Raw genomic sequence first — 72089 nt, 5'->3', positions numbered from 1 at the left:
TGATATAAATCCAAAACCTCTATTTGATCCCATTCCTTTGGTCATACTCTCTTCATCTCATTATATACAGCTGTCTAGTAGGCATTTTGATATGGATGTCTGATAACTATCTCCAACTTAACATTGGCTTAATTGAACTCTAAGATGCTGGTCTGTTTCCTGTTACTCAATTGTACTAGCTTATTTCTGTCTCAGGAACTTAGTTATGGCTTTCTTCCTGCTTGTAGCACCATTTCTTCAGATGTCTTTATAGATATTTCTCCTCATAATTCCTATCTCACCTCAAAGTTTGAATCACACAAAGAAGCCTTACACAACATCTCAAGCTAAAATAATTATCCTCCCAAATCATTGGTTATACTCTATTGCACTGCTCTTTTTTATTGACACTATAAAACTTATCAATACTTGATATTATCCTATTTATTTGTGTGTGTGCATGTGTGTGTGTGTGTGTGTGTGTGTGTGTGTGTTCATTATGATCTCTGCCTATTAGGATGTAATATACTTTAGGGTAGTTGTTATATCTTTCTAGTACCTTAATATAACCAAAACATGTATAACATGGTCTGGCACATAGTAGATCCATATAATTATTTTTTCAACTGACTCTTTTTTTGTTTTAAAACAAAGACACCTCAATTTTCACAGAAGTATCTGAGAAAATGAAATAATTTAAAGAAGCAGATTATTTTGCAACTGTGGGAAAATTCTGGATAATATCACTCCAAGATAACTCTAATTTAGATTGATTTGGGTTTCACTTAGTTAAATGTTGATGGGTTTACTTCTTACACTGCCGATGGGAATGCAAACGGGTGCAGCCACTCTGGAAAACATTTTGGAGTTTCCTCAGAAAGTTAAATATAGAGTGACCCTATGACCCAGCAATTACACTACTAGGTATTTATCCAAAGGATACAAAAATACTGATTCAAAGGGGCACATGCACCCCAATGTTTATAGCAGCACTATCAACAATAGCCAAATTATGGAAATAACCCAAATGTCTATTGACAGATGAATGGATAAAGATGTGATATATACACACAATGGATTATTACTGAACCATAAAAAATAATGAATGAAATCTTGCATTTGCAATGATGTGAATGAAACTAGAGTGTATTATGCTAAGAAAAGTAAGTCAGTCAGAGAAAGATACTGTGAAGACGACTTCACTCATATGTGGATTTTAACAAACAAAACAGATGAACATAGGGGAAGGGAAGGAAAAATAAGATAAAAACAGGGAGGAGGTAAACCATAAGAGACTCTTTTTAAAAAAATATTTATTTTGAGAGAAAGAGAGAGAGCATGTGTACACACATGGGGGGGAGGGGATGAGAGAGAGAGGGAGAAAGAGAATCCTCTCTCAGAGATAGAATGCTGGTCTCTGACAGACTCTGTGCTGTCAGAACTGAGCATAGGGCTTGATCTCACAAACCATGAGATCATGACCTGACCCAAAATCAAAGAGTCAGATGCTTAACCAACTGAGCCATCCAGGTGTCTAAAGTGACTCTTAACTATAGAGAATAAACTGAGGGTTACTGTAGGGGTGGTGGGTGAACATTAAAGAGGGCACTTGTGATGAGAATTGGGTGTTATATGTAAGTTATGAATCCCTAAATTCTACTCCTGAAACCAATACTACACTGTATGTTAACTAACCTGAATTGAAATAAAATCTTAGAAGAAAAGAAGAAATGTTTATGGGTTTATAAAGTATATATACTTTACTGAAAAATATTTATAAAGAGAATTATCTTAATGTGAACATTTTTATAGCCCAATCTTTTTCTTTGCATCAAGGTCATGGTGACACCTCATATTTTTTTTAGAACTATACCAATAGAGTTATTATTACCATTCCTAAAACAATGGAAAAATATTTATCTTATTTTATTTGCCCTCTAAGTAGAACAATTATCAAAAATGCATGCATACACATTTGTAAAATTAGATATATATTAAAAATTCATGTTTATTTTTTAAGTTGGTTACATTATTCTACTATTTTCTTAAATTTGCATAGGACTGTAATCGAGACACATACAAAAATATTTATAAAGCTTGTGATAGTGCTCTGCTTATAGCAGTCCCTACCTAAATTATTTTACACCTATAAAGCTTTTACCATCTATATACACTATCTTCACATACTGAAATAACAGTATTATAAATTTATCCTCTACCTTTACACCTTACCTAAACCTACTTCATAAATAAACTTGGAATGTCATATTGTGTATTTCTGTTCCCTGAACCCACAACATTGGGGTTAGATATTTCTTTTATATACTCACTTGTCAGTCTATATATGCCTTTATGAAAGCATTTATCAGATTTATTAAAACTGTTTTTACTTCAGTGCTATTATCACCTAATATCATACCCTAAATTCAATAAGTACTCAACTAACCTCACTATATTGAAATAAATTTTCACTTATTGTGGTGTGGTAAGATTAAATTACTGTTGCTCAAGATACAATCTCTTCCCTTATGATCAATAAGTCACATGGAGAATTGAATCCATGACCTTTGTTGTTCCACATTCTCTTATCAAATGAGCTATCTTTACTCTGATGTAACAGTATTTGTTTTTAAAGCATATTATATACGTACAATCACAGTTAATCATCATAGTGGAACAGCAGGATGGCTCTCCAAAGTTCCTTTGAACACTTTTTCCACTATTTCTTTTTTTTATTCATCTCTTTACCATTTCACGAACATCAGAACATCTATATTCCTTACTTGGTACTTTCCTGACCTCACTTCCAGAAATCGCTACAGTTAGGATAATAGATGGACTATTATGACTATTTATAACTCTGTGGAACTATTTTAGAAATGATATAATAGAACATGAAGTTTATACTACTCAGGCTATCAAGTTGTGACCTCAGAGGTAATAGTTTGCCTTAGAATGAATTGGTTATTCAACCTGTCTTCCTCAAGGGCTTGGTTTTTAAACTGTTCTGAAGAAAACATTTAGGGGATTTGACAAAGTTTAACTTGAATTTATTGTGTATTTATTGAAAATCCTTCATAAGAATGCACAAAGTCAAATATATACACACCTGGCTTATTTTTGTGCAGATTTTATTAACACAAAACTTTGCCTGATATATTTGCATAGACTTAAAGTTCTTGTCAATAGGAACTTGAAGTTACACATGAGTTTTTATTATAATTCAAAACTTTGCATGTTTACTCATACAAAATTGTGCAAGGAAGTGTACTGAGGCAGCACATATGCTGTGCTCAATAAAAATACCCATTATCTTCAAGTGCTAAAGTTAATTATAATACTTTCTTTTTAATTGTTAATTGTCATGATACAATGACTTTTCTTCCATGACATGACTGTGTGCTAAACAGATGCACATGAGGGGTGCCAGGGAGGCTCAGTTGGTTAAGTGTCCAACTCCTGATTTCAGGTCAGGTCATTATCTCACAGTTTGTAAGATCAAGCCCCATTTCATGCTCTGCACTGACAGAATGAAGCCTGCTTGGGATTCTCTCTCTTCCTTTCTCTGCCAATCTCCCTCACACGTGCACACATGTATCTCTCTCTCCCTCCCTCTCAAAAAAATAAACTTTAAAAAAATAGATGCACTTGAGAAGAACCTAAAAAAAAATAAAAGTTTTGTTGCTAAGTTGAAAAACTATTCAGAGTCAAACTATCATGCTGAGCGTGAATAAAGGTATCTCATACAGTGTTTAGACTACAGTTGGTGCTTGATAAATATTTTTCTACCAAATTGAGGAGTTATATTTATGTTTGGGTGTAATGGAGTAGGGAGGATAGCCAACAGAGTATAGTGTTCTATACTTTATTTACATCTGCCTAGGTTACATTTAAAATAGTTAGGGGCACCTGGGTGGCTCAGTCCGTTGAGCGTCCAATTTTGGCTCGGGTCATGATCTCCCGGCTTGTGAGTTCGAGCCCCGCATCAGGCTCTGTGCTGACCGCTCAGATCCTAGAGCCTGCTTTTGATTCTGTCTCCCTCTCTCTCTGCTCCTCCCCTGTTCGTTCTCTCTCTCTCTCTCAAAAATGAATAAACATTAAAAAATTAAATTAAAATAAAATAAAATATTTAAAATCTGTCTGAATAAACTTTTGAATTCAGTATCATCAGTTCTGTGACTATTGTTAATAGTGAGCTTGCAAACTTCTCTTGATCATTATTGCTTTCTAAAGTTACATACACCAATAAGGAGTATCTGGGTGGCTTAGTTGGTTAAGCATCTGACTTTGGCTCAGGTCATGCTTTCGCAGTTCATGAGTTCAAACCTCACATCAGGCTCTGTCAGTGCAGAACCTCCTTGGGATTCTCTCTCTCTCTCTCTCTCTCTCTCTGCTCCTGTCCCACTTGCACTCTTTCTCTCTATCTCGAAATAAATAAATAAACTTAAAAAACAAAGATACATATACCAATAAAAAGAAACAATTTCCATAGGAGTTATTGTGTTTACTTTGACATATTAATATTAGATAAATATGTATTTTGCCTCCTTTGATATAGAGACTGCTAGTTAAGATCTTGGTAATATGTTTTGTGTCATAACAGTACAAAAAAGATATACTAGTATTATTGTCTCCAGCCTCTACAGCCTTTAACAGTGAATTTCATGGTGTTAAGAGTTATTGTGTAAATATATAATATAAGAAGTATAAAAATATTGTGTGATATGTCAAAAATGTAAAAAAGTAAATATACAACATGAACATAAAATATTATTTTATAACTTCAAAATATATTTAATATTTCCAGTATTTTTGCTTATAACTAGGCAAAAATAACATTACATGAGCAATGAGATTTTTTAGGCTTTGAAAATGAGTACAAATGGCCTTTCTTGTGATAAATGATTTTCATTTTATTTAAAGAAAAAATGGAAATGTATATGATTTTCTACCCATTTTCAGTGTCAGCAGAAGAGTTTCCCTGAGTAGCCATGGTCCCAAATCTACCAGTAACTTTTTTTTTTTTTTGCAATTCTTATCAGAATTTTCCATTAACATGATTATATACTGTCATATGACACTAATGTGAATCTGGGCATGAGTAGTAAAGTAGTGATTCTTTTACTTACAGGGAATTGCAAAGATAATTTTAATGGTTAGCAGCATAATTTATCTGAGTGGACAGTGATAATCATGTACATTTTATTGGTTCTTGATGTGGCATTATTTAACATGTTTATGAATTAGAAAAAAAATAGACACTTTTTAAATTAAAATGAATAAGAACTTCAATTTGCCAAAGAAATAAATTTAAATACTTACTAAGTTTTTTACAACCATATTGGCTATTTTTTTCCTTGAAGCATAATTTGCATACAATAAATATATAATATTTAAAGAAAGTTTGCAAGTCTTAAATTTGGCAGGATGTGGCTTCAAAGATTTCCCTTTCTGTTTGCTTCCCCCTTTTAAAAAGTTCTAAGAAACCCAATTCCTGGTCATTCAATTAATCAGACTCAATAGTACACATATGCTGGTATCCATCTGCTGAAAGCTGTCATAAATGACATTGTCTTACAACTGGATTTAAGAATTAGTTGGCATGCCTGCCACATAGCCCACCTTCTGTTTCAGGCTATAAAATAGATGCTTAAGATTTCCCCTTCATTTTTTTTTGTGATAACAATTTATATTACTAATGTACCAGACACGTTAATTTAAATGTTCAAATTTGACTATGTAGTGTTTGCTGGGATTAAAACTTTCGCAGGGGACATAGGGGTTTCTGTGTCGATTTTCCACTTTTGTGACAATTATAGAGTCAAAACTGATGTGCTTTCCTTAAATTTTGGCCTCTATGATTTGTGCTAGGTTAGTAAGTGGAGAAGAAGTAGCTAAAAAAAATGATGAATTTAACAAGTTTTGTTTTCAGATGCTTTTGGTGCCATCTCTGAGCTAAGAGTCTATCTCCTGTAAAAGGAGAATTCATTCCTGACATAGGAAGGAAAGGGGAGCCTTTTCTGGATTTATTCCTTCTTGATTACCTTCTAATCAAAATAATTTTTATGACAAAAAGGTATATTTTGGGGTGGCATATTCTGTTTTCTTTTAAAGCTTGAGAAAATATCTTATTCATTTTTAAAATTAAATGTTACTTACATATATTGCTTGACCACTACAAGTAATTTCCATTTACCCACCAAGATTTTATCTCCTACTCCCTATCTTAAAAACATCAAAAAGACATATTGAATAATTGATAAGTAAAATAGTTCTACTAGTGATGTGTCTGTGCCAGGGAAAATGTAAGCAATGTGGTTTTTTGTTTTTTTTTTTTTGGCAGTAAAACAAAACATAGTAAGGAACAAATATATCCAAGAAAAACAAAACTATTATAAGTCTACTGTTTGAGACACATTTATTGGTGACTGAAAACAAAAAATAAATTTAGAAAATTTACTCATCTCTTAGTTTGTTTCCATTTTCCTTATCAAGGAGAATTAACCTCAATATGATGAAGATGGAATAGACATTGAGTAAAAATAAAAAAAATAATAGAATAGATGGAAAGTTATATAAGACACTTTAAGTGACAAATTGTGTGTTATAAATAAATTCAAGTCTCCTTGATGAAACATATATTATATGCCAGGATATTGATATATCAGAATACATAGATAAACACTGCTGATAATATCTGAAAAGTCAATGCAGAGAGGAGTGATTTGATGAAAAATCAGATCAGAAAAAGAAGTTGAATTTCTAATGAAAAATAAGATTGTTTCTGCAGTTATAAGTTGCTGATAAGGTAATAGCAAAGCTCTCATTTACTTCTAACAAAAAATCACAGATAGGAAATTAGTACACATTAGCAGAGATACACAAAAATAGATTCCAGATTTTTGCAGGTAAAAGATTTTGATAAGTGCCTACATCATAGAGCTTATAAATGGCAGATAGGACTCAATCACATGTCATATCTGATTCAAGACCTTTCAATACTTAAGTATTACTATATGTAGTTTGTGATAAATATCTAGCCAAATTTCTACACTGGATTATTGAATGTATAATTATGTATGAGAATAGTGGTCATTAAAATAATTAATATTAATATGGGCTATCACAAGGCCAGATGAAGAAATATTTAGATTTTTCCAAACAATAATGATTAATATGTTGAATTAAGTGTTGATAAAGGAAGTGGTTAATGGGACAAATTGCTGGTTTATTCTGTTCTATATTGATCATTCAAATCCAGTTATATATAACATGCTAATCAAATTTGCAGGTGGCACATATCTAGGCCAGTTATATTAATAGAATCTGAGTGTTTGAAACAGGGATCTAAAATACTAAAGGAATTCCAAACATGTCACTCCAAATTATGCCATTCTGGCATATTGGCTTTTTGAGTTAAAGGCACTTGAAAAGAAGAAAAAACAAAAACAAAAACAAAACACTCTGATTTTCCCTCTTTTTCTTAATGTTTATTTTTTGAGTGAGCAGGGAAGGGGCAGAGAGAGAGGGAGACACAGAATCTGAAGCAGGCTCCATCAAGGCTCTGGGCTATCAGCACAGAGCCCAATGTGGGGCTTGAACTCATGAATTTCGAGATCATGACCTGAGCCAAAGCCAGACACTTAACCAACTGAGCTGCCCAGGTACCCCTTTCCTAAAAGCAGGAGATGACATTCCCATGAGAGACATCCTGCCAATACCAGAAGGAAAGCAATATTATTATCATCAATGAGAAGTTGAGACCCAAAGAATTCTTTACCAACAGACGTTGTTAAAATAATTCTTATCTTTTTGTAGCTTCTACACATAGTTTAGTTACTTTTCCTCAATTTCCTCTCTTTGTTCAACCCAATATAAAAGCAAGTATATTTTTCCATGTTGTGACAGTAAACTCACCATATCCCTGTGTTTCCTGTTTTAATTCTGGTTTTATATTCTTTCCATAAAGAAAGTATTTGAAAATTTCTATAACTATTTAATTATCTCTTATTCAATATAGGGGATCCAGAAAGAATCTGAATGTATTTTTAAAACATAGAAAGAAAATCTGAAAAGTGCTCGAATGGTTGAAAATATCAGCCAAATCAAGGAAGCATTTTGGCTATTTTAAATCAACTGTATTTCATTTCGCCAATGGTGAGGACAACTAAAATATGATACACAAAATGACAGTATAATAATAATTGAATTAACATTATAATAGAACAATTACGGATTATCTGATAAAAGATATTCACAACTTTATTAGTAGTACCAAAGAAATAACTACTATTAGTTTTCTTTTCTCTAATAAAGACTGTTCACATTAAATATAATTGGTAAAAACTAAAACATACAGTGGTGAAATTAATTCTAGTTATAATTTAGATTCAGCTTTATTGAAGAATAACTTACATACAATAAAATTCACTTATCTGTTCTTAAGTATATAATTCAATGTGAAACTGCTGTAACCATCACCACAATCAAGGTATAGAACATTTTCATTACCTATGCAAGCACCCTCCTGACTAGTTCCCCAACTAGAAGTCTATAAAAACAACAGGTGAATGTGACCAAAAAAAATTTAAAGAACAAATAGAACATCTATAAATAAATAAATAATATATGTAAACAAAAACAGATTTTTATAAATATATAAAATATTTATAAATTAATATATATAATGTAAAAATATAATGAATGGATTAAATAGCAAATTAGATGAAGCAGAAGAAAAAACTAATGGATTAAAGGATAGATTTGAAGATATTCAGTAAAAAGTTGAACAAAAAATATATAGCTGCAAAATATGAAAGCTTAGGATATTGTATAAAGTGATTTATCAGAAGAAGTAAGGCATCTTTCTGCATCTTAATATCACAAATAAGAGGGGCGCCTGGGTGGCGCAGTGGGTTAAGCATCCGACTTCAGCCAGGTCACGATCTCGCGGTCCGTGAGTTTGAGCCCCGCGTCAGGCTCTAGGCTGATGGCTCAGAGCCTGGAGCCTGTTTCCGATTCTGTGTCTCCCTCTCTCTCTGCCCCTCCCCTGTTCATGCTCTGTCTCTCTCTGTCCCAAAAATAAATAAACGTTGAAAAAAAATTTAAAAAAAAATATCACAAATAAGAACAGTAGCACTTTTAATCTGATCCTAACATTATGGAGAAAGTGAAAATGTCCTCAAAGCCTGAAAGCAGGACAACAAATCTGATGGAGTGAATGTTTTAAATACTGATCTAAGGAAATTTACCTTCAATTATATCATTAGTTCTATGGGATAATCATATTCCAAGTTTCAAATAGATGACATGAAATTAAAATTTCAAGAACGTAAAATTTAAGTCATGACACACACTTGCTGTATCTGCACATTTATTTATTATTTCCTTTTATATTCTTTTTGTTTCCCAGTCACTCTTTACCCACAGTATAGTAACAATTACATTTTTTTAAGTGGAATACCAAATACAAAAGCATTCTTTGATGCCATGCATGCTTCTTTACTTTAACCATTACTTTGCATTGTTCTAAAACAAAAACATAAATCCCATGATTCAGCTAATTCTTTCAGTGTTTAAATATCAGGATAAAGAATTAGAAGAGGAAGAGATTAGGGGCACCTGGTGGTTCAGTCAGTTGAGTGTCAGACTTTGGCTCAGGTCATGATCTCATGGTCCATGAATTCAAGCTCCACGTTGGTCTCTGTGCTGACTGCTCAGAGCCTGGAGCCTGCTTTGGATTCTGTGTCTCCCTCTCTCTCTCTGTCCCTCCCCCACTCGTGCTTTGTCTCTCTCTGTCTCAAAAATAAATAAACCTTAAATTAAAAGGAAAAAAGAAGAGAAAGAGATTAGCTTTTTTAAAACTCTGAAGGTAAGGTGGAGAAACTCATCTCCCATTTTTAAATATTTTTTCAAGCATCAATAGAAAGATATGTTATTGTAATTTAGTTTAATTTGATGGGGAACTATTGGTTATTTCAAGGTTCTTGAAAAGGTTTTTTTTTTCTTTTAGTATTCTATCCTGATTAAGCCTTCTTTTCAGTAGTGGGAATCGTTCTTCTACTCTGATCAATTTAATTTGTCTTCAACTGGATTCAATTATGATTGTATCTAACTTATTCTTTTAAGTTTTAGAAATATGCTTCTGAAATACTTTATCTCCAATTCATAGTTGAGATTCCAGAAATCATAAAGCACTTTGAACAGAACTACTTTTAAAAACTTAGAGTTTACAAAATATATTAAAACCTTGTTAACAAGAATTTCTAAAAAATTGGTAGTCTTATTGTTTAAATGCTCTGCTTCAGTGACAATTAAGCCTGAAGTCCATTGTTTCATCTTTTGTTATTTAAAAGTTTTCTAAAATGCCTGTGTCTACTTTGTACTTTCTACATTGAAATGAACTTAATGGAATACCTTTTGGGAAACCTTAAAGTGCCTCAGGGTCATCTGTCAGTATAGCAATTCAAAGTGTGAGTTTAAATGTTAAAGATATAGGGAAACCAAACTATCTGTATAGGAAATCTGTTTTCTCTCTTGAAAGTTGTCTATGATTGTATTTTTTTGAATTAACATGTTATGTTTTTTATTAGTCTTTTCCAGATACATTGAAATGTTACAAATACTGATTATGCAAAAGTTCTAGTGAATTGTAGTTCATTTACATTTTACAGCTAAACATACTCAAGATGTCTGGAATGTTTTTTAAATTTTTTTTAATGTTTATTTATTTTCGAGACAGAGACAGACAGAGCATGAACGGGGGAGGGTCAGAGAGAGAGGGAGACACAGAATCCGAAGCAGGCTCCAGGCTCTGAGCTGTCAGCACAGAGCCCAATGTGGGGCTTGAACTCACGAACTGTGAGATCGTGACCTGAGCCGAAGTCGGAGGCTCAACTGACTGAACCACCCAGGTGCCCCTGGAATGTAACCTTAACTACGGTATCAAAATTCTAACCTATCAATTGTTCTTTTGTGTTACATAGAATAGTGCATTACCTCTGGTGGATCACATGCAAAGCTGGTCTTCAATAATTCTTCCCCTCGCTTTAAGCGCATGCCACTTCTGTCGTTGAAACTTGGCTTATTTTCCTTCCATGTAGAGCTGGAATGGTCTTGTGTCTTACTGTGAACAATAGAAAATGATAGAATTGATGCTGTGCTATGTCTGAGCATAGGTCTTAAGAGACAATACACTTTTTCATTTGCTGTTGGAAACCAGTCACAATATAAAGTATGAATGATCTATTGGAGGAAAAATGTGTGGAGACAGAGGCCTATCCAGTCTTTAGCTATTCTAGCCATCTCAGCTAAGTTGCCAAAACTTTGAGTGAAGTTATCTTGGATGTTTCAACCTCAGCCAAGCCTCTAAATCAATGCAAATTCAAGGGTGACACCAGTGCACATGTTGAAGAAGTGTACAACAAAGGCAAGACAATCCAGAGAATTATTAGAAATAATGCTTATGGTATTTTAAAGCCATCAAATGTTAGGTGTTACATTATGCTGTAACTGATAATTGATTCAGAAATTAGTAAGATAGAATGTTCCTCTAACATAAAGCTAAAGCATGTGCACTGGCTTTGAGACCAAATGTGGGTTGGAGGGTAGAAAAGTGATAAGGACACTGTGAGTAGAAACTACAACAGTGAAGAAATAAGTGTTATTGAAAGCTGAAAAATAAGTAACCCACATTATATACTGAGAAAATGTTCACTAACTCCATCACCTGAGGTAATATAAAAGGAAAAAAAAAGTTCCTAATAAATTTGTGGACCTGGCTAAGGAAATTTCTGGCTAGAGTATGAATATGTCAAAGAGCTTACTTTAGTAGACTATTTAGTGGAATAGTTTGAGAGGAATAGTTCTTAATTCTTTAAATTTTTGGTAGCATTAGCTGTGAAACCATCTGTTACTGGACTTTTGTTTGTTGGGAGTTTTTTGATTACTGATTCAATCTCCTTGGTAAATGGTCTTTTCAAATTTTCTATTTCTTCCTGATTCATTTTTGGTAAATTATGTATTTCTAAGAATTGACCCATTTCTTATAGATTGTCTAATCTGTTTCATGTAATTTTTATTAATATTCTCTTATAATTGTTTGTGTGGTGTTGGTTGTTATTTCTCCTTTGCCATTTGTGATTTTATTTATTTGAGTCCTCTTCCTCTCTCTCTCTCTTTTCTTTTTTTTTCTTTTTGATGAGTCTGACTGGAGGTTTATCAGCTTTGTTTATCTTTTCAAGGGACTTGCAACTGGTTCCATTGATATCCTCTATTGTTTTGTGTCTTTTTTGTTTGTTTTGTTTTTCTTTCTTTCTGTCTTTTTTTTTGAGAGAGAGAGAGAGAGAGCACTAGCATGAGCTGGGGAGAGAGGCAGAGAGAGAGGGAGAGAGAGAGGATCCCAAGCAGGCTGCACAATATCAGTACAGATCCTGATGCATGGCTCAAACTCACAAACAGTGAGATCATGACCTGAACCGAAATCAAGAGTCAGATGCTTAACGGACTGAGCCACCCAGGTGCCCCATGTTTTAGTTTCTATATCATTTATTTCTGCTCTAATTTTTATTATTTAATTCCTTCTGTTGGGTTTGTGTTTTGTTTGTTGTTATTTTTCTAACCCTTCTAGGTGTAAGATTATGTTCTTTATTTCAGATTTTTCTTGCTTCTTGAAGTAGACCTGTATCGCTATAAACTTCCTTCTTCAAATCGCTCTTGCTGCATCTCAAAGTTTTTGGACAATTGTGTTTTAATTTTTGTTTGTCTCCATATATTCTTTGATTCCTTCTCTGGTTTCTTGGTTGACACATTCATTGTTTGGTAGCATGTTGTTTAACCTCCATGTATTTGTGGTCATTCCAGATTTTTTTCTTGTGGTTTATTTCTACTTTCATAGCATTGTGGTCAGAAAAGGTGCAGGTTATGCCTTCAATGTTTTTGAATATGTTGAGTATTGTTTTGTGGCCTAATATATGATATATTCTGGAGAATATTCCATGTGTGCTTGAAACAAATGTGTATTCTGCTGTTTCATGGTGGAATGTTCTCCATATATTTGTCAAATTCATCTGGTCCAGTCTGTCATTCAAAGTCTATGTTTCCTTGTGGATTTTCTGCTTAGATGATCTGTCCATTGATGTAAGTAGGGTGTTAATGCCATTAGTATTATTGTTTTGCTATCATTAGTTCCTTTATGTTTGCTATTAACTGTTTTATGTATTTAGGTGTGTTCTTGTTGGAAGCATAAATATTTACAATTGTTATATCTTCTTGTTGGATTGTTACTTTTATTTATTATATAGTGTCCTTCTTTGTATCTTTTTACAGACTTTAAGTCTATTTTGTTTGATATTTGTATTTCTTTTCCAACCTTATTTTGACATCCATTTGCATGATAGCTGTTCCTCCATCCCCTCTCCTTCAATCTGCAGGTATCTTTAGGTCTGAAATGTGTCTCTTATGGACAGCATATAGACTTTTTTTAAACCCACTTTGTCACCCCATGTACTTTGATTGGAGCATTTAGTCCATTTACATTTAAAGTAATGATTAATAAACATGAGCATTTAGTCCATTTACATTTAAAGTAATGATTGATAAACATGTATTTATTCCCATTTTGTTACTTGTTTGGTGGTTGTTTTTGCAGTTTCTCTCTGATCTTTTTCTTTCATGGTTTGCTGCTTTTCTTTAATGAAACACTTAGATTCTTTCCTCTTTATTCTTTGCATACCTGCTAGTGCTTTTTGATGTGTGATTACCATGAAGTTTGTATATAACACACCTTTTGCCTATAGGAGTCTATTAAGTTGATAGTCGCTTAAGTTCTAACCCATTCTTTACTCCTCCTCCCACATTTTAGGTATATGGTGTCATATTTCACATCCTTTTATCTTGTGAATCCCTTGACTGATTTTTACATTTATACTTAGTTTTCATACTTTCATTTATGGTCTTTCTTTTCTCATAGAGTCCCCTTTAATTCTTCTCATAGGCATGGTTTAGTGGTCATGAACTCCTTTAGTTTTTGTTTGCCTGAGAAACTATCTCTTCTATTATGAATGATAGCCTTGCTGAATAGAGTGCTATTGGCTGCAGAGTTTCCCCTTTTAGTACCTTGAATACATTATGCCACTCCCTTATGGCTTGCAAAGTTTCTGCTGACAAAACAACTGATAGCCTTATGGGGTTTCCTTTGTTTGTAACTGTGTCTTTTATCTTGGAACTTTTTAAATTCCTTCTTTATGACTATTTTTTTTTTCTATTTTAATTACTGTGGATCTTAGTGTGGACCTTCTTGAGCTTAACTTGTTGATAGATCTGCATGCCTCATGAATCTGGATCTCCATTTCCCTCCTAAGATTCAAGAAGTTTTTAGTTATTTCTTCAAATACATTTTCTGCCCCCCTTTCTATTCTTCTGGGATCCCTATAATGTGAATGTTTTTACATCTGATGGTGCTGTTGAGTTCTCTAAGTCTATTTTCATTATGCAGTATTTGTTTGTCTCTCATCTGTTCAGTTGACTGCTTTCCATTACTCTATCCTCCAATTCACTAATAACATTCCTCTGTTTCCTGTAGCCTACTCTTTATTCCATCTATTGTATTTTTAATTTCATTTAATTAATTCTTTATCTCTGATATGTTATTTTTATCTCTTTGTCAAAGGTCTCCTTGATGTCCTCCACCCTTTCTGAAGACTAGTGAGTATCTCTATGATCATTAGTTTAAATTATTTACCAGGCATGTTACTTAGTTCTGTTTTGCTTAGATCCCCTGCTGTGATTTTGTCCTGTACTATCATTTGGGACATATTTCTACCTATTCGTTTTCTCTACCTCCTGCTCTGTCTCTGCTAGGAAAGTCAGTTATGTCTTCTTCTCTTGCAAGTAGTGACATTACGAAGAATTCCTGTAGTGCCCTGCAGTGCAGTAGCCTCTCTTCACCAGAACCTGGCACTTATGTTAGTCTACTATGTGTATTGGTTTTATACTGTTGTGTCTGTCACTTTTTCTTTCAGTCTAGACATCCTCATTGACTCTCTGCCTGTTTGTTTGATCTCTTGGGTGTTAGTGAGACCCAAGCAATCAGGCTCTAAGGGGATGTGACCACAGGAGGGCTAGGGGGTGTGTCATTGGTGTTAGCAACATTTGCACTAAGCCATTATTCTTAGGTTTGATGCCCCAGTGCAGTTGTTGCCCAGGGCAAGGCATGGGCAGTAGCCAAGTGTGTAGCACAGAAGCATCATTGGCAGTTGAAGGCAAAGTGTATGGTGGTGGCAGTGGCCAGGGGTGCACAGAATTTGTGTGCACAGAATTTAGCTGCTTAGGGCATGCATGGAATTAACAAAATTTGCACTGAGCTCACGGCTGAGGCCAACAGGCTTGGATTGGGCGAATCCTTAGGAGAATGTATAGGAGGGTGCACTGCTAGCAGTTTAGATAGTATCTGTGCAGTGCTGCCTCCTGCAGGTGGCCCTGTGTTTATGTTGGGGATGAAGTAGGAAAATGGCACCTGATAGCTCTTTTGTTCATGAAGTGCCCCAATACACCCTGAAATCATCATAAACAGATCTTTCTGTCATTTGCCCCCAGCCTTGTTCAAATTGCCACTTCTATGTTGCCTCTCCATGAGCTATTGTCTCTTTAAGGACAGAGATGTAGCTATCATTGGCCCTCCAGTCTTGCCCAGTGATGAGTTCCAGGATCCAAGTCCTGCTGGTTATACAAACTTGCAGAGTTCAGACCCTCTTGTTGTCAAAGGCAGACAATATAGTGATTCATCTTCTCTGTGTTGGTTCCCTGGTGCAAGGGACCTCTTTTCCCCCTTTCTATGCCTGCTGCTCCCTCCCTCCTGCAGGCAGCTCCTGACCACTGTTTCTGCTCTTCCTAACCTCTTAGTTGTGGCTTCTTCTCTACATTTGGTTGTGGTATTTGTTCTGCCAGTCGTTGGATTCCTCTCTGGTTTATTTACATGGATGTGAGTGATATCTCATTGTAAACATGGAACAGGGTGAGCTTGGGGTCTTCGTACTCCACCATCTTCCCAAGATATTAGGATTTTTTTTACAAATCTAATCAAGATTTTATAGAATATCAACCTGAAAAATATTTATGTGATGTCAGTTTCATTGTTTAGTGCTCTTCACGGCACTGTTTGGCATATGAAGTAATCTATAGAAGCCCTTCATTATCTTACTTCATATTACTAGTAATTATTAGAGAAAAATAATTAATTATATTTAATTTATACTTATTTTTCATTAACATCCATTGATACTTCCTAATTCAAAGCACTTTAATTTGGTCTATAAGAGTTGCAGAAGTGAATCAATCATGTACAAATTTACTACAAGAGCTTTCTACATTTCTAGAGGGTATAAGATAGGTGTATACAAATATTAAGTAGAAAAATCAGTGTGATTTAATTTAATTAGTACAAATAAAAGCCTGTGTAAAACCAACAGAGAAAATAGTTCCTTCTATAGAATCCCAGGGACACTCTTGAAAATATAGTCTCCAGTTACATAGATATTTCATAACATGTAATATTTTGCTTATTTCACTCAACATTGTTTTTGGGACTTACACAAATGAATACATGTATGTCTAGAGGTTATCAAAGTCTTTCTATAAAGGGCTAAGTAGTAAATATTTTAGGCTTTATAGGCCAGATGTTTGCTGTTGCAACTCCACAGTTTTATAGACAATACATAAATTAAGAAGTGTGACTGTGTTCCAATAAAACTTTATTTATGGGGCCCATGATTTGAATTTCACATAATTTTCACATGTCACAAATTATTGCTCTTCTTCTGTTTTTTAATCATCAATTTAAAATGTTTAAAAATTATTATGTATTGTGGGCTCTGCAGAAAGTGATAACAGGATGAATTTATCCTGTAAGCTGTAGTTTACTGACCCCTGGTCTAGTCATTCCTTTTTATTGCTAAGTAGTATTTCATATTTAATATTTTTTCATAGGATATAGTTCAGAGAAGAATGACTAAATCATTAACTCATTTTCTATGATATTCTCCAAAGTAAACCAATTTACATCCTTACATAAACATATATGAGTTCCCTTTGTTTCACATTTGTACCAAGGCTTGATATTATCAACTATTTTGTTTTATTCCATAGCTCTTATATAAGAAAAAGTATACACTCAGGTTTGCACTATTATTTTATTTTACAATAAAAACAATCACAACTTAGAGAAATTTATACATGTTTATGAATAACTTTTATTTTCCTAAACGACTTGTAAGTTCTCCACCTAATGTCTCATTATCTCTGAAAATGTTGTGCATATTTGAAACAAATAAAGATATTCTGTTATATAATCACAACAAAATCATGAAACAGAGCTAGGAAATCATACATATGCATACACAGAAACACACATGCATGCCTATTTGTATGTCTATCTATATTGACACCCATGAGATCACACAAATACCTCCAATTACAATCTAACACCAGAGAAATCTTTCCAGTTTTTTCCCTTTCCATTTCTGTAACTCCCTTCTCAGTGAGAAATCTCATAATCCTTAATATATTTGTATATTTGATTGTATTAGGTCAATCTCCATGTATTTAATACAATTTTTTCATTATTACTACACCTACCCTTCTGCATTTACCCTCCTCACTGTACTCAGATTCCAAGATTCCACCTCCAAGTTCCATCTCATTACCATTTGCCTTTGCATGGAAGACTTCCTTACCTGTTCCAATTCTGATTCTCTAAGCCATCATTCCTCTGAATGTGAAAGTTTCTCATACTGCTTGTGTTTTAATAACCTACAAAAGGACACCCTTCTTGGGTGTGGAATTACTATCCCAGGCCATATTTCTCATAATAATACCTCCATAACATACTTGGAACATGATATGACAAATTCCTTCTCTGCATGGACACCCTTCTCATCCTGCTCAGGATCTGATATCTCATATCAGGAAGCCCCCATGTATGGATGTGCTCTTGACTCTTTTAATGTCCTGTATCTCTATGGTAGGTTTATCTCCATCACAACACTGATGCTTTCTTTACCTTGATCAGAACTCTGATATTCTGGGACATCATGACTTCCCACTCAACCCCACCCACTGCAACTACTGCCTTGCTCTGCACTAACCAAAAATTTTATACCTTTAATTGTTCAACAAAGGAAGGATAAAGGAAGAAATATAGTTCTAATTGCAATTTTAATCTGCAATTTAAGGTGACAAAGTTTCACATGTTATTTGGTTATTTAGATTTCCTCTAATATTAATTACCTATGCTTACATTTGACTATTTTCCTATTGTTGTTTTTCCTATTTTTATTGATACATAGACATCTTCTATTTATCAATAATAATAATCCAAAACCATAGAGAAAATCAATTGAACCAAGAGTTGAGTACTTAGAAACATCAGCAAAATTGACAACATTTAGCTAGATTAGGAAAAAGAGAATATTGAAATAACTAAAATTTTAAGGTCTGAAAGATACTTTAAAAGTAATATTACCAGGATAGAATGGTTTACAAGAAAACACTATAAGGAATTGTAATGAAATGAATTTCATAAACTAATTAAATGAATAAATTCTTGGAAATACACAACCTACCAAGACAATGTGGAAGAAATAGAAAATCTGAACATACCTAAAGCTAGTAAGGAGATTGAGTCAGAAATCAAAAACCTCCCAGCAAAGAAAAGCCCAGAAATACATGGTGTCACTGGTGAATTGCATCAAACATGTGAAGAAACATTAACACCAATATTCCTCAATTCTTACAAAAAAAAAATAGAAGAGAATACATCCAAACTCATTCTACAAGACCAGAATTACCCTGATAACAGAGCCAAAGATACTACAAGAAATGAAAATTATAAACCAATATCCTATAAAATTGTTACAACAACATGCACAATACTAGAAAACAATTCTATATCTCATTAAAAGGATTATACACCCTAATCAGGTGGGACTTATTTTTGAAATGCAAGGATGTTTCAACATAGGAAAATCAATCAGTGTAATATAACATAGTACCAGAATAATGGGGGGAAATACTACACAAACATCTCAATTAATGCAAAAAAAAAAGACAAAATTCAACATGATTTCATGATAGAAGTGCTCAACAAATTAGGAATACAAAGAAAATAACTCTATATTATAAATTAGGAATATAAAAATAATAACTCTATATTATAAAGTCATATATGATAAGACCTCATCAAACTCATAGTTACTGCTGAAAGACTGAAAGCTTTTCTCTAAGATAAGGAAAAAAAAAACAAAAATTCCCATTCTTGCTACTTCTTTTTAGCATAGTACTAAGAGTCTAAGCGCTATTAGGAGAAAATATAAAACAAAACACATCAATATTGGAAAGGAAGAAGTAAAAGTATCTGTGTCAACATATATATAACACCTTGAAGATTCCATTAAAAAGGGCTATAAGTAATCAGTAAAGTCAGCAAAGTTGCTAGGTACAAAATTAACATGCAAAATCAATTGCTAATTTATACACTAAAAACTAACAATTCAAAAAGAAAATAAGAAATTCTATTTACAATAGCATAGAAAAGAGAAAATGCTTAGAAATATACTTAAATATGGAGATTAAAGACTTTTACGCTTAGAATTATAAAGCACGGCTGAAAGAAATTAAAGAAAACAGAAATAAATGGAAATACAACCTGCATTCATGGATTAGAAGACTTAATATTTTTAAATTGGCAACACAAAGTTTTCTACAGATTTAATGCAACCCCTAGAAAAATCCCAATAGCATCTTTTTTTGCAGAAACAGAAAAATCCATCCTAAAATTCAATGGAATTTCAAATTAAAATTCAAATGGAATTTCAAGGGATCATGAATAGCCAAAAAAATCTTGAAAAAGAGGAAATTTGGAGGTCTCATACTTTTTATTTCAAAACTTGTTATAAAGATACAATGATCAATAATGTGGTATTGACAGGAAGACAACCATATAAGACCCATAAAATAGAATAGCCCAAAAATAAACTCTTGTATATAAGGCTAAATTACCTATCCTGGAGAATGTTCTGGGTGTGCTTGAGAAAAATGTGTACTCTGATGCTGTTGAATGGAATGTTCTCTGTATGTCTCTTAGGTCCAATTGGTCTATAGTCTTTTTTTTTTTTTAAGTGAACTTAATTATGTAGTTTATAAAATTTTTTTTATATATATATGAAATTTATTGACAAATTGGTTTCCATACAACACCCAGTGCTCATCCCAAAAGGTGCCCTCCTCAATACCCATCACCCACCCTCCCCTCCCTCCCACCCCCCATCAACCCTCAGTTTGTTCTCAGTTTTTAACAGTCTCTTATGTTTTGGCTCTCTCCCACTCTAACCTCTTTTTTTTTTTCCTTCCCCTCCCCCATGGGTTCCTGTTAAGTTTCTCAGGATCCACATAAGAGTGAAACCATATGGTATCTGTCTTTCTCTGTATGGCTTATTTCACTTAGCATCACACTCTCCAGTTCCATCCACGTTGCTACAAAAGGCCATATTTCATTTTTTCTCATTGCCACGTAGTATTCCATTGTGTATATAAACCACAATTTCTTTATCCATTCATCAGTTGATGGACATTTAGGCTCTTTCCATAATTTGGCTATTGTTGAGAGTGCTGCTATGAACATTGGGGTACAAGTGCCCCTATGCATCAGTACTCCTGTATCCCTTGGATAAATTCCTAGCAGTGCTATTGCTGGGTCATAGGGTAGGTCTATTTTTAATTTTCTGAGGAACCTCCGTACTGTTTTCCAGAGCGGCTGCACCAATTTGCATTCCCACCAACAGTGCAAGAGGGAAATACAAATCAAAACCACACTCAGGTATCACCTCACGCCAGTCAGAGTGGCCAAAATGAACAAATCAGGTCTATAGTCTTAAATTCACTGTTTTCTTATTAATTTTATGTCTGAATGATCTATGATCTCATCCTCATTTGCTTTTGCATGGAAAGGAAATTTGGATTTTGAAGTTCCCTACTATTAATGTATTGCTGTCCATTTCTCCCTTCCATTCTGTTAATATTTGCTTTAAATATTTAGCTTATCCAATGTCAGTGCATACATATTTACAACTGTTATTTCCTCTTTATGAATTGACACTTTTATCACTATATAGTGATCCTTTTTATGAATTGACACTTTTATCACTATATAGTGATCTTTGTTTCTTGTAAATAATTTTGACTGCTAGTTTATTTGATCTAATATAAGTATAGACAATTCTACCCTCTTTTGCTCACCATTTGCATGGGATATCTTCTTCTGTCCCTTCATTTGCAGCCCATGTGTCCCTAAAGCTAACGCAAGTCTTTGTAGGCAACATATTGTAGGAACTTATCTTTTTAAACCTACTCATCAACTCAGTATCTTTTAATTAGAGAATGGAATTTATTTACATTAAAATGATTGATGACTGGTAAGAACTTACTATTTCTATGTTATTTTCTGTTTTGTAGTTTCTTTGTTTTTTTCTTTTCTCACTGTCCTCTTTTTGTGATTTGTTGACTATTTGTAGTAATATGCTTTGATTTATATCTCTTTATCTTTTGTGTATCTACCAGAAGTTTCTTCTTTGTAGTTACCATGAAACTTACATACTGCATGTCGCAATTATAACAAATTGTTTTAAGCTGATAAAAATTAACTTCAATTGCATACAAAAAGTCTACACTTTAGTTCTCTCTACCCATATTTTATGTTATTGATTTCACACATTGCATCTTTTCATGTGTTGTATCCATTATATAATTATTGTATCTATAGTTATTTTTAATACTTTTGTCTTTTAAAATTTACACTAAAGATAAAAGTGATTTACCTACCATTGTCACAATAGTATTCTGAATTGGGCAATATATTTCCCTTTACCAGTGAGTTTTACACGTTTATATATTTTAATGCTGTTACTTGGTATCCATTCATTTCAATGCAAAGAATTCCTTTAGCGTTTCTTGTAAGGCAGTTCTAGTGTAAGACAGATCTGGATCAACTTTTGTTTGTCTAAGAATATCTTTATCTGTCCATCTTAGCAATTCTGCTGAGTATTATTGGTTTGCTTTTTTTTTTTTCTTTCAGCACGTTGAATATATCACTGTACTCTTTTCCAGCTTGCAATACTTCTGCTGGGAAATCCACTAGTAGCCTTGTAGAGATTTGTAAATTGTAAGTTTTATTTTCTTTTACAACTTTTAGATTTCTTGAAAATTCTAATATAGTGTTTGTTGAGGAAGATCTCTTAAAGTTGAGCTTATTTGGGAACTTATGAGTTTCATAAACATGGAGGTCTAAATCTCTCCCCAAATTTGAGATGTTCCCAGTTACTATTTCATTCATTAAAATTTCTGTCCTTTTCCTCCTCTCTTCTTCTGGTATTCAAGCAATTCACAAATTATTTATTTTGATAGTATTCCATAGATCATGTAGGACTTACTCTTTCTTCTTTTGTCTATGTTCTTCTCTCACTGGATAAGTTCAAAGTTCCTATTTTCTAGTCCACAAATTTTTTCTTCTGCTTGATGCATTTTGTTGTTAATGATCTCTATTGAATTTTTCATTTTATTAATTATTTTCTTCAGTGACTAAATTTCAGTTTGGTTCTTTTTTTAACGTTTTATTTTTGAGAGAGAGAGAGACAGAGCATGAGCAGGGGAGGGGCAGAGAGAGAGGGAGACATAGAATCTGAAACAGGCTCCAGGCTCTGAGCTGTCAGCACAAAACTTGTGAACCACAAGATCATGACTTGAGCCAAAGTTGGGCACTTAATCAATTGAGCCACCCAGGCGCCCTCTGTTTGGTTCTTTTTAGTGAATTATATATCTTTGTTAATCTTCTCAGTGTGTGAGTGTATTGTTTCCCTGATTTCACTGAATTGTCTTTCTGTGTTTGTAGTTCATTACGCTTCTTTAAAACAGCTATTTTGAATTTTTATTGGGTAAGCCAGAGATCTCCATCTTTAGGGTCAGTTACTGGAAACTTATTGTGTCTTTTGTGTATCATCTTTTCTTGATTATTCATGTTCCTTGAAATCTTGTGTTGCTATCTTTACTTTTGAAATAGAAATTACCTCCAATCTTTATGGCTTGACCGAGGGAGAGAAATACCTTCTGTCAGTCCTGCCAGGGATTCTGAGACTTTCTCAGAACTTCTATGGATACCTCTGCCTCATATTTCTTGCTCCCTATTGTGGCCCAATTCTTAAGCATGTATGACTTCTCTTGATTCTGCAGAGCAAGGCTGTGTACTGACAACCTCTCTTTTGCTTCCCCAAGGAAAATCTTTCCAAGGCCCTCAGATTCAGGCCAGCTTTATGCAATGATCTCTGGCCATCTACAAAATCCTCTTGCTTCCATCAGGACTATACAAGGGGAATTGGCCAAGAGGTGTGTTCAGGTGAGGTATACAGAGTTCTGGAAGTGCTAGTAGTTCAGCTGCGGGTTCTACATGTAAAATATCCTCAGTGGCTTATGGGTAGGTCTCCCAATGGAGTGCATAGTGTGATTAGTAAGACCTGTGTCCCTTTGATGTATTGTTTGAGCCTTGGCTGTTGTTCTTCCAGCCACTTACCATCCCCAAAATCATGCAGCTCACGACTCAGTATTCTGGATGAGGCAAGAGAGAAATACACCTGTCAGCATCCCATACAACTGAGGAAGATGGGGAAGTTAGAGAAGACTCACATGATCTCACTTTTCTGCATGGAAGCAATTACTCAGCACTAAGCTGGGCCACCTTGTCGAAGTTGTTATGTAGGTAAAGTCAAACTGTTTCTGTTATCCTCTCCAATGCATCCATTCTCAATTTTTTTGTACTTTAAATGTGTGCTGGAATTCTCCACTGAACTCCTGTACCTCCAAATATATTGTATACAAATGGTTTTACACAACTGATTTTTAAAACAGTTAATAGAAGAAATGGCAATGTATGAATTTATATCATCTTGTGTAATTACATAATTGCATATGTTGGTGCTCTTTGCTTTTATGTGGATCTGAGGTCACATGCTTTCAGCTTGAAAAAATCTTTAGTACTCCTTGCAGAGCTTGGGTGGCTCAGTCAGTTAAGTATCTGACTCTTTATTTCAGCTCAGGTCATGATCTCACAGTTCATGAGTTCGAGCACCTCATAGGGCTCTGTGCTGGTGGTGCAGACCCTGATTGGGATTGTCTCTCACTCCTTCTGGCTCTGCCCTCCCCCTGCTTGTGCTCTTTCTCTCTCTCTCTCCCTCTCTCTCTCTCTCTCTCTGTCTCAAAATAAATACAATAAACATTAAAAAATTAAATAATCTTTAGCATTCCTTGTAAAACAAGTCAGCCAACAACACATTTTCAGTGTTTATCCGAGAATGTTATTTCACCTCCATTTTTGAAAGATAGATTTGTTGGATATTTGATTTTTGATTCACAGTTATTTCCTTGAGAAATTGAAATATGTTATCCCACTGCCTTATGTCCTCCAATGTTTCTAATGAGAAGTCCATTGTTAATCTTATTCACATTCCCTGGTAAGAAATAAGTCATTTTTCTTTTGAGGCTTTCAGGAAATTGTCCTTGGTTTCCAGAATTTCAGCATGAAGTTTCTGCTTTTCCATCTTATACTTGAAGTTTCTTGAGCTTACTGGATTTATATATTATTGTTTTTCAATATATTTGGAAGTTTTCAGCCACTAATTTTTCAACTGTCTTTTCTTCTCCTTTCTCTCTCTCTTCTCCTGATGTTCCCATTAGGTATATGATGATTCATTTAATGATGCCCCACACTTCTATGACATTTTTCTCATTTTTCTTTATTATTGTTATTCTGCTTCTCAAATACTCTCTACTGGTTTATCTTCAGGTTTGCTAAATCTTTCTTTTGCTAGTTCAAATCTACTGTTGGGTCCCTGTAGTGAAATGTTTGTTTCAGTTATTGTGTTTTTGAACCCCATAATTTCCATATGATTCTTTAAAAATAATTTATAAAGCTTTAATTTAATTTTATATTTTTAAAAAATGTTTTTTATTTATTTTGAGAGAGAGACAGAGACAGAGACAAAAACAGAGACAGAGAAGGAGGAGTGTCAGAGAAAGAGGGAGAGAGAAGGGCGCCTGAGTGGCTCAGTTAGTTAAGCGTCTAACTTCAGCTCAGGCCAGGATCTCACAGTTTGTGGGTTCGAGCCCCACGTTAGGCTCTGTGCTGACAGCTCAGAGTCTGGAACCTGCTTGGGATTCTGTGTCTCCCCCTCTCTCTGCCTCTCCCATGCTCATACTCTCTCCCTCTCTCTCTGTCTCCTGATAATAAATAAACATTAACAAAAAAAAAAAGAGGGAGAGAGAGAATCCCATGCAGGCTCCACACTCAGTTTAGAGCCTGACATGGAGCTTGATCTCACAACTGAGATCATGCCCTGAGCCAAAATCAAGAGTCAGACGCTTAACTGACTGAGTCACCCAGGCACCCCTCTTTCTGTACATTGTTAACAATTATTTCCTTTAGCTCTCTGAACATTTTTGTAAGAGGTGCTTTGAAACATTTTTTTCTGCTATATACAACCTGTGGGACCCTGCAAAGCACTTTCTATTACCTGTTATTTTTTGTTCCCATTCATGTGTCATGCTTTTATACTTATTTCCATGTCTCTTTGCTTGTCGTTTTTTGAAACTGGAGGTCTTACATGATATATTGTAGTAACTCTGGGAACTGGATCCTCAACACCTCTGGGTTTTTTATTGTTGTTTGCTTCAAATTTTTACTTACTGTCATGGTGGATCATTTTTGCAAAGACTATTATTCTTTTGCAGTGTTAAGCCTCTGATGTTGCTCCTCAGAGAAGCATAGCTTTTGTTATTCATGCAATCATCCTGGGATAAAAGTAATTTAGTCAGGGCTCATTTTGACTGTCTCTACCTCTGACTACTCTCAGTAATTATGCTCCACTAATAGTTGATTTCTGTATTGCTCAACATCACTCCTCATCAGGGAAATACAAATGAAAACCACACTGAGATACCACCTCACACTGGTCAGAGTGGCTAAAATGTACAAATCAGGAGACTATAGATGCTGGAGAGGTTGTGGAGAAATGGGAACCTTCTTGCACTGCACTGTTGGTGGGAATGCAAACTGGTGCAGTCACTCTGGAAAACAGTGTGGAGGTTCCTCAAAATTTAAAAATAGATCTACCCCATGACTCAGCAATAGCACTGCTAGGTATTTACCCAAGAGATACAAGAGTGTTGATGCATAGGGGCACTTGTACCCCAATGTTTATAGCGGCACTTTCAACAATAGCCAAATTATGGAAAGAGGCTAAATGTCCATCAACTGATGACTGGATAAAGAAATTATGGTTTATATACTCAATGGAATACTACTTGGCAATGAGAAAGAATGAAATGTGGCCTTTTGTAGCAACGTGGATGGAACTGGAGAGTGTTATGCTAAGTGAAATAAGTAATACAGAGAAAGACATATACCATATGTTTTCACTCTTATGTGGATCCTGAGAAACTTAACAGAAGACCATGGAGGAGGGGACAGGAAAAAAAAAATTAGAGAGGGAGGAAGCCAAACCATAAGAGACTCTTAAAAACTGAGAATAAACTGAGGGTTGATGGGGGTTGGGAGGGAGGGGAAAGTGGGTGATGGGCATTGAGAAGGGCACCTGTTGGGATGAACACTGGGTGTTGTATGGAAACCAATTTGACAGTAAATTTCACATTAAATAAATAAATAAATAAATAAATAAATAAATAAAGTCTAGTTTCTCTGATATAAGTATGGCTACTCCAGCTTTCTTTTCGGTTCCAGTAGCATGATAGGTAGTTCTCCATCCCCTCACTTTCAATCTGAAGGTGTCCTCAGGTCTACAGTGAGTCTCTTGTAGACAGCAAATAGATGGGTCTTGTTTTTTATCCATTCTGATACCCTATGTCTTTTTGTTGGAGCATTTAGTCCATTTATATTCAGTGTTATTATTGAAAGATATGGGTTTAGAGTCATTGTGATGTCTGTAGGTTTCATGCTTGTAGTGATGTCTCTGGTACTTTGTGGTCCTTGCAACATTTCATTCACAGAATCCCCCTTAGGATCTCTTGTAGGGCTGGTTTAGTGGTGGTGAATTCCTTCCATTTCTGTTTGTTTGGGAAGACCTTTATCTTTCCTTCTATTCTGAATGTCAGACTTGCTGGATAAAGGATTCTCAGCTGCATATTTTTTTCTGTGCATCACATTAAAGAGTTCCTGCCATTCCTTTTCTGGCCTGCCAAATTTCAGTAGACAGGTCTGCAACTAGTCTTATGGGTCTACCTTTGTAAGTTGGAGCCTGTTTATGCCTAGCTGCTTTCAGAATTTTCTCTTTATCCTTGTATTTTGCCAGTTTCACTATGATACATCATGCAGAAGATCGATTCAAGTTACGTCTGAAGGGAGTTCTCTGTGCCTCTTGGATTTCAATGCCTATTTCCTTCCCCAGATCTGGGAAGTTCTCAGCTATGATTTGTTCAAGTACACCTTCAGCCCGTTCCTCTCTCTCTTCTTCTGGAATTCCTGTGATATGGATATTGTTCCGTTTGATTGCATCACTTAGTTCTCTAATTCTCCCCTCATACTCCTGGATTTTTTTATCTCTCTTTTTCTCAGCTTCCTCTTTTTCCATCATTTTATCTTCTAATTCACCTATTCTCTCCTCTGCCTCTTCAATCCATGTTATGGCCACCTCCATTTTATTTTGCACCTCCTTTATAGCATTTTTCAGCTCCTCATGACTATTTCTTAGTCCCTTGATCTCTGTAGCAATAGATTCTCTGCTATCCTCTATACTTTTTTCAAGCCCAGTGATTAATTTTATGACTATTATTCTAAATTCTTGTTTTGTTATATTGCTTAAATCAGATTTGATCAATTCATTAGCTGTTGCTACTTCCTGGAGTTTCTTTTGAGGAGAATTATTCCATTTTGTCACTTTAGGTCGTCCCTGTGGTAGCTCCAAACTGCAGGGAACTTCCCCAAACCATGTCTGGAGTAACTTGTGTTGGTGGATGGGGCCGCAGTCAGACCTGATGTCTGCCCCCAGCCCACCACTGGGGCCACAGTCAGACTGGTGTGTACCTTATCTTCCTCTCTCCCAGGGGCAAGACTCGCTGTGGAGTGGTGTGGCCCCTGTCTGGGCTACTTGCACACTGCCAGGCTTGTGGTGCTGCATGGGATCTATCCAAAAGTGTATTAGCTGGGGTGGATCCATAATGTTGACAGGGGTGGGAGGTGCAGGCTTAGCTCACTGTGCTGTTGGTGGTTCCCTGTGAGTGGGGCCTTTCAGCACTGGGAGGGAGGCAGGCTCATCATAGTGATGGATCCACAGAAGCACTGCCTTGGGCATTTGGGTGATGCAAGCAAGTTCAGTGAAGGTAACCAGTTCCCTTTGGAATTTTGACTGGGGGATGGGAGAGGGAAATGGCACTTGCCAGCACTTTTATTCCCCTGCCAAACTCTGTCCTCCCAGGGGGCTTACAACTCTCCCTCCCAGTGTCCTCTCTCCTTCCCTGCTCCCTGAGAGCAGAGCTGTTGACTTTTAACATTCTAGATGTTAAGTTCCGCTGGCTGTCAGAACTCACGGTGTCTGGCCCCTCCGCTTTTGCAAGCCAGACTTTGGGGGCTCTGCCTTGCCAGGCAGGCTGCCCCTCCACTGCCCCAGCTCCCTCCCACCAGTCCGTGTAGCATGCACCACCTGTCCTCCCTTCCTTCCCTCTTCCATGGGCCTCTTGTATATGCTTAGCTCCAGAGAGTCCATTATACTAGTCTTCTGGCAGTTTTCTGGGTTATTTAGGCAGATGTGGGTGGAATCTAAGCGATCAGCAGGACGAGGTGAGCCCAGCATCCTCCTATGCCACCATCTTCCAGCAAACCAAACTTATAAGTTCTTTATATATTTTTGATACTAAGTCTCAGATATGTCACTTGCAAATATCTTCTCTCATTCAGTATGTTGCCTTTTAGATTTATTGATCATTTCCTTTGCTGTGCTGAAGGTTTTTATTTTGATATGGTTCCAATAGTTTAATTTTTCTGTTATTTCACTTGTCTCAGGAGACATATTTACAAAAAAATGTTGCTATGACTGATGTCAGAGAACTTACTGCTGTGCTCTCTTCTAAGATCTTATGGTTTTATGACTCACATTTAGATGTTTAATCCATTTTTGGTTTGTTTTTGTGTATGGTGTGAAAATGTGGTCCAGTTTAATTCCTTTGCATATAGCTGACCACTTTTCCCAACATGATTTGTTAAAGAGACTGTATTTTTCTCATTGGATATTCTTTACTGCTTTGTCAAAAATTAATTGGCCATATAATCATGGGTTTATTTCTGTTTTGTTTTTTTTGTTTGTTTTGTTTTTAGTCTGTTCCATTTATCTGTGTGTCTCTTTTTGTACCAGTACCATACTCTATTGAAAACTACAACTTTGAATATGACTTGAAGTCTGGAAATATGATACCTCCAGTTTTGTTTCTTATTTTTCAAAATTGCTTTCACTATTCCGGATCTTTTGTGGTTCTATACAAATTTTAGGATGGTTTGTTCCAGTTCTGTGAAAAACCATGTTGGATTTTTGATAGGGATTGCCTTAAATGTGTACATTGTTTTGGGTAGTATAGACATATTAGCAATGTTTGCTTTTCTAATTCATGAGTGGGGAATGTTTTCCTATATATTTGTGTCATCTTCAATTTCTTTCATCAGTGTTTTAAGTTTTCAGAGTACAGGTCTTTTACCTCTTTGGTTGGGTTTATTCCTAGGTATCTCTTTATTTTTGGTGCAGGTAAATGGTATTGATTTCTTAATTTCTTTTTATGTTGCTTCATTATTAGTGCATAGAAATGCAACAGATTTCTGCACATTGATTTTGTATCCTGCAACTACTGAATTCATTTATCATTTCTAGTAGTTTTTTGGTGATGTCTTTAGGGTTTTCTATATATAGTATCATGTCAGTGTTTTTCTGTATATAGTATGATGTCATCTGCAAATAGAGAAATTTTCCTTCTTCCTTGCCGATTTGGATGCTTTTTATTTCTTTTTGTTGTCTAATTGCTGTGGCTAGGACTTCCAGTACTATGTTGAATAAAAATGGTGAGAGTGGACATTCTTGTCTTGATCCTGAGCTTAGAGGGAAAGCTCTCAGCTTTTCCCTGTTGAGTATGATATTCCCTGTGGGTCTTTCATATATGGCCTACATTATGTTGAAGTATGTTCTGTCTAAAATTAGTTTGTTGAGGGCTTTTATCATGAGTGGATGAGCATGAGTGAATGCTTTTCTGCATTCATTGAAATGATTATAAGTTTTAAATCCTTTCTCTTATTGATATAATGTATCACAATGATTGACTTGCAAATGTTTAATCACCTTTGCAACCCCAGAATAAATCCCACTTGATCATGATGAATCATATTTTAAATGTATTTTTGGATTGAGTTTCTGGCATTTAATGATGATTTTTCATCTATATTTATCAGAAAAAATGGCCTGTAGTTCTTTTTTGTGGTGTCTTTGTCTGGTTTGGATATCAGGATAATACTGGCCTCATAGAATAAATTTGGAAGATTTCCACCTTCTTTTTTTTAACATTTTTTCCTCTTCTTATATTTTTTTAGAATAGTTGGAGAAGAATAGGTATTAACTCTTCTTTAAATGTTTTGCATAATTCACCTTTGAAGTCATCTGGCCCCAGACATGTTTGTTGGGTGTTTTTTGGTTACTAACTCAATCTTCTTGCTGATAATCAATCTGTTAAATTTTCTATTTCTTTCTGATTTAGTTTTGGTAGGGTATATGTTTCTAGGCATTTATCCATTTCTTCTAGGTAGTCTAACTTGTTGGCACGTGATTTTTAATCGTATTCTCTTAGAATTGTTTGTATTTATGTGGTGTTGGTTGTTATTTTTCTCCTTAATATGGTATTTTGTTTATTTGAATGCTTTGTATTTTGAGGAGTCTGGCTAGAGGATTTTCAAATTTGTTTATCTTTCCAAAGAACCACCAACTGATTTCATTGATCTTTTATACTGTTTCTTTTGTTTGTTTTTTGTTTTAATTTCTATATATTTATTTTTGCTCTAGTTTTTATTATTTACTTGTTACTGCTGGTTTTCTGTTTTGTTTGTTGTTATTTTTCTAACTCGTTTAGGTGTAAGATTATGTTCTTTTTTGAGATTTTTTTGTGCTTCTTGAAGTAGGCCTGTATTGCAATAAACTTCCTTCATCAAACCACTTGTGCTGCATCTCTAAGTTTTTGGACCATTGTATTTTAATTTTTGTTTGTCTCCATGTACTTTTTGATTCCTTCTTTGGTTTCTTGGTTGACACATTCATTGTTTGGTAGCCTGTTATTTAACCTACATGTATTTGTTGTGTTTCCAGATTTTTTTCTTGTAGTTTATTTTTACTTTCATAGCATTGTAGTCAGAAAAGATGCAGGTTATGACTTCAGTGGTTTTGAATTTGTTGAGTCTTGTTTTGTGGCCTAATATGTGATGTTTTCTGGAGAATGTTTTATGTGTGCTTGAAAAGAATGTCTATTCTGTTGTTTTAGGATGAATGTTCTGTAAATGTCTCCTAAATACATCTGGTCCCATGTGTCATTCAAAGCCTTTGTTTCCTTGTTGATTTTCTGCTTACATGATTTGTCCATTGATGTAAGTGAGGTGTTAAAGTCCCTTACTATTTTTGTATTATTTTCAATGAGTTCCTTTAGGTTTGTTATTAACTGTTTTATGTATTTGGGTGCTCCCAAGTTGGTTGCAAAATATTTACATTTGTTATATCTTCTTGTTTGATTGTCCCCTTTGTTATTATATAGTGCCCTTCTTTGTCTCTGGTTACAGTCTTTATTTTAAAGTTTATTTTGGCCAATACAAGTATTGCTACTCTCTATTTCTTTTGACATCCATTTGCATGATAGATGTTTCTCCATCCCTTTCTTTCATTCTGCATGTGTCTTTAGGTTTGACATGAGTCTCTTGTAGGCAGTTTATAGATGGTTTGTATTTTTTTTAATCCACTTTGTCACCTTAAGTCTTTTGGTTGTAGTATTTAGTCCATTTACGTTCAAAGTAATTTTTGATAAATATTTATGTATTGCCATTTTGTTACTTGTTTTGTGGTTGTTTTGTAGTTTTTCTCTGTTCATTTTTTCTCTTTCCCTTGTTCATGGTTTGCTGCTTTTCTTTAGTGATATTCTTGGACTCCTCTCTCTTTATTCTTTGTATATCTGTTAGTGATTTTTGATTTATGGTTACCATTAGGTTTCTATATAACAGTTTTTGCATAAAGCAGTCTACATTAAGTCGATGGTCTCTTAAGTTCTAATCCATTCTTACTCCTCCCCCCAACATTTTTGGTATATGGTGTCATATTTTACATCCTTTAATTTTGTGAATCCCTTGACTGATTTTTTTAAGGAAATACTTATTTTTACTGCTTTTGTGTTTCCTTATTTTCATACTCTCACTTATGGTCTTTTGTTTCCACTGAAAGAGTCTTCTTTAATATTTATGATAGGGCAAGTTTAGTGATCATGAACCCCTTTGGGTTTTGTTTGTCTTAGAAACTCTGTACCCTTCTATTATGAATATTTGCCTTGCTGGACAGAGTATTCCTGGCTGCCCATTTTTCCCTTTCAGCACTTTGAATATATCATGACTCTCTCCTGTGGCCTGCACAGCTCCTGCTGAGAAATGTGATGATAGCCTCATAGAGTTTCCCTTGTATATAACTATCTTCTTTTGCTATTTTAAATTTTTTCTTTATCACTACTTTTTGCCATTTTGATTACTATGTGTTTTGGTGTCACCTGATTTGTTTGATTTATTTGGGACATCTTTGTGCCTTCTGGATTTGGACATTTGTTTCCTCCCCCAGATTAGAGAATTTTTCAACTATTATTTCTACAAATTAATAGAATTAAATTATGCCCCCTTTTTTCTCTCTTTCCTATCTGTCATCTTTATCATGCAAATATTATGCTTGATGCAGTCATTGAGTTCCATAAGTCCATCTCATTTTGTTTAATTATTTTTTCTCTTATTTGTTCAGCTTGATTAGTTTCCATTACTCTGTCTTCTACTTTTTGTAAGATAAAGTATCCACATATATTGTCATATATCAAACAGAACACTATACTACACAAGGAATGAAGTACATCTATGTACTAGTGAAACAGTCTCCAGGAGAGATTAAGGAAAAAAAACACAATGAAGAGCAATAGCCACTACCATTTATACAAACAAGACACCTGCATATTCACATATGCTCATACATGCCTGGTCTATTTCTGGAAGGATGCATAGGTTTGCTGAGGTACTAGAAAATCAAGGGTAGGAAGGGAACTTATTTTGCACTGTTTTCTTCTTGCTAGTGTTTGCATTTTTCTTACTATATCCACATTAATACTATGCTTTAAGAAATGCAATATTTCCTTATTATCTTGTACTGAACTCAAAAGAAGGATGGCAGTTTTTGAGGCAGCGTTGCTTTGAATTCCCACAAATTCTTTTGTACCTCTCTTCCCCAATTACATACTGTTGCAAACCTATTATTCTGTCTTCTAGTTCATTAATTTGTTTTCTGCTTCTTCCAGCCACTCCAGAAAGTGCATGGGTGGGCAGAGACATGGCACTTTAAGTTATGGGCACCAGTCCTCTTTGCAGGGAAGCACAGATGCCGTGGAGATCAGGGCCATCAGGGGCTGTTCTGTATAGTACATGCAGGTAGAGGATGCAGTTTTAACATGGTTTATGCATCCTTTATGGGAAGTCAGAGGTGCAGTTTTACAAAGTTTGCATGGGTCTTGGGGAGGGGATCTGCAGCACCAGCACTGAGGCAGGTCTGACTTGGGGGTGCAGTATGAGGAAGGTAGGTACTGAATGCTGGTGCTACACTGGTTCTCACAAGTGGTTGTGTGTCTATGATGATGGGTGGGAGAAGACAATCACACCTGTCATATCCTTTGCTCTTGAAGATTTCCATCAGCAAGCTCTGAGATTAGTAACTAAGTCTCCCTCCCATAAGCCTCAGGAAACTTTCAAACTACTGTTTCTATGCTGCATCTCTATGGGCTGTTTGCTGTGCTGTTTCTTTAAGGAGAGGCACTCAGCTACCAGTCACCATCTGGTCTTTCTCAGAGCCAAGCCTGATTATTTTTAAAGTTCCAGGCTTTAAGTCTCACTCGTAGTAAGCACTTACTCAATTAAGCCTCTCCGATTTTCAAAGTCAAGAGTTATAGGGATTTCTCTTCCCATTTTAGGCTCCTAGGTGTGCTAGTCTCTTTCTTGCCCCTCTCTGCACTCAGAGCTCCCACCCAACAGTGTTTCAACCTGTGGGGTTAAGGTTCCCACCATTTCCTTAGCCTTCCTACCATCTTCAATGTGGGGTCTTCTCTACATTTAGTTGTAGAGTTTGTTTGGTCATTCTTTGGGTCCTTTTCTGATTTTTTTCCCCCTCTGGTGCAAGTGTTATCTAGTTGTATGCATTGGACAAGGGGAGTTTAGGGTCCTCCTACTCCACCACCTTCCATGGAAGACCCTTTTTTGAAAAGTATAATTTGATCCTGTAGTATATTTACTCATCTTTGATTGTTTTGAACTTTTTCAGGGTCAGTTATTGACTAGAGATTTTCCTGGTGGAGATTAATGGACTGATTTTTAGAGTTTCAGTAATTTTCCTGTTATCCAGAATCAAATATGTTTATGTGTTTGGACAGTAATTTTGATGTTAATTTTCTCCAACTGTTTCTGATGGTCCACAATATCTAGGATGGTTTACAATAGTCTCTCTTTTCCCATATGGACTGCTTTTGAAAATTTAACTCTTCTGTGTATTTGTGTTGGCTTCCTCTTTCTAGAACCAAACTTTGTGGTTGGTGTTAAGGAAAAAGAATATTCAATGAGACTTGTTAAAGATGATAAGGCAGATTTTATTCAGTACTACCTAAATGGGTATAGGAACCACTACAATGAAATTTGAGAGTGTAGGAGGGAGATTAGGGTCAACTCTCAATATAACATGAGCAACTGGGAATTTATAGCCAAGGATCAGAGTGGAGATTAGTGGATTGAAAATTACTAAAAGGAAACATTATAAGTAGGGGATATTCTGGCTACCACAACCAAATGGGATTCTTGATAAGGATAGGCTGATTTATCAGATATTACCCAAGAGATGGTATAGAATGAGGAACCAGATGAGATATCAAGGGTAGTCAGATATTCAAAGTGGGAGATTCTGATAAAACAGACTTAGCAGGGCTTTTGCCAATACCAGATTTTATAAGGAAGAACACAGGTGGGCCTAGGAAAAGTTTCAGGGTCCTGACTAAAGTTTGGTTAAGCAAATAATCTTTGCCATTGGAAAAGCCTATTATCAACTTATTTCTATTGTTCTATAAAATATATTTTGCTTTTATACCTCAAATGTGCTCCTAGATCTTGGAAAATATACATTACTACAGTTAATACTTGAGCAACACAGGAGCTAGGGGCATTCATCCCCCACACAGTCAAAAATCCCTGTATAAATTTTGACTCTGCCAAAATAACTACTAATAGCCTACTGTTGACTGAAACCTTATTCATAACATAAACAGTCAATTAACACATAGTTTGTATGTTATATATATTATAGACAATATTCTAACAATAAGGTAAGCTGGAAAAAGAAATTGTTATTAAGGAAATCATAAGGGGGCACCTGGGTGGCTCAGTCGGTTAAGTGTCTGACTTCAGCTCAGGTCATGATCTCATAGTTCGTGGGTTTGAGCCCCATGTCAGGCTCTGTGCTGCCAGCTCAGAGCCTGGAGCCTGCTTCAGATTCTGTGTTTCCCTCTCTCTTTCTACCCCTCCCCCACTTGTGTGTGCATTCTCTCTCTCAAAAATAAATAAACAATAAAAAAGAAAATCATAAGGAAGAGAAAACACATTCACCTGACTGTGCTATATTTATTGAAACAAAAATCCATGTATAAATGGACCTACACAGTTCAAACCCATGTTGTTCAAGGGTCAACTGTATTTGTTTCTGGCATCAGCAGCCATGGGAATTTTTTCTATGTGACTTTTCCCACATCTCTGCTTCAGTTCTACTGCTTTTAGCAGCATTTTTAGATGTTTTGTATTTGTGTTCTCATATGTTTCCTTGTTCTTTCTGTTATTTCTTAGTTATATCTGAGAAAAGTAGAAAATCCATATTTTGTACTGCCATGTTCATGTTCAAATGGAAGTCATGTTATGTTTTAATATTCTTTAGTATTTTATTATTTTTTCTTGGAATATATATATATTTATTGGAATATATAATTATGTATAATTATATATATATAATTGCTGTACAAGTATATATGCAATTTTTTAATTACCATTTTTGTAGTATATTTTTCCAGTTTTTGTTTTCAACGTTTATTTATTTTTGGGACAGAGAGAGACAGAGCATGAACGGGGGAGGGGCAAAGAGAGAGGGAGACACAGAATCGGAAGCAGGCTCCAGGCTCTGGGCCATCATCAGCCCAGAGCCCGACGCGGGGCTCGAACTCACGGACCGCGAGATCGTGACCTGGCTGAAGTCGGACGCTTAACCGACTGCGCCACCCAGGCGCCCCTATTTTTCCAGTTTTTAAAGCATTTTTTATGGCTTTCAGCAAAGTTTGTAATGTTCCTCTTAAAGGACAGCATCTTCCTTAATAAGCCGCACTCTGAACCCATGCTGGAGCTTTTTTTACTATAGTTTTCTGATTGTAATTTCATTGTGTTGAATTAAAAATGTTTGTCTATCAATTTTGTATTATTTTTCCTCCTTTTTTGTGCAATCATGATTTGTGATATGCTGTCATCTAAATGTCAAAAATTCCACAAGCTAAGACAGAAGAAATTCTGAATAATTTTTAGCTTGGTACTATTAGCAATATTGTCTTACCTTTCTGAGCAGCGAAACCAATACTGGAAAGGGAGCTGATTCTTTTAACCAAATGATGGGGAGAGTTCTGTGAATGATAGTAATATAAGATAATACAGGAAATGTTACTTATGTCATGTTTATTTTCATAAACTAATTTCTACTTTTCAGGTTTTAAAACACATTATGAGACAACCTGAATTACTTTTTAAAGGTCACCATTTGCATTTGCTCTTTTAAGACTCATTCTTCTTATGTAAGATGAGCATGTTTCTGCCAAGCTTTGATTTTCTGTGACAAGCATGGTAGAACATTTTTGCTAATTAGATGAGCTTACATATTCCCCAATATTCTGTAATCCATTCCATTGATCTGAGACATTCCCTAATTGAATGAGTCCCCTAATTCTGAGCATAGAGAAGGAAAGTGATTTTACCATTTGAAAAGACTGAATCTTACACAATAGAGATAACACCATATATCTGCAAATTCCTTTCTAGAAAGCTTTAATAACTCTAAACATTAATAACTCTAAACTTTAATAACTCTAAACTCTAAAGTTTTAATTACTAAAACATCAAAAATAAAAATAAAAAACAGATCCAAAAGTGACTAAGTATAGAGATTGTGACTTCTTTTAAACTTGAGGAGCATTTTCTCTTGGCACTCATATATCCAACATTCATTAGTAGAAATTTTCATAGTTGAGAATTTAATATAATTTGGGCATGGGTTCATCAAAATTTTCACTCATTATGATACATGTAAACTTCTTATATTTTTATTAAAACTAATACTCTATCCTGAAGTTTATAATATTAAAATAGGTAGATGTACTCTACTGGGAAGAAATAAAATGAATTTTATGGAATTCCATAATTCAAAACTTTCACTAATCATTATTTGTATTAGTGAACATTTTATTAAATAGCATCTTGCTACTCTTGACAAGGGTGTTTGTATGTGTGTGCATCATACAGTTGGCAATTTTACCTTCATTGACACAGTTCAAGAGACAAGGATCATATAAGAAAACATCTTTTAGTGTAATATCTAGTTCAGGGTAATTTTGCATTCTTTGAAATTATTTATGTGAGAAGAAAATAATAAAAATATTATATGTATGTTACATTTTATTTATTTCTTATGGTACTTGATTTTTTAAAAATTTCCCAAAATAACTGGAACAGCAAAGTTGGTTTCATAAAGGCTCATCTGCATTTTCCTATACAATTTAGAGTAGGTTGCCTACTCAATGGTTACTCAATGGCTCACTCACTGACCCCCTAGGTGACCTTAGGCAAGTAATTTACCCTTCTGCACTGCCAATATCCCACCAGGGATAAGATTAATCATATTTGCCATGTATTTACCTCACAGTTGGGTTAGAGGGGTGATCATTGAAAGGTGCTTTTGGAAGCTAAATTAGGAATAAATGCCAATTATAATTCACACATTCTTTATGAGCTATTGGTAAGGTAATATAAACAGTTTCACCCATTTTAAGCCACTCAGAGGAAAAATGATTATGGATATAGCAGTGAACAGAATAAAAAAATAGTCTTTGAATATAGCTTAAACCTTTGATATAATCCTCTGCAACAGTAAGTAAATTTTCTTCCTACACTGAATACTCTACTGTAAACTATTCAGGAAAAAAATATTCTGAATTACATGACATCAGAACAACTTCCTACAATATTCATTCAAAAATTATTTGCAAATTTTTAGTTTACATTTTCAAATAATTCATTCAAATTTGTCTGGTTTTTTAGAGGAAGATTTTTCCTCAATCTTAAAGGAGTTCTGTGTGAATTTGAAGGTAATAGTATTTTTTAAAAATTTTTGTGTGTTTTTTCCTTTCTTGAGCTTTTTATGAAAATAACCTCACCATGATTTTTCTATCAAAGGTTTGGACACTCTGAGTCTCAGAAATAAAATAAACATAAATATTATATTTAAAAAGTACTTACTCTTAAAACATTGCTTAATTCCCTAAGTAGCTATTATATAATGATTCAATATTGATAATTTATATACCTGAAATGTTTCTTATTTATTTAAAACTTAAGTGAAGGGTCTTGGATAAATAGGCTTTATTTTAAAGTAACTAAATAATCATTAACTGCTATCCTCATAATGAGTACCCTTCCACTTAAGTTTATTGGTTTATTTAGGATTTAAAGTAATTCATCCTATTTATGTCCCACTTCATTCTGAAATAGGAAGACTGAAGGACCCAATGAAAATAAGCTGCTTTTTCTTTTCTTTGCTCCTTTTCCTATTTCTATTCTTGTTAAGACCTACACTCTTGCCTTACACATGCCTTAATATATGTTCTTGTAAGAGACAAGAATTTAATGATTTCTCTGGAGTTTTCCAGCACAGTAGACAGCATCTAGGGAATCACTGAATGAGAATGACCAGGTGAGTCCATCATGTGCATATTCCAGACAACTGGCACTAGACATCTTGATGCCAAGATCCCCTGACTCCAGGCAATAAATGACTTATTATTGACATCTGGACCCTGTCCTTCTTCTGACCAATTCCTTGATGACTGAGAGGACACATGCACTGAACCATAATTGTCAATAAAAACCTGGGACCCAAAGCAAAGAGTAGACTACTCTCTACTTTTCTTTCTTTTCCTTTATTTTTTAAAATTTTTTATTTATTTTTGAGAGAGAGGGGTGGGGAGCAGAGGAACAGAGAGAGAGAGAGAGAGATAGACTCCGAAACAGGCTCCAGGCTCCAAGCTGTCAGCCACAGAGCCTGATGTGGGGCTCAAACTCATGAACCGTGAGATCATGACCTGAGCCAAAGTTGGATGCTTAACTGACTGAACCACCCAGGCGTCCCTCCTTTTCTTTCTGAGTCTTGAAGATGCTCTATATGTATCTTCACTGTCTTTATATCTTCAATAAACTCCTATCTCACTTCCCACTGGCTGGCATTTGATTTTTACCCTGTGCAAGGCCACAGACCCTCCTGGCTAGTCCTGTGAGACTCCCTCTGGGTCCTCAGACCCAGTAAGCCTACATCAATCGCAAGCTTATCACAGTTAAAAAAGCATATTAACACATATGGGAAAAGCAATCAAAGTTGAAAACATCTTAACACATATGGGAAGGTCCAGACTTGGAACATCAATAGCATATCGATTTTAAGCATTGACTACATATATTTTTCAATAGGGCACTCCCTAAGCATTAGGCTCTCAGGAGTATCAATTAATGCCCCCATTTTAATTTATTAAACAGTTTCCTAGCATTGTGACTCACTTTACTTTCAAAATGTGTAATTGTTTCTAAGGAGATGTATACTAGCAGGAAGAACTTGGTCAAGTTGTTCTAACTCCTGGGGCTTGCTCTGATCTTGGACGTTCTTTAAATACAAAGATCTTTTTGATGTTAGCAATATTTTCCCCTTCTTTGTTCATTTATAATTTTTAAACACTACTTGAGAATTTTTTTAGAAACTATGTGAACTTTAATGGACAAACCTACTATGCTAGAAAACTTTGTAGTAAAACAAATCTTAGAATTTTTTGTGATGGTTACATCCCATTTCATTACCACCTATTTCCTTATTAAGATTATCTAGCATTTAAAATGATACATTTATTTATTTTTTTATTTTTTTAACGTTTATTTTTGAGACAGAGAGAGACAGAGCATGAACAGGGGAGGGGCAGAGAGAGAGGGAGACACAGAATCAGAAGCAGGCTCCAGGCTCTGAGCCATTAGCCCAGAGCCCGACGCGGGGCACAAACTCACGGACCACGAGATCCTGACCTGAGCTGAAGTCGGACGCTTAACCGACTGAGCCACCCAGGCGCCCCTTAAAATGATACATTTAAAATAACTTTAAAATATATGCAAGGGGGACTCCTTGGAAGATGGCGGCGTAGGAGGACGCTGGGCTCACCGCGCATCCTGCTGATCACTTAGATTCCACCTACACCTGCCTAAATAACCCAGAAAACCGCCAGAGGATTAGCAGAACGGAGTCTCCAGAGCCAAGTGCAGACCAGAGGCCCACGGAAGAAGGTAGGAAGGGCGGCGAGGCGGTGCACGCTCCACGGACTGGTGGGAGGGAGCCGGGGCGGAGGGGCGGCTCACCAGCCAAGCAGAGCCACCGAGTCTGGCTTGCAAAAGCGGAGGGGCCTGAGGGACTGTGTTCCCACAGCAAGCTCGACTTAGCCTCTGGGAGGTCATAAGTTAACAGCTCTGCTCGGAAAGCGGAAAGGCTGGAGGACAAAGGGAGGGAGAGCTGCTGAGCCCCCTGACGACAGAGCTCAGTTTGGTGGGGAACAAAGGGGCTCGCCAGCGCCATCTCCCCCGCCCATCCTCCAGCCAAAATCCCAAAGAGAACCAGTTCCTGCCAGGTAACTTACTCGCTCCACTCAAACACCCAACTCTGTGCTTCTGCGGAGCCAAACCTCCAGCAGCGGATCTGACTCCCTCCCGCTGCCAAAGGGCCCCTCCTGAAGTGGATCACCTAAGGAGAAAGAAGCGAGCTAAGCCTGCCCCTCCTGACCCTGTGCACCTTGCCTACCCACCCCAGCTAATACGCCAGATCCCCAGCATCACAAGCCTGGCAGTGTGCAAGTAGCTCAGATGGGCCACGCCACCCCACAGTGAATCCCACGCCTAGGAGAGGGGGAGAGAAGGCACACACCAGTCTGACTGTGGCCCCAGCGGTGGGCTGGGGGCAGACATCAGGTCTGACTGCGGCCCCGCCCACCAACTCCAGTTATACACCACAGCACAGGGGAAGTGCCCTGCAGGTCCTCACCACACCAGGGACTATCCAAAATGACCAAGCGGAAGAATTCCCCTCAGAAGAATCTCCAGGAAATAACAACAGCTAACGAGCTGATCAAAAAGGATTTAAATAATATAACAGAAAATGAATTTAGAATAATAGTCATAAAATTAATCGCTGGGCTTGAAAACAGTATAGAGGACAGCAGAGAATCTCTTGCTACAGAGATCAAGGGACTAAGGAACAGTCACGAGGAGCTGAAAAACGCTTTAAACGAAATGCAAAACAAAATGGAAACCACCACGGCTCTGATTGAAGAGGCAGAGGAGAGAATAGGTGAACTAGAAGATAAACTTATGGAAAAAGAGGAAGCTGAGAAAAAGAGAGATAAAAAAAATCCAGGAGTATGAGGGGAAAATTAGAGAACTAAGTGATACACTAAAAAGAAATAATATATGCATAATTGGTATCCCAGAGGAGGAAGAGAGAGGGAAAGGTGCTGAAGGGGTACTTGAAGAAATAATAGCTGAGAACTTCCCTGAACTGGGGAAGAAAAAGGCATTGAAATCCAAGAGGCACAGAGAACTCCCTTCAGACATAACTTGAATTGATCTTCTGCACGACATATCATAGTGAAACTGGCAAAATACAAGGATAAAGAGAAAATTCTGAAAGCAGCAAGGGGTAAACGTGCCCTCACATATAAAGGGAGACCTATAAGGCTCGTGACTGATCTCTCTTTTGAAACTTGGCAGGCCAGAAAGAATTGGCACGAGATTTTCAGGGTGCTAGACAGCAAAAATATGCAGCCGAGAATCCTTTATCCAGCAAGTCTGTCATTTAGAATAGAAGGAGAGATAAAGGTCTTCCCAAACAAACAAAAACTGAAGGAATTTGTCACCACTAAACCAGCCCTAAGAGATCCTAAGGGGGACCCTGTGAGACAAAGTACCAGAGACATCACTACAAGCATAAAACATACAGACATCACAATGACTCTAAACCCGTATCTTTCTATAATAACACTGAATGTAAATGGATTAAATGCGCCAACCAAAAGACATAGGGTATCAGAATGGATAAAAAAACAAGACCCATCTATTTGCTGTCTACAAGAGACTCATTTTAGACCTGAGGACACCTTTAGATTCAGAGTGAGGGGATGGAGAACTATTTATCATGCTACTGGAAGCCAGAAGAAAGCTGGAGTAGCCATACTTATATCAGACAAACTAGACTTTAAATTAAAGGCTGTAACAAGAGATGAAGGACATTATATAATAGTTACAGGGTCTATCCATCAGGAAGAGCTAACAATTATAAATGTCTATGCGCCGAATACCGGAGCCCCCAAATATATAAAACAATTACTCATAAACAGAAGCAACCTTATTGATAAGAATGTGGTAATTGCAGGGGACTTTAACACCCCACTTACAGAAATGGATAGATCATCTAGACACACGGTCAATAAAGAAACAAGGGCCCTGAATGAGACACTGGATCAGATGGACTTGACAGATATATTTAGAACTCTGCATCCCAAAGCAACAGAATATACTTTCTTCTCGAGTGCACATGGAACATTCTCCAAGATAGATCATATACTGGGTCACAAAACAGCCCTTCATAAGTTTACAAGAATTGAAATTATACCATGCATACTTTCAGACCACAATGCTATGAAGCTTGAAATCAACCACAGGAAAAAGTCTGGAAAACCTCCAAAAGCATGGAGGTTAAAGAACACCCTACTAACGAATGAGTGGGTCAACCAGGCAATTAGAGAAGAAATCAAAAAATATATGGAAACAAACGAAAATGAAAATACAACAATCCAAACGCTTTGGGACGCAGCGAAGGCAGTCCTGAGAGGAAAATACATTGCAATCCAGGCCTATCTCAAGAAACAAGAAAAATCCCAAATACAAAATCTAACAGCACACCTAAAGGAAATAGAAGCAGAACAGCAAAGGCAGCCTAAACCCAGCAGAAGAAGAGAGATAATAAAGATCAGAGCAGAAATAAACAATATAGAATCTAAAAAAACTGTAGAGCAGATCAACGAAACCAAGAGTTGGTTTTTTGAAAAAATAAACAAAATTGACAAACCTCTAGCCAGGCTTCTCAAAAAGAAAAGGGAGATGACCCAAATAGATAAAATCATGAATGAAAATGGAATTATTAAACCCGTATCTTTCTATAATAACACTGAATGTAAATGGATTAAATGCGCCAACCAAAAGACATAGGGTATCAGAATGGATAAAAAAACAAGAACCATCTATTTGCTGTCTAAAAGAGACTCATTTTAGACCTGAGGACACCTTTAAGATTTCTGACTGAAACTAATAACATAATTAATTTACGTCACCAAAACCTGCCAACAAATCTTGTCATTACGAAGTATATGAAAGGGGTTAGAAGGCTTAATATGAAAAAATGGTCCTAATTTTCATGAAAAAGAAACCATATTTTGGTGACATGTCTCTTGATTTTAGTAAAATTACAAAATAGATTATTAAATAAGTTGTTGATAATTACAAAATGAGACAAATGAGCACTAACCAATACAATCATTTGTAGTTTGACTGGGATGTTAGACTAATACAGCAGGGAACTATATCAGTAGATATAGTATGTCTATTTTATCAAGTCTCATTGTGTCCTTCTTGGAAAAAAAATGGAAAGATCTGGGCTAGCTGATAATAAAGTTAGGCTGAACTCTAACTAGTTGAACAACCTCACACAGTGCTGATTTTTGTGTCTCTATCAACCTAGAGTATATTCACTGTTATCATTCCATAGACATCTCTCCTGTTAATAATATATAGCAGATCTTAAGAAGAATATTGATTGCATTCAGTTATAATTTGTAACATTAGGATGAAAAGAAGCCTTAGTATGTTAGAATCAAAAATGTCTTTTCATAGGCTAGAGCATTAGGTGACTGTAACCAAATGAATTATTAGATGTATATGTAAAGTCCTAAGTTATATCAATAATTTTTATTTGTATGGTTGAAATCATAGTTGAAAACCTGATTATATTTTATCTAAAAATAAAACGCTGTTGGAGTACACATTTTGCTGATTCACATGTTTGAAAAATATTGTGAGTACCTAAAGATATAAATGGCCAGGGACATAAATTATGCTTAAAAAGAAGAAACATCTATCAATTAGAGCTATTTTAAATTGGACTAAGCTACTTTGAATAGCTGTATGTTCAGTAAAATGGGCAGTATTAAAGCAGAAGCTAGAAAACCATCTATTATTGTATTTGCAGGAATTTCAATTATTCAATGGGGAATTCAATTAACCATTAAAGTATCTTTTGACTGCAATTGACTTGACAGTATTTTTAAAGTATGCAATTTTCTGTTGGAAAATCTACTCAAAATACTGTGCAATGCATATTCATAACATGTAAAATCTTACCCACTTTGTTCTCATCACTGGTTTCTTACTATATCTCCATAGTTGCATATTAACCACACACTGGCATAGTCAGGCAAAATCAGTTGCTTGTTATTCTCTAGTAGAAAAAAAATACTTTATTAATATTGTAGTATTTTCTTTTCATTGTTTGTCCCAGTATTTTTATGTGGTACAATGATTAATTGCCTGGCTGTTTTATTTTGTATTAGCCTAGACATTGCTGTTTAGTAATATAATGGCTTACACTTTAACAATTACAATCTTATTCATTGGGATGGAAATACATTTGCATGCTGACACCAAATGAAAGACAAACAAGTTTGTTTAAAGGCTGAACTGGAAACAAACAGTAAGTGTAAAGTCAATAATTAGAATTATTACTTCCATGCCACGAGGATTTATTTTTATTGACAGTAGCTCTAGACCTGGTTGATGATTCTTAGAAAAATAATTTTCTATTTTCTGAAACACATGTTGTCATAATTTACCTTGGCAACCTCTTAATCCTCTAGGAACCACAGATTAAAACCCATTAGTGAAAAACTGTGCCTATGTTGATATCAACTGAATAGTACGTTTAACTGATGGCTGATGTCCTATTTGTGAGTATTAGCAAATTATAAAATTAGATATAATTTTTAAAAGAAGGGTATTATGCTTGTGCCTATGTATTTTATTTCTCGAATTTATAAAATATTATTTGTTGTTCTGTTAATCCTATATGATGACTAAGAATATGATGAAATTTCAAATTAAAGCTGCAAAATTTTATTTAATTTTTTTTTAGACTATGACTTTTAATAATGTGCCTGGCTACTGGTGCATTTTTAATGCTTCCATTAAAGTAATTTCTACTCACACTGAAAGGCATGGTGTAAGGACTGTCAGCATTTATCATGTTTATTTCTAATCTAGCTAAATACCTCTACTATTTTGTCCCCTCTGGAATTACCATAGTCTCCATCCAGGTTCTTCACTCAACAAAAAGTATGTTGGAAAAATATATTGGAAAAATTTTTCAGTGTACATTAAACTTCTATTCTCACTGATGATGCTATTGTTGAAACTGCTTGCTTGGATTATGACTTCTTATGTCCTAGTCTAATTGCTTATATCCTGATATACTTCACTTTTGTATATGACCCAACTCTAACTCTGATCTATGACACTTTCAGGTCTTACTTCCTCAACCTTGTGTATTAATTTTCTATTGTCTCTGAAACAAACTACTACAAAGTTGGTCAGTTAAAACAATGCAAATATATTATCTTACAGTCTGTACTTCAAAAGTCTGGTATGGGTCTCACTCAACTAAAATCTAGATTTTGGCAAGGATGCATTCCTTTCTGGAGGTTCTAAGGCAAATCTACATTCTTCCCTTTTCCATCTGCTAGAGACTTCCTGCATTCCATGTCTCATGGCTGTTTTCCTCCATCCTCAAAGGTAGGCACAATGGGTGGAATCCTTCTCATATCACATCACCAATCTTAATTGCCCCTTAATATGTAACCTAACAAATTCACAGGTCCTGGGGATTAGGATATGGGCATCTTTGTGGGCTATTATTTTGCCTACCAGTTAAAATAAATATCTGGATTTTCCTTTCTGTAAAGATTGAATAATAGAAACTGTACTTACCTTCCCACCTGTAACAATTAAAAATTTAGACCAAATATATGAAACAATACTTGTCAGGTGGTCAAGTAGTACAGGACAGTAATTCCTAAGAAAGAAGAAACAGGCAAGATGAGCCCTATAATTGTTCCAGCTTACTTTCTAGAAAAAGTTTACAGCTTTCAGTGCAGGGATCAGGAACCCAGAGCCTGAGATCTCTTGGAGTTAAGGAGATAGAGTTGCAAGTATAGGAAGACTAACACAGCTAAAGTTCACAAGACAGAATAACAGAGTGCTGCATAGGCAGACAGATCCCAATATAAGAAGATAGTCTCCCTCAACTCTTTCTGCTGAATACTGTTTAGTACATGCACGTGAGGAATGTACCTGAGGCCAAAGAAACAAACAGCCAAAAAGAGAAACAAAAAGAGCCCAAAAAGGGAAACAATACTATTAACTCAGCTTCAGGAATAATTCATGTTCCCACAAGCCAGAGTTGGAAATCTCATAATGTGTGGGGCATCAGAAAGAATACTCAGGAGGGTATTGTTTCAGTAGGGAGGCAAAATTATTCCTATAATAAAGACTACTCTGGTCTTATCTAATAAACTTAAATCAAATCCCCAAATGATGAACTATTTCCAAGTAAAATCATTGTGCCAAAAAACCTTAAACAATATTTGTGGGAATACAATGGTATCCAGGATTCAACAGCAAAGCAAAATCAGAGTGTCTGACATTCAATAAAAAGTTACAATGCATAAATAGAAACAGGAAGATATTATACCAAAAAGAGAAAAATAACTTAGTAGAAACAGTCTAAGAAAGGTGGAAATGATATAATTAATATACAAAAACATTAAAATGATTAGCATGACTATATTCCATATGTTCAAGAAGTTAGGGGAAAATTGAATGTGTTAAGTAGATACACGAATTATATAAAAGTACCCAACTTAAACTTCAAAAATGACAATTATAATGTATTAAATAAAAAAAATAACTATATGGGATTATGCAGTTTAGAATAGAAATGAAACAGGAGCACCTGGGTGGTTCAGTCGGTTAAGTATCGACTTTGGCTCAGGTCATGGTCTCACGGTTCAGGAGATCGAGCCCCAAGTCAGGCTCTGTGCTGTCAGCTCAGAGCCTGAAGCCTGCTTTAGATTCTGTGTCTCCCTCTCTCTCTGCCTTTCCCCCACTCACACTCTGTCTATCTCTAAAAAATAAATTTAAAAAATTAATTAAAAAAATTTTAGAATACAAATGAAACAAAAATTAGTGAACTTAAAGATATAGCAATTAAAACAATTCAAAATGAAACAGCAAGGCATCAAACTATATTATAGTTTGGTTTCAAACTATATTATAAAGCTATAGTAGGGGCGCCTGGATGGCGCAGTCAGTTAAGCGTCCGACTTCAGCCAGGTCACGACCTCGCGCTCCATGAGTTCGAGCCCCGTGTTCTCTGGGCTGATGGCTCAGAGCCTGGAGCCTGTTTCCGATTCTGTGTCTCCCTCTCTCTCTGCCCCTCCCCCATTCATGCTCTGTCTCTCTCTGTCCCAAAAATAAATAAACGTTGAAAAAAAAAAGCTATAGTAATCAAAAAGTATGAAACTAGCATAAATATTAACACATGAACAAATGGAATAGAATTGAGAGCCCAGAAATAAACCCATGCATATATATTTGAAAAGAGAGCCAAGAACACTCATTAAAGAAAAGACAGACTCTTCAATAAATGGAGGGAGGGAAATTAGATATTCACATGTAAAAGAAAAGAACCATACCCCTATTTTACAATACTCACAAAAACTGACTCACAATGGATTGAAGATTTCAATGTAAGATCTGAAACCATAAGATTCCTAGAAGAAAACATGGGACTTGGCAATGATATTTTGGATATGACACCAAAAGCAAAGGAAACAAAAGTATAAATAAGTGGAACCACATCAAACTAAAACACTTTTGCGTAGCAAAAGAAATTATCAATAAAAAGAAAAGACAACCTATGAAATGGGATAAAGTATTTGAAAATCATATATCTAATAAAGAGTTAATACACAAAATATATAAGTAGCTCATACCACTTAATAACTATAAAAAACAATTAAAAATGGGCAAAGGACCCAAATTGACACTTTTCCAAAGAATATATTCAAACATCAAACAGATACATGAAAAGGTGCCCCAAATCACTCATCATCAGGCAAATGCAATAAAAAAAAACCACAATGAGATATCACCTCAGGCCTGTTAGAATTGCATTTGTCAAAAAGACAGGAGATAACAAATGCAAGCAAAGAAGTGGAGAAAAGGGAATTTCTTATACATGGTTTGTGGGAGTGAAAATTGATACAGCCACTCTACAGTATGGAGGTTTCTCAAAAAATTGAAAATAGAACTGCCATATGATTCAGCAATTAATCTTGTGGGTATATACTGAAGGAAAAGAAATTACTATGTTGGAAAGATATCTGCATCCTTATGCTTATAGTAGCATTATTTATAGTAGTGAAGACTTGGGAACAATCTAAGTATCCATCAATAGATGAATGGATAAAGATAATGTGAGACACACTACAGACACACACACACACACACACACACACACACACACACACTGAAATACTATTCATCTATAAAAAGAAGGAAATCCTGCCATTTTGGACAACATAGATGGACTTTGAAGGCATTATGCTAGGTGAAATAAGCCAGGCAGAAAGAAGATGCTTTTAATAGCAAGGAGAATGTGTAAAATTACCATTTTAGATCTTTCAGAAATTTACTAGAAAAAAATGTGGTGTGTTTTCTAGGGGAATGTTGAAGGCTCCCTTGAAGTCTGTGTTCTTTTTAGAGAAGTGTCTTGAGACTCCATATTTTTTATAACTATATATACTAGTTCCTGATAGCTTTCATAACAAATTAACACATTTTTAAAACAATAAAAATATATCATAGTTCTGGAGTTCAGAAATCAAAATGGGTCAAAATGGGCTTAAATTAATATTTTAGGAGACCTGCATTGTTCTCCGGATGCTTTATGGGATTAGATTTCTAAGACTGCATAACAAACTACTAGCAATTTAGTGGATAAAAAAAAAACCTAGAAATTTATTTTCTTACATTCTGGAAACTAGAAGTCTAAAATCAATGTGTCAAAATGCAACACTCCCTTTGGAGGCTCTAGAGGAGAATCCTTCCTTGCCTCTTCCATCTTCTGGTACCTTCACATATTCTTTGGCTTGTTTCTACATCACTTTAATCTCTGCCTTCATCTTTACATTGCTTTGTCCTTTCTCCTTCTTCTCTTTTGTCTGTCACAAAGCTTCTTGTTCCTTTATTTTGTAAGAACATTTGTCATTGGGTTTGGGACTCACTCAAATAATCCAAGATGGTCTCATCTCAGGATCTGTAGCTTAATTACCTTTGAAAAGCTCCTTTTTCCAAATAAGGTAACATTCAGTTTCCACATTATCCAGGGATTTTACATAGACACCTCTTGGTGGCTAACACCAAACCATTTTAGAGACAATCTATTTTCTCATCATTTTCAGCTTCCAGTGGATACCTGCATTCTTTGTTTCATGGTTCATTTCCACCTTCAATGTAAGCTATGGTCAGTTGAGTCTTCCTGACATTATATTGCTCTGACTCTGACTTTCTAGCTTCCCACCTTAACAAGTAAGGACCTTTGTGGTTACATTGCCCCATTTAGATAATCCAGTACAATATTCCCCTCTCAAGGTCAGTTGATTAACAATCTTAATTCCACCTGCAGTTGTAATTACCTAATTTACTTATAGGCTCAAGGGAGTGGAAATTGGACATTTTAGGGGAACAATCATACTCCCTACCACACTATAGAAAATATGCCCTTCGTTTATCAGAGATAAACATTTCCCCATTTTTTTTTAATTGTAGAGAGAGAGAAAGGACAAGCAAGGGAGAGGGGAAAGGGGGGAGATGGGGAGAGAAAGAGAGAGAGAGAGAGAGAGAGAGAGAGAGAGAGAGAGAGAATCTCAAGCAGGCTCCTTGCTCAGCAGAGCCTGATATGGGGCTCCATCCCATGACCCTGGGATCATGACCTGAGCCAAAATCAAGAGTCATACACTCAACCGACTAAACCACCCAAGTGTCCCTCACTCATATTTTAAGAAACCTTTTCCATGTCCATAATAAAATAATCAGATATATTTAATTTCTAAATTATTTTCCAATATAATTCTAAAATGATGGCATAAAGTTGATGTTATTCTCTCCTCAAGAAAGCTATAGCTAAAGAATGTTTATAAGTTTAATCACATGTGGATTTCATCATATATAACTTTGCACTCAACTTTGTTAATATTTATCCATGTATGATTTTTGTTTTTATCCTTTGAAATGAAAATAAATCAGATGTTGACTGAATTACATTCATTTAATGACATTATTTTTACTATAGTCAAATAAAAGTTTTTAAATAATTCAGAAGACACATCAGGGGTTTTAACTATAAAATGTCCTGCAAAAGAAAAGTGAAGTTTTGTTTTATCTTGGGCTATGGAAATGGAAATGTGCTGAGCTTTGTTTATTTTGTTTGTTTTCATGATCTCATTAAAGACCTGTTGTATTTAAGCAAATGTAATCACTACTGACATTACTGTTGATTCATCATAACATTATAGCATATAGATCATATAGCATATAGATCATTAAAACATGATCTTTTTAAAGTAAAATTTGCAAATCTTCTGTACTAGGTTTACTTTAGTAGTTATGGAGGTTTTATATTCTTATAACATAATGGGAAATATTCAAAATTTATGCTCTGAAATATTTTTTATTAAGTCATTTCATGTCTTTACCAATCCAAACTATAAATTTCACTAATACTAACACTTTAACAATAATCTAAAAAAGACGTGTACAAATCAGATATCCCTATGAACAATTGCATTGAAAGCATGACAATATAAATAGACAGCTTTAAGTTGTCGATTTATCAATAAAGGCACATTCCATGCCTTAATGATATCATTCCAATATGCTGGGTATCAAGTAAGTTATAAATCTGAGAAAAATTAAGTGACAACGTAATGTATGTTATTAAATATAAAGCATATAGAGAAGAAAATAATAAAATAACTACAGTGTTAGAATTATTCAGAAATGTATTCAATAAACATATCTGTAGCATGTTATGTGTGATAGATGCTCTAACAGATCAAACAATCAAATGAATCTAATGCAGTTTGGTAAATGACACTATAAGAGACACGCAAGTTCATATATGAGGAGCTCTAATTCCTAGAACATGAAAATACTGTAGAAGATATAACCCTCCAATTTTTTTCTCAGATAATTTATATACATTAAAGAAATTATATATTAACATAGTAGCACACTAACAGAACAATAAGAACTCAGAGACTGTAAAGGATTCAGAATATAAATGCTATAGTAATTTAGAACAGTAAAGATCATTTATGCAGTGAGATAATGGAGGAGATGGAATTTGAGCAGGGTACTGCCAAAAAAGTTAGCCTTTGGTCAGTGAAATTATAGTGTAAGAATATTATAGCCGATGAGTACAACATACAATACAGAAGCAGTAATTAAAAATAGCAGTTAAGGAGATGGGGAATAAAAGAAAGACATAGTAAACACTGAAGCAACAATTCTGTGGTAGGAAGTAGTAAATGACAAGCTTTATAAAAAGAAGTGGGCTAAGATTGTGAAGTGTTGGGGATTTGGGATTGTTCGGGTTATTTATAATGAGCTTTTGTGGTAACCAAAGAAATGCAGCCCTCAGATCTGATGCAGGGAGTGTAACTGACAGATGACCCCAGGTGCTATGTTTTAAATCCATCACCATGTTTGCACAAGGCTAGGCTTCCCAAGGGCTGCTGCCAGCAAATGACAAAGCTACAGTAATATTAAGGCAGATCCATTCCTATAAGATATAGGACTAATCTCACAGGACAACTTTAGTCTCAGGACTCCATATCAGCCATGACCTAAATTTTCTTAAAACTGTACTGCAGTCTGACACTCTTCCTAGGTAATTCTTTTCTTACAGAGGCCAGACCTGCAGAATGGGATAATGGCACTTTCCTTCTTCTCTAGCTTCCTGTCCTTTGTTTTACCTCACAGGATTTTCTGGTAATAAAATTTCTTACCTTTATAATAACACAGCCCTTATAAATTCCTGAGCTGAAAAGTGCAAGGATGAAAATAAGATTTTATTGGAACTGTGATTGTGATAGTATATATAATGAAATAAAAAATAAAGTCCCAGAAGTATACAAACAAATTGAGGTGGCATGGATTTATTTAATACCTATGTGATAATAGTATGGGACTCAGAGTTGGCAGCATATATAGCAAGAAAATGATAGAACATGTATGATGGAGAATTGTGTAGTACACCAGTGTTTGCTCTGAATAACAAAAAGCGACACATGTATATAAGAAATTACTTTCTTTGAAATATATAACGAACCCTTTCAAATCAGTGTAATAAGATTAATAATATAACTTGAACACATTTTCCCTATATGTGATTCCAAATCTTCAGCAAATATATTAACATGTACTCAGCATCAAGTAGTCACCAGAGGAATGTTAGTTAAAATTATATTGAGATAGTATTAAATACCCATCATAATAGCCAAATTTTATTTTCATTTTTATTTTTTTGAGTTTATTTATTTATTTTGAGAGAGAGAGAGAGAGAGAGAGAGAGAGAGAGAGAGAACGAGCAAGGGAGGGACAGAGAGAGAGAGAGAGAGAGAATCTCACACAGGCTCTGTGCTGTCAGTGCAGAGCCCAATGTGGGGCTCCATCCTACAAACCATGAGATCGTGACCTGAGTCACAATCAAGAGACAATTAACGCAATGAGCCACCCAGGTGCCTCAATAGCTCATTTTTTAAAATCATATTATACCAAGTTTTGGGGAGGGTATAAAACAACCTGACTTCTAATTTAAGTCTGATGGGAGAATAAACTGGTACATCCACTTCAGAAGAGAGTTTGGCAATAGCTACTGTAGTTTACCACATGAATACTCAATAGCCACAGACTTCCATTTCATTCATATGGTGTTTATTCTCATTGTATAGTTTTCGTTATTTGAATATACTAAAGCTAAGTATCCATTCTACTATATGTATATGAGTATAAATTAAGTTTAAAACCAAGAACTAATTTGTGTTGCTAAAAGTCAGGATAGTGATCATCCTTGGGTGAACATACTTCAGTAATGCTAAAAATATATTTCTTGGACCAAATGATGGTTATACATATATATACTTTGTGAAAATTCATCTACTGTATATTTATTATTTGTATATCAACTAAATATTGTATATTGTATATACAGATTGTACTTAAATATGAAGAGAAATTTTTATGGAGGTTCCTCAAAAAATTAAAAATACAACTACCCTATGACCCAGGAATTGCACTACTAGGTATTTATCCAAGGGATACAGGTATGCTGTTTCAAAGGGCACATGCACCCCCATGTTTATAGCAGCATTATCAACAATAGCCAAAGTATGGAAAGAGCCCAAATGTCCATCAATGGATGAATGGATAAAGGGGACGTGGGAGATATATATATATATATATATATATATATATATATATATATATAGTATTACTTGGCAATCAAAAAGAATGAAATTTTGTCATTCACAACTACGTGGATGGAACTAGAGGGTATTATGCTAAATGAAATTAGTCAGAGAAAGACAAATATCATATGACTTCACTCATATGATGACTTTAATATACAAAACAGGTGAACATACGGGAAGGGAGCCAACAGTAATATAAAAACAGGGAGGGTGACAAAACATAAGAGAATTAAATAGGGAGAACAAAAAACAAAAAGTTACTGGAGAGGTTGTGGGAGGGGGGATGGGCTAAATGGGTAAGGGGCATTAAGAAATCTACTTCTGAAATCTTTGTTGCACTATATGCTAACTAACTTGCATCTAAATTTTAAAAAAATAAATTAAATAAAATGATAGAAATATAAATTTTTAAATAAAAATAGTCTTAAAATTTTTACACATCTTGTTCTATTGATCTTACTGTATATGCCTTTACTGTTAAGAATTGATTTGTTGAATGTTTATCATTTTCTAAATTTATCAGTTTAGATAAGACTTAATTCTCCCAATAGGTAGTAAAACCTTAAGCATTAGGAGTATTTCTTGTTTAATGTTTCCTTTTTTTTTTTATTTTGAGAGATACAGAGAGTGAACCAGGGAGGGGCAAGAAAGAGAGGGAGAGAGAGAATCCAAAGCGGACTTTGCAGACCCCAACATGGGGATCCATCTCACAAACCCGTGAGATCATGACCTGAGCCAAAATCAAAACCGACTGAGCCACCCAGGCACCCTTAGGACTATTTTTGATCTTTGTATCCACTCATGGATCTCTCCTTAAACATAAGATATGTTATTCCTAAAACCTTAGGTCATGGCTCTAATATCTCTATTTTTGTGTTAAAGATATGTGTATATATGCATGAGTGTGTGTGATAAGTTGAAAATGTTATTTATTTTTTAACTTCCTGATATTATCTTCTTATCACCTTAAATTTCTATGATTATGTTTTCATTATTAAGATATTTTTGTATATTGTGCTGTTCTTGTAGTGAGTACAGTATCTAGAGACTGGCACTGTTAAGAATGTGGTCTAAAAAAAAGTAGCTAATGGATGAAAATAGTAGCTTCCCCCCCCCCCCCAACTGGACTGCTTATGTTTATTGCAGTGCTAGTGGAAGATATTCTGTATCCTCTTGGGCAATAACACCTGACATCACAAGAAAGCATGGACTGCAGCATGTGATCATAATGAAACGCTGTTATTATAGGAATTAGTATTTCCCAAGATTAGAGCATTACATAAATTAAATTCTATAGTCATCTGCTTTATTTTAGTTGTTCCTGAGAAAGGGAATAAACTTGAAATATAAAACTGAAGCACACACACACTTTTTTTTCCCTGTGTTTTGGTTTGAGGAAACTGGGCAGTGATGCACTATATGTTTTCCTCAGTGTACTGAGGTGTAAGTGAAAATATGAAACAATACAACACTGTCTATTTGGGTACAACTCTGTAAGACTTTAAATATTTACCCACAGAAAGCTTACTTCCAGCCATCGTATGCAGAATATTATTGGAAGGTATTCATTGAACAGGAGAATAATAGCTACTCTAGAATTTTCCTAAAAAGCCTGCTCATATTCAAAAATAATTTTCAGCATAAGTAAATTCTATTCATTTAATTAACCTGGAGAAATGCTGAGTTTAAATTTTATTTCTGTAATCTTTTATTTTTGAAAGCCCAACCAGAGTTATGGCAGATGAAAGTAAGGTGATGTTATATTTTCTCATACCATTATTGTAAAGACTATCAGAACCTGTTTGGAAATAACAGTGAACAAACATACAAATTACATAAAAATGATAAAGTATTTTTATATGTATCAAATACAACTGCAGTGGAATTAAGATCATTAGATGTTCATGTAATTTAAGGGCCTTCCAGTTTGCAATAGACTGATGAAGACATAATATACAAATAGAATTGACTGAGGAATTACCAGTGATATATCTTCATTACTGGAATGGTAAGACCAAAAGACACCTTTTTTAATGAAAGCTTTTTTTCTTTTTCTGTAAGAAAAATCTTATATAGTCACTAGTTTGCTGAGAAAATCAGTAACTAGAATTTACATATCTTCATCTAACAAATGACATAGTTCAGGGAGAAAATTAAAGATAGTATGTGAGTGAGAGTAGTAGAAAGGATTGAGTGAAAGAGATCTGAAGCTTCTATTTAGTGTTTAGTAAAACTACAGGAAAAGATCCTATTTTCCTTGCTTCAAATTTAAGGATTGTTACACAGTTGTCATTACATTATTATTCAAGGAATGGCAATTGGCACTAAGGAACCATTTTCACATTTTTGCCATTAGGTGTTTGTTTTTTTTTTGTTTTTTTTTTGTTTTTTTTTGTTTTTAGAAAGAGAGAGAGAGAGAAGGGCACCTGGGTGGCTCAATTGATTAAGCACTCAACTCTTGGTCTCAGTTCTGGTCATGATCTCACCATTAGGTTCATGGATTCGAGCCTCGCATTGGGTTTTGTGTTGAGATTGTGGAGCCTGCTTGGGATTCTCTCTCCCTCTCTCTCTCTCTGGCCCTCCCACACTCTCTAAATAAATAAATAAATAAATATTGATACTGGATTTACGAGATATGACTAATTTCTTTTTTATTTCAGTAACTTAACCATTTTTTCACTTGTTATTTTGCAAAAGCCTCACTTACAGTTTATTGAGTGATTTTCTGCTGTTGAGTAAACTATGTGAAAGGGGAGTTTTTGCTGGGCAGATTTGGGAATGAAGCCAAGAGGGATGAAAGAGGCTGCCTCTCTACTCCATCATGAGTGATCCACAGGGATCCGGAGTGGTATGGTGCTGAAATTGCCAGAAAAATGCTAGAAGAAGAAAATTTGGCTATCCAGGTGGACATGAGAGCAGCTCAAATAGCCCAGGATGAGGAAATTGCTAGATTTCTCATAGCTGAAGAAAGGAAAGATTACAGGAAAGCCAAGGAGCAGGATAAATCATCTCTGGATAAAAGAAAGCAGGACCCTGATTGGAAGCCAAAAACTACTAAATTGGAACTCTCAAAGTCAAAAGAGAGTGATGATCCTCACTGGTCTAAGAATAATAAGCCAGTACAGCCACCACCACCTATCATGACAGAGGCTGAGTATTTGAATTACACTCATTTTACAAACCAGGGATTGCACTCATTTTACAAACCAGGATAATTCCACATGACATTTCTCAAAATCAGAATCCTCTCATACAGGTCTCCATTAAAAGCAGTAAAAACCCAAGAATTTGCCTTGAAAATGAACTCACTGTAGCAAGTATTACTGGATGATACAGAATGTATCCCATGCTCATTTTTATCCTCCTATGTTTGTATTCCTGGGATTTACCTTCAAGTGTTTTTCTGAGCATAAATAATTTTAATTCATTTAAAACGTTTTGGTTATTCCTGATCACTTGGGCAATACAAGAAAATCTAGCTTTTGAATGTTGACCACCTCTCCTGGGGTATAGTATCTAAAAGCTCTGTAAAATGTCATTTTTTTAGGTATGAAGTATTAGTATCTAGACACTAGACTTTATTTAACAATTAGAATTTTGTAGAGATAATGATCAGAGTAAAACATAATGTTTGGATGCAATGCAGAATAAAATAATATACCAAATTTTTAAAAATAACAAAAACTAAAACTAAAAATCCCTAAAAGCCACTGGTACTTCACAACTGACTACCACACCTATCAATGGTTTTAAGAACTTAATTTCCTGCATCAAATCCCATTTTTAAAAAATACCTAGAATGATGTTTATGTCTCATATCATATGTTGATATAGTCTCATTATTATAATGTTTGAAGGGATGGCTACTTTTGGAAAACATAATTAATCCAATTTTATCTTCTTAATTATTCAATTTAGGAATTACATGTGCTTTTATTGTTTCTTAAAGTTTATTTTTCCTCAAATTGAATAGGGACGTATGAACCCTTGCATCAGTTGATGGTAGGGTACATTTCATTCACCAGCAATTATTTATCAACTACCTCCTATCTTTAGGTACCTACTATCCTTACAACTTTCTACTATCTACTATATTATTATCTACTATCATTTGAGCACTGTACAATGTCTTGGTGTTATAAGAATGTTGTGTAACATGCTTTATGCTTACAATCTTATATGAGGAACTGCAATCCCCAATCTTTAGTAACTATGAGTTCTGTTGTAATGATACTTGGATTAGGTAGAAGATTATTTTATTTTATCATACATAATAGTATATCATATAATGAGAATTGATTTTATTATAAACTTTATAGTTTGTTTAATACTCATAATTTCCTTCTACATACAACAATCTACATTTGTTTGCAGAGTGATAAGATGAATACGTTGTGGTCAATTTTCCAATGTGTTCACAATCTAGTGACTAGTGCAAGCATGGGCATGACAAATTATATTAAGTTTAGATTATTATGCATTCAACTATTCAACATAGAAGAATAAACCAGACACTATGATATCACAAGTGAAGGGTTTTAGTTTTGATCAATAAGTTGAATAAAACTTAACATATGAATAGAAATGCTGTCTGCTCCTAATTTGAATTTGGTCAAGGCTAAAAAGGTAAAAGGACATTTTGTACAAATAGAACAGATAGAAAATGACATAAATGCATGACAGTAAATGGGCTATTAGGTAATTTAAAAATATATCATTTTATTTGAGTATAAACTGCATCCTATCAGGATGAGTTTGAACTTTTTCTCTAAGCAGTCAGGACCCAACAGAAGAGAGTTAGCAGTGGAATACATGATCAAAATTGGTTTCAGAGAGAACTTAAGTGGTAATGGGAATTATGGAATAGAGGGGAGAATGTCAGGTGTCCTGAAAATACCAATGCCCTTCTTTTGCATTGTATTTAATGCCTATTCTTCAAAGGTGACATTACTGCATTGGTATAACTGCTGGGGTATAAGTGCTTGACATTAAGCTTTTTTATTGTAATGTTAGTGCCTGATATTAAGCTTTTGACTGCCAAGGCATCCATTTCAAAGACAACTATCTTGAATAAACATATTGCCAGCTTTGTGGCACAGCTACTAATAAAACAGCTAGATAAACAAGGCTGCTTCACCCTCGTGGTACCCCTTTTGTAAGTCCTGGGTAGCCTAGATAACGGACTGCTTGAGTCACCTTGTTTTTCCCATTCACTCGTATGCTTTAAGTTCACCAATAAAGAGTGAACCTGTGAAACCCTAGGCACCCTTCCTTTGGATCCCAGTAAAGGCAGACCCCTCCCCCAAATCCATTCACTATTCTCTCTCTCTCTCTCTCTCTCTCTCTCTCTCTTTATCCCCAGGGACTTGGCCAAATGGGCTTTGGGTGTACCATGTATCCTCTGGCATCTGTAAGTAACAGATCATTTTTTATTCAAAACTCTGTGTGTGTGTGTTTCCTGATGTGTGCCTTGTAATCACAATACAAACCACAAGGGCATTTTCAGCCATGGCACTGACTCTGGTTAGGAATATGCCTGTGGGGAATGCCACAGATGAGTGCTTCAGGCATTCCTAATCAATAGCATCACTATTGATAGACTAAGATAAACACAAAACAACTACTTTATAAGAAAGATGGGTTATTGGGGCTCCTGGGTGGCGCAGTCAGTTAAGCGTCCGACTTCAGCCAGGTTACGATCTCACGGTCTGTGAGTTCGAGCCCCGCGTCAGGCTCTGGGCTGATGGCTCGGAGCCTGGAGCCTGTTTCCGATTCTGTGTCTCCCTCTCTCTCTGCCCCTCCCCCGTTCATGCTCTGTCTCTGTCTGTCCCAAAAATAAATAAAAACGTTGAAAAAAAAATTAAAAAAAAAAAAAAGAAAGATGGGTTATTTAACAACTGAAGTTCCTCAGACAAAGGTCCAAAGCCTATCTTTCAAAAAGAGTATGGGGGGGGGGGAGGAGGAGGGATTCTGCTATGTACAATGAAATACATCAATGTATTACTTTATGATCTTATACGTGATTAGTTATATTAAATTATTTATTAGAGTCTTAATATTTCTGTTCTTCCTAAAGAGCATAACCATAATTTGTGTAATTGAAACACATTATATTCTTCTTATACATTGTCTAGTGATAGCCTTGATGAATTTACTTTCTGAATGAATTTTTACTATGACTAAATCCCCAGTGAGCTGTAAGAACTGAGAAATTCTGCAGGCTTAAGTGGAACATAGGAGATAGAGTCTTAAACCTAAAATGGTTTACAATAGACCATTTTATATAGACCATTTTATATTTAAGAAAATCAACATAAAAATGTATACATTGTCACTACGTGGCAATGAGAAAGAATGAAATATGGCCCTTTTTAGCAACGTGGATGGAACTGGAGAGTGTGACGCTAAGTGAAATAAGCCATACAGAGAAAGACAAATACCATATGTTTTCACTCTCATGTGGATCCTGAGAAACGTAACAGAAACCTATGGGGGAGGGGAAGGGAAAAAAAAAGGTTGGAGTAGGAGACAGCCAAAGCATAAGAGACTCTTAAAAACCGAGAACAAACTGAGGGTTAATGGGGGATGGGAGGGAGGGGAGGGTAGGTGATGGGCATTGAAGAGGGCACCTTTTGGGATGAGCACTGGGTGTTGTATGGAAACCGTTTGACAATAAATTTCATATATTAAAAAAAATGTATACATTGTCATCTAGCCCAGTAAAAGATAACCCATTACCTACATTTCTGCAATTTTTCAAGGACAAATGTAGCTTCTCTGATTTTGTCCTTTTATTCTCTCTTTTGCTGTCGTTTTTGTCTTTGAACACACTTTTGCTGGGACCTAAGGGACCGAAAATGCCTTTTTGAGACATATTTATAAGTTGTAATTAGTCTCAGGAACTGATTTTTAGTGAAAAAAATTGAGGTTCTATTATAGCTCAGATTTTCCCTTATGGATAAAAATGTTAAGATCATATTTCATTAGGTCCTTGTTTTATTGTCATGTTTAAGAAAAAAAATTCAACTATTTAATCACTGTATCTTTTTGCTTAAGGGAATAATGGAATTATGATATTATTGTCTGTTTTTATTATCCATTTCCTGGTGTTCTATTATTAATAATAGAATGACAGACTTGAAAATAATGTCTTTTGTTCAATGTTTCTGAGTGTTTTTGATGTCACGCTTTTGATCCACACTGAAGAATACTCAGGATTTATTATATTACAAAAATAGGAAAAACACTTATGCAAAAATATTTAAAAATTTCTACTTCCTCAAATAACCTTGGATTGACTAATGAGTAAAATAACATGTTCTTGACTTACTGGGTTTCAATTCACCATCAGAGTTATCTCCAGAGAATTGCATTTCTACATCTAGGGAGAGTTCTCTTGCTTGTCATTCTTAATTGTAAGCAGCAGTCCAAGTCACATACCAGCACAAAGACCATCAGTAAAAATGTCACACCAAAATGAATAAAAACAAATGGATTTACTAGCTATCAGTGCATCTGTCAGGACATTACTAATCTTGTCTCTCACATATAATAGGTATGAACTGTTTATCATAGATAATTTTTCTTGCTGCAACAATTATAACAATTGCCTACACAATGTAAAATCAGTTGGCATAAAACGATATAAAAATTGTGACATACCAGTGTAAGTATGAGCATACAGAGTAATTGAACAAAATAACAATTATAGAGGGGTAAAGAGAAGATAATTATTTAGTATGTGATAAATAGAGCATATCAAATTAGAATGGAAAAGAGCTATTATTCAGTCAAGTATATTAGAATCAATAGTCATTTATAATATATATATTTCATGTTTTATACATTTCTATATATATATTTCATATTTTATACTTAAATGTATTCTATGTATACTGAAGTCATAGTTTAAAGCCAGGAGATAATGGGATCCTGGGAAGATGGCAGCATAGGAGGACGATGGGCTCACCGCGCCTCCTGCTGATCACTTAGATTCCACCTACACCTGCCTAAATAACCCAGAAAACCGCCAGAAGACTAGCAGAAAGGAGTCTACGGAGCCAAGCACAGATGAGAGGCCCACGGAAGACGGTAGGAAGGGCGGCAAGGCTGTGCGCACTACACAGACTGGCGGGAGGGAGCCGGGGCGGAGGGGCGGCCCACCGGCCAAGCAGAGCCCCCGAGTCTGGCTGGGAAAAGCGGAGGGGCCGGATGGAGTGTGTTCCGACAACAAGAGGGACTTGACATCTGGAAGGTTATAAGCTAACAGCTCTGCTCGGAGAATGGGATGGCTGGAGGACAACGGGAGGGAGAGAGTTGTTGAGCCCCGGATGACAGAGCTCAGCTTGGCAAGGTGCTCGCCAGCGCCATCTCCCTCGCCCATCCCCCAGCCAAAATTCCAAAGGGAAACAGTTCCTGCCAGAGAACTTGCTTGCACTGCGCAAACACGCAATGCTGTGCTTCTGCGGATCCATCCCTCCAGAGGGTCTAACTCCCTCCAGGTGCCTCAGGGCCCCTCCCAAAGTGGATCTCCAAAGGAAAAGAGAGCTGAGCCTGTCCCTCCCGCCCCCGTGCACCTTGCCTATCCACCCAGCTAATATGAAAGATCCCCAGCACCACAAGCCTGGCAGTGTGCAAGTAGCCCAGATGGGCCACACCACCCCACAGTGAATCCCGCCCCTAGGAGAGGGGAAGAGAAGGCACACACCAGTCTGACTGTGGCCCCAGTGGTGGGCTAGGGGCAGACATCAGATCTGACTGCGGCCCCTCCCACCAATACAAGTTATTCAAGACAGCACAGGGGAAGTTCCCCGAAGTCCTGCACCACTCCAAGGACTATCCAAAATGGTGAAACGAAAGAAATCCCCTCAGAAAAATGTCCAGGAAATAACAACAGCTAACAAACTGATCAAAAATTATTTAAACAATGTAACAGAAAGTGAACTTAGAGTGATAGTCATAAAATTAATCGCTGGGCTTGAAAACAGTATAAAGGACAGCAGAGAATCTCTTGCTACAGAGATCAAGGGACTAAGGAACAGCCAGGAGGAGCTAAAAAATGCTATCAACGAGTTGCAAAATAAAATGGATACAAATACAGTTCAGATTGAAGAGGCAGAGGAGAGAATAGGTGAACTAGAAGATAACATTATGGAAAAAGAATAAGCTGAGAAAAAGAGAGATAAAAAAATCCAGAAGTATGAGGGGAAAATTAGAGAACTAAGTGATGCACTAAAGAGAAATAATATACACATAATTGGTATTCCAGAGGAGGAAGAGAAAGGGAAAGGTGCTGAAGGTGTACTTGAAGGAATAATAGCTGACAACTTCCCAGATCTGGGGAAGGAAAAAAGCTTTGAAATCCAAGAGGCACAGAGAACTCCCTTCAGACGGAACTTGAATTGATCTTCTGCACGACATATCATAGTGAAACTGGCAAAATACAAGGATAAAGAGAAAATTCTGAAAGCAGCTAGAGATAAACGTGCTCTAACATATAAAGGGAGACCTATAAGACTCGTGACCTATCTCTCTACTGAAACTTGGCAGGCCAGAAAGGAATGGCAGGAGATCTTCAATGTGATGAACAGAAAAAAATATGCAGCCGGGAATACTTTATCCAGCAAGTCTGTCATTTAGAATAGAAGGAGAGATAAAGGTCTTCCCAAACAAACAAAAACTGAAGGAATTCATCACCACTAAACCAGCCCTACAAGAGATCCTAAGGGGGATCCTGTGAGACAAAGTACCAGAGACATCGCTACAAGCATGAAACCTACGGACATCACAATGACTCTAAAACCATATCTTTCTATAATAACACTGAATGTAAATGGACTAAATGTGCCAACCAAAAGACACAGGGTATCAGAATGTATAAAAAAACAAGACCCATCTATTTTCTGTCTACAAGAGACTCATTTTAGAGCTGAGGACACCTTCAAATTGAGAGTGAGGGGATGAAGAACTAATCATCATGCCACTGAAAGTCAAAAGAAAGCTGGAGTAGCCATACTTATATCAGACAAACCAGACTTTAAATTAAAGGCTGTAACAAGAGATGAAGAAGGGCATTATATAACAATCACAGGGTCTATCCATCAGGAAGAACTAACAATTATAAATGTCTATGCGCTGAATACAGGAGCCCCCAAATATATAAAACAATTACTCACAAACATAAGCAACCTTATTGATAAGAATGTGGTAATTGCAGGGGACATTAACACTCCACTTACAGAAATGGATAGATCATCTAGACACACGGTCAATACAGAAACAATGACACATTGGATCAGATGAACTTGACAGATATATTTAGAACTCTGCATCCCAAAGCAACAGAATATACTTTCTTCTCGTGTGCACATGGAATATTCTCCAAGATAGATCATATACTGGGTCACAAAACAGCCCTTCATAAGTATACAAGAATTGAAATCATACCATGCATACTTTCAGATGACAATGCTATGAAGCTTGAAATCAACCACAGGAAAAAGTCTGGAAAACCTCCAAAAGCATGGAGGTTAAAGAACACCCTACTAAAGAATGAGTGGGTCAACCAGGCAATTAGAGAAGAAATCAAAAAATAAATGGAAACAAACGAAAATGAAAATACAACAATCCAAACGCTTTGGGATGCAGCAAAGGCAGTCCTGAGAGGAAAATACATCACAATCCAGGCCTATCTCAAGAAACAAGAAAAATCCCAAATACAAAATCTAACAGCACACCTAAAGGAAATAGAAACAGAACAGCAAATACAGCCTAAATCCAGCAGAGGAAGAGAAATAATAAAGATTAGAGAAGAAAGAAACAATATAGAATCTAAAAAAACGGTAGAGCAGATCAACGAAACCAAGAGTTGGTTTTTTGAAAAAATAAACAAAATTGATAAACCTCTAGCCAGACTTCTCAAAAAGAAAAGGGAGATGACCCAAATAGATAAAATTATGGTTGAAAATGGAATTTTACAACCAATCCCTCAGAGATACAAGCAATTATCAGGGAATACTATGAAAAATTATATGCCAACAAACTGGACAACCTGGAAGAAATGGACAAATTCCTAAACACCCACACTCTTCCAAAACTCAATCAGGAGAAAATAGAAAGCTTGAACAGACCCATAACCAGCGAAGAAATTGAATAAGTCATTAAAAATCTCCCAACGGGGCGCCTGGGTGGCGTAGTCGGTTAAGTGTCTGACTTAAGTGTCACGATCTCGCGGTCCGGGAGTTCGAGCCCCGCGTCGGGCTCTGGGCTGATGGCTCAGAGCCTGGAGCCTGTTTCCGATTCTGTGTCTCCCTCTCTCTCTGCCCCTCCCCCGTTCATGCTCTGTCTCTCTCTGTCCCAAAAATAAATAAACGTTGGAAAAAAAATTTTTTTAAAAAAAAAAATCTCCCAACAAATAAGAGTTCAGGACCAGATGGCTTCCCAGGGGAGTTCTACCAGACGTTTAAAGCAGAGATAATACCTATCCTTCTCAAGCTATTCCAAGAAATAGAAAGGGAAGGAAAACTTCCAGACTCATTCTATGAAGCCAGTATTACTTTGATTCCTAAACCAGACAGAGACCCAGTAAAAAAAGAGAACTACAGGCCAATATCCCTGATGAATATGGATGCAAAAATTCTCAATAAGATACTAGCAAATCGAATTCAACAGCATATAAAAAGAATGATTCACCATGATCAAGTGGAATTCACTCCTGGGATGCAGGGCTCGTTCAACATTTGCAAATCAATCAATGTGATACATCACATTAATAAAAAAAGATAAGAACGATATGATCCTGTCAATCGATGCAGAAAAGGCCTTTGACAAAATTCAGCAACCTTTCTTAATAAAAACGCTCGAGAAAGTCAGGATAGAAGGAACATACTTAAAGATCATAAAAGCCATTCATGAAAAGCCCACAGATAACATCCTCAATGGAGAAAAACTGAGACCTTTTTCCCTGAGATCAGGAACACGACAGGGATGCCCACTCTCACCGCTGTTGTTTAACATAGTGTTGGAAGTTCTAGCATCAGCAATCAGACAACAAAAGGAAATCAAAGGCATCCAAATTGGCAAAGATGAAGTCAAGCTTTCACTTTTTGCAGATGACATGATATTATACATGGAAAATCCAATAGACTCCACCAAAAGTCTGCTAGAACTGATACATGAATTTAGCAAAGTTGCAGGTTACAAAATCAATGTATGGAAATCATTTTCATTCTTATACACCAATAATGAAGCAAGAGAAAGACAAATAAAGAAACTGATCCCATTCACAATTGCACCAAGAAGTGTAAAACACCTAGGATTACATCTAACCAAAGATGTAAAAGATCTGTATGCTGAAAACTATAGAAAGCTTATGAAGGAAATTGAAGCAGATATAAAGAAATGGAAAAATATTCTGTGCTCATGGATTGGAAGAATAAATATTGTCAAAATGTCAATACTACCCAAAGCTATCTACACATTCAACACAATCCCAGTCAAAATTGCACAGCATTCTTCTCGAAACTAGAACAAACAATCATAAAATTCATATGGAACCACAAAAGGCCCCGAATAGCCAAGGTAATTTTGAAGAAGACCAAAGCAGAAGGCATCACAATCCCAGACTTTAGCCTCTACTACAAAGCTGTAGTCATCAAGACAGCATGGTATTGGCACAAAATCAGACACATAGGCCAATGGAATGGAATAGAAACCCCAGAACTAGACCCACAAACGTATGGCCAACTCATCTTTGACAAAGCAGGAAAGAACATCCAATGGAAAAAAGACAGCCTCTTTAACAAATGGTGCTGGGAGAACTGGACAGCAACATGCAGAAGGTTGAAACTAGACCACTTTCTCACACCATTCACAAGAATAAACTCAAAATGGATAAAGGACCTGAATGTGAGACAGGAAACCATCAAAGCCCTAGAGGAGAACGCAGGAAAAGACCTCTCTGACCTCAGCCGTAGCAATCTCTTACTCGACACATCTCCAAAGGCAAGGGAATCAAAAGCAAAAATGAACTACTGGGACCTTATGAAGATGAAAAGCTTCTGCACAGCAAAGGAAACAACCAACAAAACTAAAAGGCAACCAACGGAATGGGAAAAAATATTTGCAAATGAGATATCGGACAAAGGTCTAGTATCTAAAATCTATAAAGAGCTCACCAAACTCCACACCCGAAAAACAAATAACCCAGTGAAGAAATGGGCAGAAAGCATGAATAGACACTTCTCTAAAGAAGACATCCGGATGGCCAACAGGCACATGAAAAGATGCTCAACGTCGCTCCTTATCAGGGAAATACAAATCAAAACCACACTCAGATATCACCTCACGCCAGTCAGAGTCGCCAAAATGAACAAATCAGGAGACCATAGATGCTGGAGAGGATGCGAAGAAGTGGGAACCCTCTTGCACTGTTGGTGGGAATGCAAATTGGTGCAGCCGCTCTGGAAAACAGTGTGGAGGTTCCTCAGAAAATTGAAAATAGACCTACCCCATGACCCAGCAATAGCACTGCTAGGAATTTACCGAAGGGATACAGGAGTACCAATGCATAGGGGCACTTGTACCCCAATGTTTATAGCAGCACTCTCAACAATAGCCAAATTATGGAAAGAGCTGAAATGTCAACTGATGAATGGATAAAGAAATTGTGGTTTATATACACAATGGAGTACTACGTGGCAATGAAAAAGAATGAAATATGGCCCTTTGTAGCAACATGGATGGAACTGGAGAGTGTGATGCTAAGTGAAATAAGCCATACAGAGAAAGACAGATACCATATGGTTTCACTCTTATGTGGATCCTGATAAACTTAACAGAAACCCATGGGGGAGGGGAAGGAAAAAAAAAAGGTTAGAGTGGGAGAGAGCCAAAGCATAAGAGACTGTTAAAAACTGAGAACAAACTGAGGGTTGATGGGGGGTTGGAGGGGGGGGTGGGTGATGGGTATTGAGGAGGGCACCTTTTGGGATGAGCACTGGGTGTTGTATGGAACAAATTTGACAATAAACTTCATATATTGAAAAAAAAATAAGTAAAAATCTAAAAAAAAAAAAAAAGCCAGGATATACACATCAGAATTTTTTTCAGCCTCTCAAAAAATACATTACAGCTATATTGGAACTAACTAAAAATCAAAGTTGATAATAACATATCAAAAATGGTTAGTTAAATAATAGTACATCAAATCAAAGGACTTTTATGAAAGACACATAAAAGATTGGCATGTCGTTTTATTCACATGAAAAACACCATAATACAATATTGAGATTATTAACCAGATAACAGAATTTCATGTATAGTATGCCAGGGGTGAGGAGTAAAACAGAGAGAAGGATTAGAGAAAATATACTATAAAAAATGTGTATACCTTGATGTTGGAATTAAAATAAGTTTTTCCTAGGTTTCTTTTGCTTATCTGTATTTTCAATACTGTCTTCCATTAACACATTTTACTTTTACATTAAAGATATTATAAAGTTAGTTAAAAGACTGAGGTAGATATTATAGATATAATTATATATATATGTGTATATACAATTATATATAAATAATATTTTATATAATTATATCTATTATATGTAATTATATATATAATTTCCTTAACCAGTTCTTTATCACCTGACATAATTATTTTTACTGATTTTTCTTTTTAGTGTGTCAGTATGATATAAATACAACCTGTTGAAAAGTGAAAATTGAAAAATGCAGTCAACTGTGTCACTTTCCATCATATTTTTTTTCTGTGAACTGAACTAGCTGAAAGTTTGGATGACTTATAGAAATAATAATATGATACACTAAATAGTAAGTGAAAAATACATCTATCAATTTATAATTATCATAGTATTTTAGAACTGCAAACACTTTAGAAATCAGATAATATAACCCTATCTTCCTGAAAGTGAGGAAACTGTGTAAAAAACAGTCTTTTTTTTAATGTGGATATCAAATACATATTTCTTTAAAGAAGCTTATAGGAAAATTAGAAACAACCACAACAAAAGCCAAACAACTTAGGAAGAAAAACAGTGAGACACCACAATTATTAAGCAATATCTTATGGTCATTCTTTCTAGGACTGTGTAATTTGAGATTCAACTAAAATCCTTGTGGAGAAGTAAAAATCAGACCCAAAGAGTTATTGTTTTCAAAAGGAAGGGCTGATTTGATTGTAGATCACAGTGATATTTTTGGTCTCCTGAAGTTAGTGTCACTTCAGAGCCAGTGTTCAGTAGTCCCTGAAATTCTGATTGTTTCATTTTCCCTAATGCACAGTCTTTCTGGTAAAAGGCTGTAAGTCTTTTTAAGGAAGAGTGGGATAAAGGTCATCAGCATAAATTTTTGATAGTGTGTTGGAGTCTTTCTTCAAGGGGAATCAACTTCTCTTCTTCAGGGGTCTTCTAGGATTTCAGTCTAATTATAGGTAATGGGAAAAGGGTGGTGGGAGTGGATACTAAGGAAAATTTGCCTCAAGAGAAACTAGTATAGTTTCTTCAGGTAATGCAGGGTTAATCTCAGATGGATATTACTTTTACTTGAATAGAAGTCTCTTCAGAATTTAAAGGGCTTAGTGTCCCCAGATTTATCAAAACCTTCTCACATGTCATTATTCCAACTTTCATATCATTCCCTCCCAAGTAATGCCCTTAATTTCAAAAGTACACATGCTGCAAGTCAGATAGTTTAATTTGCACTTCAATTTAGCCCCAGACAAAATGTAGTGTGTTTGATTTTCAGAAATCTCAGATCTGCCATTACTGAAGACAAGAGTCTCTCTTTTTTTAAGGACAAATATAGAAGCTCTCAGGTCATTTATATGGCCCTTGAGGTGTAAATTCAAGCCCCTGAGTTCATGCTTTTCTTTACCCACTTTGTCCAGGGACATTTGGAACAAGAAGCCAATCTCCTTATACTCCTTAGTTTGACAAAAATGTTGGAGATATCATATACATGGCCACCAAGATCCTTGACTCATAATTGTTTGGGAATATTAAATGGTGATATTTTGTTTGTCCTTATTGCCACATCATGACAGAGACTATCAGTGCTCTGTTTACTACTTAAAATACCATTAGTCTTTTAATTTAATCAAATTAGAGGGCTGATTCTAGAAAATCCAGAGAAAATTCAGAAATTTTATTTTTTAAGATTATTTTCCTCTAGAACCACTTCTGATAACAAAACCTGTATTAGTAAGGTTCTCCAGAGAAACAGAAATATTATCTCTATCTATCTATCTATCTATCTATATCTAAGTCTATACCTACCTATATTTATATCTACATCATTTATATCTATATCTAGTTTGCCTATATTGAGAGAAAGAGACAGAGACAGAGAGGGGGGGAGAGAGATTTATTATGAGAAAATGGCATACACAATTATAGAGAATGAGAAGCCCCATCTTCTGCCATATGCAAGCTGAAGACATAAAAACATTGGTTGAGTAATTCAGTCCATGTCTAAGGGGCTGAGAATCAGAGGATCCAATGGTATAATCCCAGTCTGAACGCAGGAGAAAATGAGACAAGATGTCCCAACTCAAACAGTGACACAGGATAAAGAAACAAATCATCCTTCCTCTACTTTTTGTTGTACTCAGGCCCTCTATGGATTGTTTGATGCTCATCCACATTGGGGGAGCCAACTGACTTTACTGAGTCCATAGATTCAAATGTTAATCTAATCCTGAAACAGTATCACAGACACATCCAGAGATAGTAACCTGGGCATCCTGTAGCCAGTCATGTAAACACATAAAATGAACCATCACAAGTCCACCCTTGTCAACATGGCACTCATATACATCCCTTTAAACTATATACTTAGTCTCCAAATAAAGACAATAACAATGTCATAAGTCCACCTAACATGATTCAACTATACTGCATACAAATGAAAACGCACTGTTTCCCCAGAAGAGGTAAAGTCCTTAAATGATGTTTACTCTCTTTGATATATTATAACTTCATACTATGATATAAAATTAACAATACTTAAATGTTGTAATATAAAAGCAATATATTTTATGTTATATAAGTGGATAATCAAGGAAAGACAATGAATACACGCATACACCATAGAAGACTCAAGGGTAAATATCATAATAATTGCAGTTCTCATTTCTGTAAGTCATGATATGGTTATAGCCAGTATTTTAATTACCTTCTTCCACTATGCATCCTGTATTTCATTTTCCTTCAATATTCACCTCATTTGGTCATGGTTCTTTACCTGCTGGGATAACCCAAACTTTCACCTTTCAGAGTTTTGAACCATTAGTAGTTCTGCCTAGATGGAATTGTTTTAGTTTTCCATTGACCTAAATCACAGGGCATGGTAATACTAAGAGTGTCCTGGGAGATCTTCTGTATTCCTGACACACTCCTTACCTCAGTTGTGGAGTAGCCATCCAATTTCCCCGTGGTAGTCAGGATCAATCACTCAACCAACACTATAACTCCTCTATTTCCCTGTTGATTCAGATGCATGAGAAGCCCAACATAGCTATTACAAATGGGAAGTCACTTATAGGAGGTATTTTAAATAATCAAACTCATAGACACATATAATATAATGGTGATTGTCAAGGTCTGGAGACTGTACATATTGTAAGATGCTATGTAACAAGTATAAAGTTCTAGTTATGCAAAAAGAATAAGTTCTAGAGA

The 72089-nt window shown here is 35.6% G+C and overlaps 1 pseudogene; it reads left to right on the top strand.

Annotated features, from left to right (window-relative positions):
* The first annotated feature begins 14849 nt into the window (after positions 1-14849).
* Positions 14850-57663, top strand: LOC124513819 (coiled-coil domain-containing protein 50-like; annotated as a pseudogene).
* The last annotated feature ends 14426 nt before the right edge of the window (positions 57664-72089 follow it).

This window comes from Lynx rufus, unplaced genomic scaffold (genome assembly GCF_022079265.1).
Source record: "Lynx rufus isolate CCGP_SWC_20201006 ecotype Redwood Valley unplaced genomic scaffold, mLynRuf1.p SCAF_19, whole genome shotgun sequence".
In the NCBI taxonomy this organism is placed as follows: Eukaryota; Metazoa; Chordata; class Mammalia; order Carnivora; family Felidae; genus Lynx; species Lynx rufus.
Note: the sequence above shows the minus strand (reverse complement) of the source record. Positions and strands in the feature narration are given on the sequence as shown.